The sequence below is a fragment of the Zingiber officinale genome, chromosome 1B, assembly GCF_018446385.1.
Source record: "Zingiber officinale cultivar Zhangliang chromosome 1B, Zo_v1.1, whole genome shotgun sequence".
NCBI classification, from domain to species: Eukaryota; Viridiplantae; Streptophyta; class Magnoliopsida; order Zingiberales; family Zingiberaceae; genus Zingiber; species Zingiber officinale.
Window position 1 is genome coordinate 84,160,672 of NC_055986.1, and position 72,089 is coordinate 84,232,760.

At 41.2% G+C, this 72,089-nt stretch overlaps 1 protein-coding gene and 1 pseudogene across 1 annotated transcript; both read right to left on the reverse strand.

The window, feature by feature from the left end:
* Nucleotides 1-4,577: 4,577 nt before the first annotated feature.
* LOC121993991 lies at nucleotides 4,578-4,649 on the reverse strand (annotated as a pseudogene).
* A 32,589-nt stretch (nucleotides 4,650-37,238) lies between these two features.
* On the reverse strand, nucleotides 37,239-41,818 carry LOC121968884 (receptor-like serine/threonine-protein kinase SD1-7). The gene is made up of 10 exons (XM_042518984.1): nucleotides 41,702-41,818; nucleotides 40,411-41,601; nucleotides 40,200-40,310; nucleotides 39,909-39,986; nucleotides 39,121-39,255; nucleotides 38,883-39,001; nucleotides 38,567-38,777; nucleotides 38,134-38,374; nucleotides 37,907-38,057; nucleotides 37,239-37,815 (listed from the first exon to the last, which is right to left on the reverse strand). The coding sequence occupies exons 1-10, from the start codon at nucleotides 41,769-41,771 to the stop codon at nucleotides 37,537-37,539; spliced, it is 2,586 nt and encodes an 861-aa protein (XP_042374918.1). The 5' UTR covers nucleotides 41,772-41,818; the 3' UTR covers nucleotides 37,239-37,536.
* Between the last annotated feature and the right edge of the window lie 30,271 nt (nucleotides 41,819-72,089).

The following is a 72,089-nucleotide window of genomic DNA, read 5'->3' on the forward strand; positions in this document are numbered from 1 at the left end:
ATGACCTCTTGGTCGGGTCCCAGAATCTCATCCACGTGCGAGTTATAAGTGAGCATACACTCATGCATCCAGACTCTCACCCAGTGTGAATTATAAGTGAGCCTTCTCTCACGCCCAACGACCTCTCAGTCAGGTTCGTGACTCTCTCCCTTGAGCGAGTTATAAGTGAGCATGCTCCAATGCCTCCAGACTCTCGCCCCAATGCGAGTTATAAGTGAGTCTGCTCTCACGCCCAACGACCTCTCGGTCGGGTCCCAGACTCTTGCCCCCGATCGAGTTATAGGTGAACATGTTCTCACGCGTCAAGACTCTCGCCCCAGTGCGAGTTATAAATGTGTCTGCTCTCACGCCCAACGACCACTAGGTCGGGACCCAGACTCTCGCCACCGGGTGAGTTATAAGTGACCATGCTCTCACACCTCCAGACTCTCGCCCCGGTGCGAGTTATAAGTGAGGTTGCTCTCATGCCCAACAACCTCTGGGTCGGGTCCCAGACTCTCGCCCCGGGGTGAGTTATAGGTGAGCATGCTCTCATGCCTCCAAACCCTCGCCCAAGAGTGAGTTATAAGTGAGCCTACTCTCACCCCCAACAACCTCTCGGTCGGGTCCCAAACTATCGCCCCCGGGCGAGTTATAAGTGAGCATGCTCTCAAGCCTCCAGACTCTCGCCCCAGTGTGACTTATAAGTCAGCCGTCTCTCACGCCTAACGATCTCTCGGTCGGGTCCCAGACTCTCGCCCCTGGGCGAGTTATAAGGTAGCATGCTCTCACGCCTCTAGACTCTTGCCCCAATGCGAGATATAAGTGAGCCTGCTCACACGCCCAACAACCTCTCGGTCGGGTCCCAGACTCTCGCCCCCGGGCGAGTTATAAGTGAGCATGTTCTCATGCCTCCAGATCCTCGCCCTAGTGCGAGTTATAAGTGAGCCTGGTCTCATGCCCAACGACCTCTCGGTCGGGTCCCTGACTCTCGCCCCCATGAGAGCCATAAGTGAGCATGCTGTCACGCTTCTAGAACCACACCCTAGTGCGAGTTATAAGTGAACCTACTCTAACGCCCAACGACCTCTCGATCGGGTCCCAGACTCTCTCCCTCGGGCGAGTTATAAGTGAGCATGCTCCCACGCCTCCAGACTCTCTCCCCAATGCGAGTTATAAATGAGCCTGCCCTCACGCCCAATGACCACTCGGTCGGGTCCCTCCTTCGAGCCAGTTATAAATGAGTATGCTCCCACGCCTCCAGACTGTCGCCCCAATGCGAGTTATAAGTGCGTCTAATCTCATGCCAAACGACCTCTCGGTCAGGTCCCAGACTCTCGGCCCCGAGCGAGTTATAAGTGAGCATGCTCTCATGCCTCTCGACTCTCGCCCCTGTGCGAGTTATAAGTCAGCCTGCTCTCACATCTAACAACCTCTCGGTCAGGTCCTAGACTCTCGCCCCCAGACGAGTTATAAGTGAGCATGCTCTCTCACCTCTAGACTCTCGCCCCAATGCGAGTTATAAGTGAGCCTACTCTCACGCACAACGACCTCTCGGTCGGGTCCTAGACTCTCATCCCCGTGCGAGTTACATGTGAGCATGCTCTAACACCTCCAGACTCTCACCCGAGTACAAGTTATAAGTGAGCCTTCTCTCACGCCCCACGACCTCTTGGTTGGGTTCCAGACTCTCTCCCATTGGCGAGTTGTAAGTTAGCATGCTCTCATGCTTCTAGACTCTCGCCTAGTGTGAGTTATATGTGAGCCTGCTCTCACGTCCAACGAACTCTCGGTCGGGTCCCAGACTCTCGTCCTCGGGCAAGTGATAAGTGTGCATGCTCTCACGCCTCCAGACTCTTGCCCAGTGCGAGTTATAAGTGAGTCTGTTCTCACGCCTAATGGTCTCTCAGATGGGTCCCAGACTCTCTCCCCCGGGCGAGTTATTAGTGACCATGCTCTCACACCTCCAGACCCTCGCCCAAGTGCGAGTTATAAGTTAGAATGCTCTCACGCCCAACGACCTCTCGGTTGGGTCCCAGACTCTCGCCCCTGGGTGAGTTTTAAGTGAGCATGCTCTCATTCCTCCAGACTTTCGCCCTAATGCGAGTTATAAGTGAGCCTGCTCTCACTCCCAATGACCTTTCGGTCGGGTCCTAGACTCTCACCCCCGGGCGAGTTATAAGTGAGCATGCTCTCATGCCTCCAGACTCTCGCCCCTGTGCGAGTTATAAGTGAGCCTTCTCTCACGCCCTACAACCTCTCGGTTGGGTCCCAGACTCTCGCCCCTGTGTGAGTTTTAAGTGAGCATGCTCTCATGCCTCCAGACTCTTGCCTAGTGCAAGTTATATGTGAGCCTGCTCTCTTGCCCAACGTCCTCTTGGTCGGGTCCCAGACTCTCTCCCCCTGGTGAGTTATAAGTGAACATGCTCCCACGCCTCCAGACTCTCGCCCTAGTGCGAGTGATGTGCGCAAATATTATGATCATTTACGCATGTTTTAGCGTACATTCACGTACTTTATGCATATATATTCGTTGCATTATTGCCTCTTTCATCATAGATTCGTTATATATACTCTTTTGTTTGGATATCTGCTCTTTGTTTAGTGTTGTGTTGACAGGGACAACTTTTTGAGTAAAAATGACAATTTTCAACGCACCGGAACAAGTCGAACAACACAACCGTGCACCCTTGCACGACCGTGTGACCAGACAGAAGGGGAGCGGTGTGTGGCCGTGCAATCCTTACACGATTGTGCAGCCAAGACAGAGGCGGATCAGCACATGTCTGTGCATCCTTGCACGACCGTGCCACCCCATGCCGAGACCAAGAAGTACATAGTCGTGCATCCTTACACGGCCGCGCCCCAACGACCGAGGCCAGACACCACACGGTCGTGCAGCGCCACTAGAGAAGAGAATTAGCACGGCCGTGCCATCTTGCACGGCCGTGTCACCGCCGAACCCTAGTCTATATAAGGGGTTTAACCCTTTTTCTCGAGGGAGGAGAGGAGGAAGCGAACCGTTAGTTGGAGAAACATCTTGAAGCCGTCCCACGCCATCTTCGACCTTCATCCAGCTATCTTCCACCACCACATCAACTCCAGAAGCTTAGAATTGGATCCGAAGGTCACTCGTTGTCATTTGGATAAGCATATTCTTTCTTTCTTTCTCTGTGTCTGAAGATTGTATGTTTATCTACATTATGTCTTTGGGTATTTCTCCGATACTAATGGAGTAGATCCCTTATTTTAGGATCAGGGAGTAGTTGTGGTTCGATTTAATGTAAAACTCGTATTATGCTTATACTCATTGGATGATCTTTTATGCTTTGTCTCAATTGCATGTTGCTTGATTGTATAGAACTTGTTAACCTCGTAGAGGGATTATCCCTAGATCATACACCCAAGGGCCCTAGTGATAGGGGTAACCCATTCACGGACATCTAGGATAGTTCCTTGAAAGGAGAGGCAAATTCTCCTCAAGCAAGCAAGAGACCAAACTTAGCTCTTAACCACTATTCTTAACTTACCAATTAGAGTTATGTCCTTAAGATTTGCCGAGGTGCCCTAGTGATAGGGGTAAACTATAACTGGACTTCTTAGAGTCCTTCTTTATTCTTGTACTTAAGAATAGCTGCTTTAGCTTCCGGCAATTGCATGTTAAAGGGCAGCGAGTGTATGATAAAATGTGACACATCAACACCACCACAACGAAACCGACCTCCTAGAATCCCTCATAACCAAGTGAACACTTCGACTCACCATCTCTCAATTCTTCTTCCCGACCTTTCTTCCTTAGATTATTTACAATCATTGGTAGTCTAGCTAACCCTTAGTGAACAATTGCTAGTGCTTATAACCAGTCCCAATGGGATCAATATTTTTATTACTGACGACGAATCTGTGCACTTGCGGTTCGTAATAAGTTTTTGGCACCGTTGCCGGGGACTGCGTCTATAACATTAGCAAAATCATATCAGATTAGACTAGGCTTTCTTTTCTTTTCTTAATTTTCTGCATTCATTTTTTTTTTTATTTTCTATTCTGCTATCATATTTCATATCTTATTATTGCATGCGTAGAGCTAACCTTTCAGGACAGCTACTACCCTTTGATCCAGAGATTGACAAGACCTTTCTGAGGAGAAGAAATCTACAGAAGGCATTCCAAGTAGCACACAAATCCTCAGAAATGACCGACAAACTGCTGAAAGATTACGCGGCACCATATGCACGAGGGGTTCGGTCCAGCATCACCCGACCGCCCATTGAAGTCAACAACTTTGAAATCAAGCCCGCAGTAATCCACATGGTCCAGCAAAATCAATTCGGAGGAGGACCACATGAGGACCCAAACCATCATCTAGAGCTGTTCTACGAGATCTGTGGCACTATGAAGGTGAACGGGGTCCCTCCGGAATCAATCAAACTACTTCTCTTCAGGTTTTCCCTAAAAGACAGAGCCAAGTAGTGGCTGAACTCCCTTCTAGCGAACAGCATATCATCCTGGGAGTACTGTGAGCAGAAGTTTCTGGATAAGTTCTACCCACCCAGCAAAACTACTCACATGAGGAACCTGATTGTCAGCTTCAAACAGATAGACTCAGAATCATTATTTGAAGCTTGGGATAGATTCAAGAGTATGCTAAGACAGTGCCCCCATCATGGCCTTGAAAAATGGTTGGTTCTGCACACCTACAATGGGATAAATTATCACATGAAGGTATCTCTTGATTCTGCAGCAGGAGGAGCACTGATGAACAAAAGCCTCGATGAAGCTAAAGGGATCATAGAGAATGTGGCATAGAACCACCATCAATGGGCATATGAAAGATCCAATGGCTCTTTTGCGGGGAATCCAATTAAACGTCAAGGAAATTCGACGTAGATGTAGTTACACTCATGTCTGCAAAGCTGGACGCTCTGACCAAGAAGTTTGAAGCCATGGCGAACAACACAGCTAATGCAATGGCATGTGTTTGCGACACTTGTGGAGTTACGTATCACGCTCAAGACACCTGCCCCTTTGGGATGATTCAGGCACAAATGAACCAACTGAGCAGTGTGATGCAATAACTAGCTATAATCAGAGGTAAAATAATCCATACCCCAATACATACAACCCTGGATGGAGGAATCACCCCAATTTCTCATACCAGAATAATCAGGATCAAGGACCACCACATCAGAATTATTAGCCTAGGCAACAAAGCCACTAATCTGGACAACAGACCTATCAACAACAGCAACCTTCACAACTGTCCAGGATTGAAAAGATGCTTAAGGAAGCTCTTTCGGAGAAAAAGGAGATGAGGAACGAGATCAAACAACTAACTCAGAGGCTGGAAAACTCTGAAAAACACCAGAAGATGCAAGACATCCAGATAGCTCAGATAGCCCAGTCTTTCTCAAGAGCACAGGGTACATTCCCAGGGAAGCCAGATTTAAATCCAATGGAACATTGCAACCGCATTGAGCTGAGGAGCGGACATACTGTGGGAGATCCTCAAATCATTACTCAGAAGGAGCTTGACTCAGAGAAGGAGCCCTCTCTCCTACTGCCCAATCAGACTCAAAATAGTAATGGAGAAGAGGCTACTAAAAAGGTTGAAGAAACTCTTCAACCTGCCCCATAGAATCAGACGCTCCATTTTCCTCATAAGCTTATAGCATCCCAGAAAGATGAAGAGTTCAACCAATTCCTGAAGAAGATCAAAGAAATCTACATAGAAGTACCATTGATAGATGCGCTGCACAAAATGCCAAAGTTCGCAAACTTTTTAAAGGGAATTTTATCTAACAGAAGGCAGAAGGGGGACTTCGAGACTGTAGCATTAATAGAGAATTGTAGCGCTCTCCTTATGGCGAATTCTCCACCAAAGCTTCAGGATCCAGGAAGCTTCTCCATACTGTGTAAAATTGGTTCTGAACTCATATCGAGAGCTTTCTGCAACTTGGGGGCCAGCGTTAGCCTACTTTCGTACTCTTTATGCAAGAAGTTGGGCCTCCAGAACATTAAATTGACCACTATGGCACTGCAATTAGCTGACCATTCATGCGAATACCCAATGAGAATAGTGGAAGATATGCCAGTTGAAGTGGGTGGATGTATAGTTCCCACAAATTTCATTATCTTGGATATGGAGAAAGACCCTAAGTTACTGATTATCCTTGGAAGACCATTCCTTGCCATAGCTGGAGCCATCATCGATGTAAAAAGTCATAGGTTATCCTTGGAGATCGGCAAAGAAAAGATCGAGTTTGATTTATCTGATTCCTCCATCTGCAACCCCTCTTCTCAGGGAAATTCTCGCAAGATCAACATACACAAAGTCGAGAAGTGCAGTTTCCATGAGAGTTCCCCTCCAGCAAGCAACAAGAAATATATTTGTCCTGCACGAGTGAAATTGAAGGCACAGGCTGGAGCATTAACCCTAGGAGGAGAGTCGTCCTTCCATGGGTTTAGTCTGCATTAACTGAAACAGGGTCGAGTTAAAAACCTAAAACAAGCGCTTCTTGGGAGCCAACCCAAGGGTTTTTCTTTCATTTTAGTTCATCATTCTTTTTTGTCGTTCTATTTCTCTAGTGAGTTTTAGTCTAGAATTTTATTTTGGGTATTTCATTTTTAGGATATGCATAGCCTCCACGAGCTAGCCATGAGCGTTTTCATGGGTGTGGAGCCGATGGAGGAGCCGAAATGACGAAGAGCGAATCACTTTGAGCTTAAAGGAGCTGGTCGTGTGACCTCACACGGCCGTGTGAAGCCAACGTGGAGACTAAAGACACGGGCTGTGCAACTCTGCACGACCGTGTGGCTTGTGCAGAGAAGAAAGAGGCACGAGCCATGCCAATTGGCACGGTCGTGCAGCCCTGCCAGAGAGGAAGAAGATCCAGGTCGTGCCAACTGGCACGACCGTGCGACTCATACAAAGGAGAAAAGGACAGGGGGCATGCCAACCGGCACGACCGTGCCACTTCGGCCGAGGGGAGAAAGAAGAAGGTCGTGCCAATCGGCTCGGTCGTGCAGCATCCCATTTGACCCGGCCGTGTCTATAAGACACGACCGTGCCCCTACCCATGTGCACCGCCCACCCTTCCAAAAAACCCTATTTCCATTTCCCTCTCTCCTAAAAGCCTTCTCCTCTCTACTACACTTCGTCAAACCTTGATTTCCCACCTCTTGAGCTCACTTTTTGCTTAGATCTACATCTAGATCTAAAACTTCCTCAAGCCACAAATCCAAAAAGAGAGAAGAAACTCCCCTATTTTGTGCACCCTTCTCCTCTCCCATCCTTAAGACCCATCTCCACAAGAAATTCCTCAAACCTTTGCACATCATGTCGCAGATCTTGAAGAGACTTCATCGAGGAAGCAGTGGATCTAGGGGAGGAGATGCACCGGGAGGAGACAAGGGCAAGGGGAAGGCTTCATCATCAAAGGGCAAAGGAAAATGGGTGCCACGCGACGAAGGTAACGAAAACGAGTTCAGTATTATTTTTAGAAATCATGAGCAAAGAGCTAGATATGATATTCTTGTCGCTAGAAAAATCTTATGCACTAAATATATGGATCCCACTACTATGGATGTGCTAGGAATTAGGGATGACGTAGATTAGATGATTAGTGCTTTAGATTGGAACAATATAATGTATGTCCATACACTGACTCACCCCCGCCTAGTTCTTGAATTTTTGAGCTCGATAGATGTTAAATTTCCTTTTGAGGATGACTATGCAGGGGTCATAACTTTTAGAATGATGAATAAAGAAGTTCGGTCCGGAACCTCCTAGGCACTCTTTCGCATATGGCACAGGATCCTCTAGATTTGATTTTTCTGACTTCCGCACCTCCTTAGAATCCCTTCACGAGAAGCACAATGCCCAACAACAAGTGTTGGAGGGCCGCTTCAAGCTTTCTAACGACCAGTTTAATGAGGTACGAGACCATTTTCAGTTCACTAGGGACTTCCATAGTTATGTGACAGGGTTCGTCCAAGATTATGAAGTTGACTAGGAAAGAATGAGAAATTTTATGGATGATATGAATATCACTAGACAACAAGTAGATGCCTTGTATCAATATCATCAACACATTGACCATCTTCCTGGTATGCCTAGATTTCCCCTTGGCTCACATCGAGGGCCTCCTTATCCTCCACCCCCGCCACCGTATTGATTTCATCGGGACGATGAAAAGTCTAAGTCTTGGGGGGGGGGGGGGGGGGTGTTGTTGCACAACCTGAGTCGAGTCGAGTCTTTCTTTTGCTTTTGCATATTTTACCTGCTTTTGCATATTTTATTTTCTTTATTTTATTTAGTCTTGTTTTATTTATTTGCATTTTATTTGTTTCTGCTTGCACCTCATTTGCATTTTCTTTTCCTATCTTTAATTTTGTGGCATATTTGAGAACATCAACCGTCTACTTTTTCTGCTACTTGTCCGATAGCAAAATAGCTAGCATTTTCTTAGTTCATGAGTTTCCAGATGGTGTTAGTATATTTGGTGTATCTTCTTTCTCTATCTTTAGTAGCATGAAATAAGCTAAGTATTGTACGGAGTTGGGTATAAGTTTTGGCCTAACCTTAAGGACCTTATTTTCACTACACTTAAGTACTTAAGCTTGAATGGTAGATATACTTTTGAAATAGTTATGATTCATCCAAATTGTTTAGTACTTTTGCTCCTATGGTGATTCCTTATTTACATTTTGGTTACTGGATAACCTCGGATCATGGAAACTCATTTGGAAAAATCTAAATCCCAACATATACATCGCATGTGTAATAAGTGCTACACCTCTATAGCATCGGAAAAAAAAATGGAAAAAAATAAGGGATAAAAAATAGTTATCATGAGTGGAAACTAACAATTCACCCCTTTGAGACCGAGTTAGGTTACTGGGAAAATGAATATTATGTTTCTCTTGATTCCGAGAAGTACCCTTTGAGACCTTGTGTAATTTAAGGAAAATGAACCAAGTGTGTGGAAGGTAAGTGCCTATCACCGGGAACGTTAGGAACTCAATTGTATGACGACTTAAGTAGGACAAAGAATTAAAACTTGAAGAGTTTGAGCTACTTACTGTACCGAGCACAAAGGACTTATGCTTAGGCCATACTTAGGTTACTCCATAGTCATCCTTATCAATGAAACTAGTTGATAGAGTTAGGTGAATGCACTAGGGATTATGAAACACTGCAGGAACTCAGGAACATAGTTTGTAGCATTTTGCTTGAGGACAAGCAAAGGATCAAGTCTGGGGGTGTGATGTGCGTAAATATTATGATCATTTACGCATGTTTTAGCACACATTCACGTACTTTATGCATATATATTCGTTGCATGATTGCCTCTTTCATCTTGTATTCATTATATATACTCTTTTGTTCGGATATCTGCACTATGTTTGGTTTTGTGTTGACAGGGACAACTTTCGGAGCAAAAACGACGATTATCAACGCACCATAACAAGCCGAAGAACAAGGCCGTGCACCCTTGCACGGCCGTGTGACCAGACAGAAGGGGAGAAGTGCACGACCGTGCAATCCTTACACGGTCGTGCGGCCAAGACAGAGGCGGATCAGCACACGGTCGTGCATCCTTGCACGGCCGTGCCAACCCATGCCGAGACCAAGAAGTACACGGTCATGCATCCTTGCACGGCTGTGCCCTAGGGACCGAGGCCAGACACCACACGGTCGTGCAGCACCACCAGAGAAGAGAATGAACACGGTTGTGCCATCTTGGTACCGCCGTGTCGCCGCCGAACCCTAGTCTATATAAGGGTTTTAACCCTTTTTCTCGAGGGAGGAGAGGAGGAAGCGAGCCATCAGTTGGAGAAACATCTTGAAGCCATCCCACGCCCTCTTGGATCTCCGTCTAGCGATCTTCCACCACCACATCGACTCCAGAAGCAGAGAATTTGATCCGAAGACCACTCGTCATCATTTGGATAAGCATATTCTTTCTTTCTTTCTCTGTGTCTGAAGATTCTATGTTTATCAACATTATGTCTTTGGGTATTTCTCCGATACTCATGGAGCAGATCCCTTGTTCTAGGATTAGGGAGTAGTTGTGGTTCGGTTTGATGTAAAACTCATATTATGCTTATACTCGTTGGATGATCTTTTATGCTTTGTCTCAATTGCATGTTACTTGATTGTGTAGAACTTGTTAACCTCATAGAGGGATTTGTTGGAGTGTATACTTAAAAGTTTAGCTTTTGTACACATTTATTTTGAAATAAAGAATCACATTGGTCAAATGTTTACATTTATTTGTTAAATGTAATTGTTCAATTAATTTATATAGTAGATAACATGGAGTGTGGAGTCACGCTTAGAAGATCATGTTGTCGGTTCTCTATAAATTATAAACAGTCGCTCATGAATAAGATGGAAAGGAACAAACCATCATAATAGACGTAGTGTAATTAAGTATTAGTTTATCTTGACTAATAAATTACACTGATACACTTTAAGTGTATTGAGTAGGATCATTTAGGTAAATTCTTTTTGTACTGACTTAGTAAAAGAACTAGACCTTAGTTATTATGGAAGTGTGTGCTCTTAATCCTAATATAATAACAAGCATGTATATTTAATATTTATTTCTTTGACTTATCAAAGGGTGAGGTTTAGCTCAATAAATCAATATGCCCGATAAGTTGGGAAATGATATTACTTATAGTATGTGTTGTTGATTATAGAAGGAATTTGTGTCCTAGTTATCTAGGTTGAGAATGTCCCCAAGAGGAGCTCATAAAGATTGCCATGTTAAACCCTGCAGGTGGACCTAGTCCAACATGACAATAAAGTTGAGTGGTACTACTCTTGGAGCTAGATATTAATTAAATGAGTTGTCAGTAACTCACTTAATTAGTGGACATTTGTAATCTTAAACACAGGGAGACTAACACACTCATGATAAGAAGGAGCCCATAATGTAATTTGGGATTGGTGCGGTAGTGCGGTAATAACTCTCTAGTGGAATGAGTTATTATCGATGAACTTGAGTTGTGTGTTCGGGACGAGCACGGGATACTCAAGCTCATCGGAAGGTCAAAACCAATTTCTCCTCTAGGTCCCTGTTGTAGCCTCAATAAAGCCGTAAGTCCATCCAAAGAAAAGCCTATCTTGGTATCCAAGAAGGGGTCGGTTCATTGCTTGGTGACCAAGCAATGGCCGGCCACATATTCTCAATAAGTGGCCGGCCCTTGCCTTGGGCAAGGGGGCCGGCCGTAATATTTAAATTAGGAAGGTTGTTTTTGAATTTTTAAATTTCCTCAGATATTTACAATTTGTAAAAAGAGAGATTTTAAAAATTTATAAAATTTTCCTAATTTAAATTAGGCTACAAGGTTTTAAAAGAGAGTTGTAAAATTTATAAAACTTTCTTTTAAAAAGAAATATTATTAGAGATGTTTTAAATTTTAAAACTTGGTTTTAAATTTTAAAACTTTCCTTTTAATATCCACATTAGAAAAAAAAAGAGTTTGTAAAATTTTATTAGAAGTTTTCTTCTTTTAAAATTTTATAAAAAAAATTCCTTTCTTTCCCTTTTAATAAGTGGCCGGCCACCTTGCTTGGTGCCCAAGCAAGGGGCCGGTCAAATAATTAAACATCAACAAATAGTTGTTTAATTAATAAATCAATCTAGGATTGATTAATTAAAAGGAAAGAAAAAGAAGAATTAAAAGGAAATAGGAATTAGTCTAATTTTTTATAAAACTCTTTCCATAATTTTTCATTGGGAAACTAATATAAAAAGGGGGGGAGGGAAGGCCATAAAAACATAACAATTGATTTTGTGTTGTTGGAGATCATCAAGTGGCTGGCCCCTCTCCCTCTCTTCCCTTTGCTCTCTTTTGCTCCTTTGTGGTGGTGGTGGCCGAATTCTAGAGAAGGAGGAGAAGCTTTCCGGGTGGTGTTCATCTTGGAGGATCGTCACCCACACGACGTCTGAGAGGCGGCGAGGGATACGGCAGAAGATCTAGAGGTTTTTAGTATACAAGGAAGAGGTATAACTAGTATTTAATTTCTGCATCATACTAGTTAATTTTTCTTTGTATAAATACCAAATACAAGAGGCATTCGATTCTTGTTTTTCGAATTTAATTTCGATATTGTGTTCTTTTTCTTTTTTCCTTGTGATTCGATTGTTCCTTTTAGTTAACCTAGAGTTATATAAGGAAATTAAATATTAACTTTCCTTAAAAGGCTTTGTCTAGTCGGTGGTGGTTGCTCCCATATCCAAGAACGCCAAGTGCCTCGCCATGTAGCACTGGAAGCCAATTTTGGAAAATAATATTTAATTGAATGTATAACCTAGGTGATTTGGATCAAACATGTTAAGTTCCGCAGGAGATCCAAATCTAAACCTAAAAGAACATATAAGTTAAACTTGGAATCAAACGTGTTAAGTTCCGTAGGAGATACAATTTTAACTTAAAAGAACACATGGTAGCTAGGAAATGTTCAGATCACGTACAAAATTTTTGTACAGTGGAGCCATTTGGTTTTCCGAGTAGCAACTAACAATTGGTATCAGAGCTAGGGTTTTGCCTCTATGTATTTAGTATTAGTTTAATTATGCACATGTCATACATAATTTAGGCAGGTTAATAGTAGGATGTGCTAACTTTGTGGATGCATGATCCCACTATTATGGCTTATAGTTATTATGTGTGTGATTGGACCCTTGGACATGTCAAGGGCATTTATTATGTGTGCATGATTGTATTATAAAATACAGCAGGAGTTGTATTTAGTTTTATTAGGATTTTATTTTTTGATCTAGATACATGTACATTCCTTTTATGAAATATAGGATCGATGGATGTAAATTGTATTTTATGTTCGATCTAGTTTACATGTACATTCCTTCGAGGAATATAGGATCAGAAAATGTAAAATTCTATTTATGTCACGGATCGAATCTTGCAAGGAGTGCAACCTTTTGAGGATCAGAGTGGCGCAGCGGAACAAGGAGCAAGATGGATGTGACAACTAGACCCGGTGGCGGTGGCCAAAGATGGCAGCAGCTAGGGATGACGACACACGGAGGACAACAATAGATAAAAACCATAATAGTTGAAAATTAGTCTTTCTATTTATTGCTTTTGTATTGTGCTGTGTGTGAATGTTAGTGTACATGTTTAGTAGGCTAGCATCATCAAAATTCCTCACTTTAAATAACTAAGTGGGAGAGGAATTTATTTTAGTGAATTCCACGATCTCCATTACTGGTTTATAAGTGATGCAAACAAACTTGCGCGTTGGCTCTGAGTGTCTTCCTCCATATCGGATGAGTTTGTTTGCGGATCACTAGACCAAACTTCCATTTCGGATGACTATAGGAAATTAATTAAGAGCGTGCGATCTTCCCCATCGGAAGGGGCACAATCTTATTAATGGACTTAGTGTCAAGTAATGGTATACACTTAGGCACATCTAATAGTATCCTCCCCATCGGAGTCACTGCTATTATTTGTGTGACCGAAGGAAACCAACTATTAATTTTATTTGTCAAAAAGTTAGGTTGACAAGATAATAAAATTAATGGGATATACCCTCCTTTTACAAATGTTGAATTTGTATACGTCCACACTATCGTGGCATACAAAATTCACGGTGTTTTAAGGTATTGGTTAATTTAAAATAGTATTGTTTGAGGAATCAATATTATTCTAAATTTAGAGTTCTGACCAAAATTTATTTTGTGATTCTTAGGATGACTTTCAACCCACTAGCCAACCCACTAGCCATTATTCTAAAAGAAAACAGACTTACTGGTCCCAACTATATAGATTGGAAAAGAAACCTAGACATTGTTTTAACTGCTGAGGGCTATAAGTTTGTACTGTCAGAGGAATGCCCAGAAACACCTAGCAAAGATTCTACCCCAGAGGAGATTCAGTATCATAGTAAATAGGTAAAAGCTGATGAGATGGCGCGGTGTTACATCTTGGCTTCGATGTCAAATGTATTGCAACATCAGCATCAGGACTTACCAATAGCCTATGATATAATGAACAATCTCAAGGAACTCTTCGGACATCAGAATCGGGCTGCTAGGCAAGAGGCAATGAGAAAACTGATGACAGCCACCATGACTGAGGGGACTCCCGTGAGGGATCATATTCTCAAGATGATGGCTTACTTAAACGAAATACAAGTTCTTGGAGGGGAAATTGATGGGGAAACCCAGGTCGATATCATCCTCCAAACGTTGCCCAGAAGTTTTGAGCATTTTCGCCTGAACTATAATATGAATGAAAGGATGTATTCATTGGCGGAACTTCTGACAGAAATTCAAGCAGCCGAAGGGTTGTTTCGTCAACATTCTTAAATTCACTATGCTGAAAATGGTTCTACTTCTAAACCGAAAGACAAGAAGAAGAAGAAACAAAATGGCTCGGCAAAGAAGGTGAATAAACCTCAAGGTGCAAAACAAAAAGCTGGAATAAAGAAGCCGAAGGGCAAGTGCTTTATTTGCAAGCAGACTGGACATTGGAAGGCGGACTGTCCTCGTAGGAAATAGAACAATAAAGGTATATCTCATACTCTAGTAGTTGAAACATGTTTAGCGGTGTTATCTACCAGCACCTGGTGTGTAGATACGGGAGCCACTGATCATATCTGCAATTCTTTGCAGGGGTTCCAGGAAACCCGGCGACTATTTGATAGAGAGATAACTGTCTGCATGGGCAATGCTACTAAGGTGGAGGCTGTTGCAGTGGGAGACGTCTACTTATCATTTGATAGGAATAGGAAATTGGTTTTAAGGAATTGTCTTTATGTACCCAGTTTTAGAAAGAATTTAATTTCAGTTTCTAAACTGTATTTGGATGGATATTCAGTTTCCTTTAGTAACAATGTGGTTATAAAGAGAAATAAAGTGATTATCTGTTCTAGTGCATTGGTTGGCAATTTATATACTTTAAATCCAATTTCTCCCACAAAGCAAAATATGGAAATTAATAACACATCTTCTAACTCTAATAAGATAAAAGAACCTTCGGAAATGAACCAAACACATCTTTGGCATCTAAAGCTTGATCATATTAACTTAAATAGGATTCAAAGGCTTGTAGCTGATGGACTCTAGGGTCCATTAGAGTTGGAAAACTTTCCAACGTGTGAATCCTGCTTGGAAGGTAAGATGACCAAGAGACCTTTTAAGGCCAAGGGATATAGAACCAAAGAAGCGTTAGAATTGGTTCATTCTGATTTGTGTGGTCCTATGTCTATCCAGGCTAGAGGTGGCTTTGAATATATTATCTCTTTTATAGATGATTATTCAAGATATGGATACATTTACCAAATGCACCGCAAGTCTGAGTGCTTTGATAAGTTCAAAGAGTACAAGGCTGATGTGGAGAAACGTCTAGGTAAAAGTATCAAGACACTACGGTCTGATCGTGGTGGCGAATACCTCTTAGGAGAGTTTAGGAATTACTTATCAGAGGTCGGGATTCAATCCCAATTATCCGCACCTGGTAGACCCCAACAGAATGGTGTGGCAGAACGAAGGAATAGGACTCTTATGGAGATGATAAGATCGATGATGAGTTATTCAGAATTACCAAATTAGTTTTAGGGATACACTCTGGAAACAACAACGCACATTCTGAACTTAGTACCTTCTAAATCAGTATCTTCTACTCCCAAAGAATTATGGAATGGGCGGAAGCCCAGTCTAAGACATATTCAGATTTGGGGTAGTCCAGCACATGTGCTGAAATAAGATGCTGATAAGTTAGAATCTCGTACAGAAGTTCGTATGTTTGTGGGGTATCCCAGAGGAACGAAAGGCGGTTTATTTTATAGTCCTAAAGACCAGAAGGTCATTGTTAGCACCAATGCCCAGTTTTTAGAAGAAGACTATATAATGGATCACAAGCCCAGTAGTAAAATTATTCTAGAAGAACTTGGAGAGGACACATCTACTTCAGTACCAATAGTACAAGATGAAGTACCACAAGAGACTGCAACACGTGTCACACATGATACACAACCACAGACGGTGCCTCGTCGTAGTGGGAGGGTTGTAAGGCAGCCTGAGAGATTCATGTTTTTGGGTGAGTCTTCGGACTTGATCCCAGGCAAACATGAACCAGATCCTCGGACATATGATGAAGCACTCCAAGATATAGATGCAGTATCTTGGCAAAAGGAAATGAATTCTGAAATAGAATCTATGTATTCTAATAAGGTCTGGGAGCTTATAGAACCACCTGATGGTGTAAAAGCCATTGGATGCAAGTGGATCTATAAAAGGAAAAGAAGGGCAGATGGGAAGGTAGAAACCTTCAAAGCAAGGCTTGTTGCGAAGGGGTACACTCAGAAAGAGGGAATCGATTATGAGGAGACATTTTCGCCGGTAGCTATGCTTAAGTCTATCCGGATACTCTTATCTATTGTCGCTCATATGGATTATGAAATTTGGCAAATGGATGTCAAGACAGCTTTCCTTAATGGAAGTCTTGAAGAAAACATCCATATGAAGCAACTAGAAGGGTTCATTGAAAAGGGCAAAGAGCATCTAGTGTGCAAGCTTAATCGGTCCATTTATGGACTGAAGCTAGCTTCAAGATCTTGGAACAACCGGTTTAATGAAGTAATCTAGTCATATGGATTTATTCAGTGTCTGAATGAGTCTTGTGTATACAAGAAGTGTAACGGAAATATGGTGGTATTTCTTGTACTATACGTAGATGATATTTTGTTAATTGGCAACAATGTCAAGGTATTATCAAACGTAAGGGTATGGTTGTCCAAACAATTTGATATGAAGGACTTAGGAGAATGTGCACACATCCTTGGGATTAAAGTTATAAGGGATCGCAAGAAAAGAATGTTGTGCCTATCCCAAGCTTTATATATAGATACAATCCTTGCTCGTTTTAGCATGCAAAACTCCAAGAAAGGTTTCTTACCTTTTAGGCATGGAGTAGCCTTATCTAAAGAGATGTCTCCAAAAACATCAAAGGAGATTGAGGACTTGAAGGCAGTTCCTTATGCTTCGGCTATAGGAAGCCTCATTTATGCAATGTTGTGTACAAGACCTGATATCTGTTTTGCCGTGGGCATGGTTAGCAGATATCAAAGTAACCCTGGACAAGGACATTGGACTGCAGTAAAGCATATATTAATGTACCTGAGAAGGACTAGAGATTATATGCTAGTTTACCAAGTAGACGATTTACTCCCTGTGGGTTACACGGATTCGAACTTCCAATCAGATAGGGACAACAGTAAGTCTACATCAGGCTATGTGTTTACTTTAGGATGTGGAGCCATTGCATGGAGGAGTGTTAAGTAGAAATGCGTCTCAGACTCAACCATGGAAGCTGAGTATGTGGCAGCCTCTGAGGCAGCCAAAGAAGCTGTATGGCTCAAGAACTTTCTAATGGACTTAGATGTGATTCCTGGTTTGCCCAAGATCGTCACAATTTATTGTGATAATAGTGGAGCAGTTGCAAACTCGAAGGAACCACGAGCCCATAAGGCAAGTAAATATATAGAGCGCAAGTACCACCTGATACGAGACATCGTCAAGCGAGGAGAAGTTGTCGTCGCCAAGATAGCATCAGCAGATAACCTGGCAGATCCTTTCACTAAGGCCCTTCCAGCGAAAGCTTTTGATCGGCATGTGGAGGGGATGGGAATCAGATGTATGACAACAGATATGGCAGCTTAGACTTTTAGTATAAGTGGGAGATTGTTGGAGTGTATACTTAAAAGTTTATCTTTTGTACACATTTATTTTGAAATAAAGAATCACATTGGTCAAATGTTTACATTTATTTGTTAAATATAATTGTTCAATTAATTTATATAGTAGATAACATGAAGTGTGGAGTCACACTTAGAAGATCATGTTGTCGGTTCTCTATAAATTATAAACAGTTGCTCACGACTAAGATGGAGAGGAACAAACCATCAGAATAGACGTAGTGTAATTAAATATTAATTTATCTTGACTGATAAATTACACTGATACACTTTAAGTGTATTGAGTAGAATCATTTAGGTAAGTTCTTTTTATACTGACTTAGTAAAAGAACTAGACCTTAGTTATTATGGAAGTGTGTGCTCTTAATCCTAATATAATAACAAGTATGTATATTTAATATTTATTTCTTTGACTTATCAAAGGGTAAAGTTTAGCTCGATAAATCAATATGCCCGATAAGTTGGGAAATGATATTACTTATAGTATGTGATGTTGATTATAGAAGAAATCTGTGTCCTAGTTATCTAGGTTGAGAATGTCCCCAAGAGGAGCTCATAAGGATTGCCATGTTAAACCCTACAGGTGAACCTAGTCCAACATGACAATAAAGTTGAGTGGTACTACTCTTGGAGCTAGATATTAATTAAATGAGTTGTCAGTAACTCACTTAATTAGTGGACATTCGTAATCTTAAACACAGGGAGACTAACACGCTTATGATAAGAAGGAGCCCATAATGTAATTTGGGATTGGTGCGGTAGTACGGTAATAACTCTCTAGTGGAATGAGTTATTATCGATGAACTTGAGTTGTGTGTTCGGGGCGAGCACGAGATACTCAAGCTCATCGGAAGGCCAAAACCAATTTCTCCTCTAGGTCCCTGTTGTAGCCTCAATAAAGCCTCAAGTCCAACCAAAGAAAAGTCTATCTTGGTGTCCAAGAAGGGGCCGGTTCATTGCTTGGTGACCAAGCAATGGTCGGCCACATATTCTCTAGAAGTGGTCGGCCCTTGCCTTGGGCAAGGGGGTCGGCCGCACTATTTAAATTAGGAAGGTTGTTTTTGAATTTTTAAATTTCCTCAGATATTTACAATTTGTAAAAAGAGAGATTTTAAAATTTTTTAAAATTTTCCTAATTTAAATTAGGCCATAAGGTTTTAAAAGAGAGTTGTAAAATTTATAAAACTTTCTTTTAAAAAGAAATATTATTAGAGATGTTTTAAATTTTAAAACTTGGTTTTAAATTTTAAAGCTTTCCTTTTAATATCCACATTAGAAAAAAAAAGAGTTTGTAAAATTTTATTAGAAGTTTTCTTCTTTTAAAATTTTATAAAAAAATTTTCTTTCTTTCCCTTTTAATAAGTGGCCGGCCACCTTACTTGGTACCCAAGCAAGGGGCCGGTCAAATAATTAAACATCAACAAATAGTTGTTTAATTAATAAATCAATCTAGGATTGATTAATTAAAAGGAAGGAAAAAAAAATTAAAAGGAAATAGGAATGAGTCTAATTTTTTATAAAACTCTTTCCATAATTTTTCATTGGGAAACTAATATAAAAAGGGGGGAGGGAAGGCCATAAAAACATAACAATTGATATTGTGTTGTTGGAGATCATCAAGTGGCCAGCCCCTCTCCCTCTTTTCCCTTTGCTCTCTTTTGCTCCTTTGTGGTGGTGGTGGCCGAATTCTAGAGAAGGAGGAGAAGCTTTCCGGGTGGTGTTCGTCTTGGAGGATCGTCACCCACACGACGTCTAAGAGGAGGCGATGGATACAGCAGAAGATCTCAAGGTTTTTAGCTTACAAGGAAGTGGTATAACTAGTATTTAATTTCTGCATCATACTAGTTAATTTTTCTTTGTATAAATACCAAATACAAGTGGCATTCGATTCTTGTTTTTCGAATTTAATTTCGATGTTGTGTTCTTTTTCTTTTTTCCTTGTGATTTGATTGTTCCTTTTGGTTAACCTAGAGTTATATAAGGAAATTAAATATTAACTTTCCTTAAAAAGCTTTGTCTAGTCGGTGGTGGTTGCTCCCATATCCAAGAAGGCCAAGTGCCTCGCCATGCAGCACTGGAAGCCAATTTTGGAAACTAATATTTAATTGAATTTATAACCTAGGTGATTTGGATCAAACGTGTTAAGTTTCGCAGGAGATCCAAATCTAAACCTAAAAGAACATATAAGTTAAACTTGGAATCAAACGTGTTAAGTTCCGCAGGAGATACAAGTTTAACTTAAATGAACACATGGTTGCTAGGAAAGGTTAACATCACGTACAAAATTTTTGTACAGTGGAGCCATTGGGTTTTCCGAGTAGCAACCAACAGGATTATCCCTAGATCATACACCCGAGGGGCCTTAATGACACGGGTAAACCATTCACGGACATCTAGGATACTTCCTTGAAAGCAGAGGCAAATTCTCCTCAAGATTTGCCGAGGTGCCCTAGTGACAGGGGTAAACCGTAACATGACTTCTTAGGGTCCTTATTTATTCTTGTACTTAAGAATAGCCGCTTTAGCTTCCGGTAATTGCATGTTAAAGGACAGCGAGTGTAGGATAAAATGTGACTCATCAACACAACCACAACGAAATCGACCTCCTAGAATCCCTCATAGCCAAGTGAACACTTCGACTCACCAGCTCTCGATTCTTCTTCCCGACCTTTCTTCCTTAGATTATTCACAACCATTGGTAGTCTAGCTAACCCTTAGTGAACAATTGCTAGTGCTTATAACCAGTCCCTGTGGGATCGATATTTTTATTACAGACGACGAATCCATGCACTTGCGGTTCGTAACAACGAGTTATAAGTGAGTCTGCTCTCATGCCCAATGACCTCTCGGTCATGTCCCAAACTCTCGCCCCCGGGCGAGTTATAAGTGAGCATGCTCTCACGCCTCCAGACTCACGCCCCAGTGCGAGTTATAAGTGAGTATGCTCTCACGCCCAATGACCACTCGGCCAGGTCCCAGACTCTCGCCCCCGGGTGAGTTATAAGTGAGCATGCTCTCACACCTCCAGACTCACACCCCAATGCGAGTTATAAGTGAGCCTGCTCTCACACCCAACGACCTCTTAGTCGAGTCCCAGACTCTCATCCCTGGGAGAGTTATAAGTGAGCATGTTCTCATGCTTCCAGACCCTCGCCCCAGTGCGAGTTATAAGTGAGTCTGCTCTCACGCCCAACGATCTCTCGGTCGGGTCCCAGACTCTCGCCCCCGAGCAAGTTATAAGTGAGCATTCTCTCACACCTCCAGACTCTCACCCTAGTGCGAGTTATAAATGAGCCTGCTCTCACGCCCAATGACCTCTCGGTCGAGTCCCAGACTCTCGCCCCTGGATGAGTTATAAGTGAGCATGCTCTCACGCCTCCAGACTCTCGCCCTAGTGCGAGTTATAAGTGAGCCTGCTCTCACGCCCAACGACCACTCGATCGGGTCTCAGACTCTCGCCCCCGGGCGAGTTATAATTGAGCATGCTCTCACGCCACCAGACTCTCGCCCTAGTGCGAGTTATAAGTGAGTCTACTCTCACGCCCAACGACCTCTCGGTCGAGTACTAGACTCTCGCCCCCGGGCGAGTTATAAGTGAGTATGCTCTCACGGCTCCAGACAATTGCCCAGTCTGAGTTATAATTGAGCCACCTCTCACGCCCAACGACCTCTCGGTCAGGTACCAAACTTTCGCCCCCCGGACGACTTATAAGTGAGCATACTCTCATGCCTCCAGACTCTTGCCCTAGTGTGAGTTATAAGTGGGTCTGCTTTCACGCCCAACGACCTCTCGGTCGGGTCCCAGACTCTCTCCCCCGGGTGATTTATAAGTGAGCATGCTTTCACACATCCAAACTCTCTCTCCAGTTTGAGTCATAAGTGAGCCTGCTCTCACGCCCAACGACCTCTCTGTCGGGTCCAAGACTCTCGTCCCTGTACGAGTTATAAGTGAGCATGCTCTCACACCTCTAGACTCTCACCCCAGTGCGAGTTGTAAGTGTGCCTGCACTCACGCCCAACGACCTCTCGGTCGGGTCCCAGACTCTCTCCCCCGGGCAAGTTATAAGTGAGCATGCTCTCACACCTCCTGACTCTTGCAAAGTGCGAGTTATATGTGAGCCTGCTCTCACAAGTTATATTTGAGCTTGCTCTCACGCCCAACGCCCTCTCGGTTCCCGGGCGAGTTATAAGTGAGAATGCTCTCACGCCTCCAAACTCTTGCCACAGTGCGAGTTATTAGTGAGTCTACTCTAACACCCAACGACCTCTCGGTAGGGTCCCAGACTCTCGCCCCTGGATGAGATATAAGTGAGCATGCTCTCACGCCTCTAGACGCTCCCCCCAGTGTGAGTTATAAGTGAGCCTGCTCTCACACCCAACGACCTCTCGGTTGGGTCCCAGACTCTCGCCCCCGGGCGAGTTATACGTGAGTATGCTCTCACGCCTCCAGAATCTCGCCCCAATGCGAGTTATAAGTGAGCTTGCTCTCATGCCCAATGACCTCTCGGTAGGGTCCCAGACTCTCGCCCCCCGGTGAGTTATAAGTGAGCATGCTATTACGCCTCCAGACCCTCGCCCCAATGCGAGTTATAAGTGAGTCTGCTCTCACGCTCAACGACCTCTCAGTCGGGTCCCAGATATTGGGGCAATCCCAATAGTCCGTGCGACCATGTGTTTTGGTGCTTGGACAAAGGGTTTAAGTTAGGTTCACCCTTGTTATTTGATATGTGTACTTGAGTTGTGCAGGACTGCAGGATACACATGTGACAAAGGTTGATGGCTTCGGGTTCAGTGAAGAATGGAGCATCCGAGAGACCGTGGACAAGGCAGCGAGGACAAGGGCCGAGGGAAGCGATTTCGAGGCATACGCGAAGGATGACATTGGGATGAGCCGCGGGCTTTAATGCATCCGAGGGACGAGAGCCAAAGGAAGTAGGCTTGAAGGCAAGAGGTTAAGGCTGCAAAGAAGCGTCAAGTGAGTCATAAGGGTGAGGGTACGAGTGCACGAGAGATTATACTTGGAGCAAAATCCTAGTTTTAGGGTTTTACTATAGCGTTACTATAGCAGTACTGTAGCGCTACTGTAGCAATCGACTGCATGTTTTAGCAGTCGACTAGTGCAGTCGACCGCACAGTCGATTGGGTGTGAACAGAATGGTTCTGTTTGTTTGGTCAGTGTAGATCAGTCGACTGCATGTTTTAGCAGTCGACTGCACCAGTCAATTGCAAGTTTTAGCAGTCGATTGGTATCGAGCCGTTGGGATGTAACGGTCGAATTTCCATAGAGGGCAGTCGACTGTATGTTTTGGCAGTCGACTAGTAGGTGAGGTTTTCAACCCACGGCCTATATAACCAAAGCTTGGGAGCTTGGTTATAGTTGACGAAATAGAGGTGGTTAATCTCTATTAGTAGTCTACCTGTGCCTTAGCTTGTAAAGAGTCCTTAGTGAGAGTTGTAGTGAGGTTTCTCTACCCACAAGGAGCTACGTGAGCTAGCCGGAGGTCTTCCGGGGAGTAATCCACCGACGGATAGGGATCGTCCACCTCAAGGACACGCCGTGGAGTAGGAGCTTTATCTCCGAACCACGTAAATGATCGTGTAGCTTGGTTTGCATTCTTTCTTGTCTTTAGTTTAATTTCCTTTAGCTTGTTTATTTTGTATATTCTGCTGCGTATACTAACAAGTGTAGGAAGATCAATCGATTTGGAGGCGTCGTCTATCCAACCCTCCTTCAAGCCGACCGACCGATCCCTTACACCAGACTCTCGCCCCCGTGCCTGTTATAAGTGAGCATGCTCTTACGCCTCCAAACTCTCGCTCCAGTGTGAGCTATAAGGTAACTTTCTCTCACTCCCAATGACCTCTCGGTCTGGTCCCAGACTCTCTCCCCCGGCGAGTTAAAATTGAGCATGTTCTCACGCCTCCAGACTCTCGCCCAGTGCGAGTTATAAATGAGTCTACTTTCATGCCCAATGACCTCTCGGTCTGGTCCCAGACTCTCGCCCCTGGATGAGTTATAAGTGACAATGCTCTCACGCCTCTAGACGCTCGCCCCAATATGAGTTATAAGTGAGTCTACTCTCATGCCCAACGACCTCTCGGTTAGGTCCCAGACTCTCTCCCCCGGGTGAGTTATAAGTGAGCATGCTCTCACGCCTCTAGACTCTTGCCCCAGTGCAAATTATAAGTGAGTCTGCTCTCACGCCCAACGACCTCTCGGTCGGGTCCCAGACACTTGCCCCTGTGCTATTTATAAGTGAGCATGCTCTCATGCCTCTAGGCGCTCGCCCCTGTGCGAGTTATAAGAGAGTCTGCTCTCATGCCCAATGACCTATCGGTCAGGTCCCAGACTCTTGCCCCCAGGCGAGTTATAAGTGAGCATGCTCTCATGCCTCCAAACCCTCGCCCTAGTGTGAGTTATAAGTGAGCCTGCTCTCACGCCCAATGACCTCTCGATTGGGTCCCAGACTCTCTCTCTCGGGAGAGATATAAGTAAGTATGCTCTCACGCCTCCAGAATCTCACCCCAGTGTGTGTTATAAGTGAACCTGCTCTCACGCCTAACGACCTCTCGGTAGGGTCCAAGAATCTCGCCCCCGTGCGAGTTATAAGTGAGGATTCTCTCACACCTCTAGACCCTCACCCCAGTGTGAATTATAAGTGAGCTTGCTTTCGGTCGGGTCTCAGACTCTCGCCCATGGACGAGTTATAAGTGAGCATTCTCTCATGCCTCCAGAACCTCACCCCAGTGCGAGTTATAAGTGAGCATGCTCTCATGCCCAATGACATCTCGGTCGGGTCCCACACTCTCGTCCCCGGGCGAGTTATAAGTGAGCTTGCTCTCACACCTCCAGACCCTCGCCCCAGTGCGAGTTATAAGTGAGCCTGCTCTCATGTCCAACGATCTCTCGGTCGGATCTCAGACACTCGCCCAGGGTGAGTTATTAGTGAGCATGCTCTCCCACCTCCAGACTCTCGCCCCAGTGCAAGTTATAAGTGAGCCTGCTCTCACGACCAACGACCTCTCGGTGGGGTCCTAGACTCTCGCCCCCGGGAAAGTTATAAGTGAGCATGCTCTCACGCCTCCAGACTCACGCCCCAGTGCGAGTTATAAGTGAGCCTCCTCTCACGCCCAATGACTTCTCGGTCGGGTCCCAGACTCTTACCCCCGGGCGAGTTATAAGTGAGCATTCTCTCACGCCTCCTGACCCTCGCCCTAGTGAGAGTTATAAGTGAGCCTGCTCCCACGCCCAACAACCTCTCGGTCGGGTCCCAGACTCTCTCCCCCGGGCGAGTTATAAGTGAGCATGCTCTCATGCCTCCAGACCCTCGCCCCAGTGCGAGTTATAAGTGAGTCTTCTCTCACGTCCAACTATCTCTCGGTCGGATCCCAGACTCTCGCCCCCGGACGAGTTATAAGTGAGCATGCTTTCTCGCCTCCAGACTCTAGCCCCAGTGTGAGTTATAAGTGAGCCTGCTCTCATGCCCAACGACCTCTCGGTCAGGTCCCAGACTCTTGCCCCTGGGAGAGTTTTAAGTGAGCATGCCCTCAGGCCTCCTCACTCTCTCCCTAGTGCGAGTTATAAGTGAGCATGCTCTCACGCCCTACGACCTCTCGGTCGGGTCCCAAACTCTCACCTCCGGGCGAGTTATAAGTGAGCATGCTCTCACGCCTCCAGACCCTCGCCCTAGTGCGAGTTATAAGTGAGCTTGCTCTCACTCCCAATGACCTCTTTGGCGGCTCCCAGACTCTCACCCCAGGCGAGTTATAAGTGAGAATGCACTCATGCCTCCGTACTCTTGCCCAGTGCGAGTTATAAGTGAGCCTGCTCTCACGCCAACGACCTCTCGGTCGGGTCCCAGACTCTCGCCCCCAGGTGGATTATAAGTGAGCATGCTCTCATGCCTCCAGACCCTCACCCCAGTGTGAGTTATAAGTGAGCCTGCTCTCGCACCCAATGACCTCTCGGTCGGGTCCCATACTCTCGCCCCTGGATGAGTTATAAGTGAGGATGCTCTCACACCTCCAGACTCTCGCCCAAGTGCGAGTTATAAGTGAGTCTGCTCTCATGCCTGATGACCTTTCGGTCGGGTCCCAGATTCTCACCCTAGGGCGAGTTATAAGTGAGCATGCTCTCACGCCCACTAACTCTCGCCCCAGTGTGAGTTATAAGTGAGCCTGCTCTCACGCCCAACGACCTCTCGGTCAGGTCCCAGACTCTCACTCCAGTGCGAGTTATAAGTGAGTCTGCTCTCACGCCCAACGTTCTCTCGGTCTTATCACAGACTCCTGCCCCAGGGCAAGTTGTAAGTAAGTTCTCACAGTCCTCGATGTTCGGCCTGGATACCCGACCCTCACCACAGTGCAAATTTCAATGATCGAAAAGGATTACACCAAAAACAAAATACTACGAAAAGAAGGAAAACACAAACGGTAAAGCAAGAGCAAAGGCTCACAACATAGTCTGATTAGCATTCATTTGATAAAGTTCCTAGGACATTCTTTGAAATACATACTATTATATTAAGGATGCTAGTTATACTCAACTCTCTTTCAGAGGGCAGGATCAGGGGGGATCTGATGGCTGGAGTTATGTGCCTAGCCTGTTTGCTCTAGTTGAGATCGTACCTGAATCAGTTCCGTCTTGATATGATGAAGGGAGCGGCGTTCTTGGGCGATGGTTTCCTCTTTTATCTAATTTTCTTCTTGAAGAAGGGACAAAGAAGCCTCATTTTTTACCTTCATATATGTGATAAAGTGGGTCTGGCTCTCCAAATCTGCATAAGCCTTATGCTTTAAAGCCGATTCAGCCCGGGTATGGGACTTAGCAGCCAACCAGAGTTCTTCCATTTCTCAGAGAAGGGAAGACTGAAGGTCTCTACTCTGAGTCATCTCCAATAAAGGCTCATCTTTTTGGGCAAGTAACTGAGTCAGATGGGTAATTTGGTGACATAAGGATGATGTTTCGTTAGACCCCATCGAAGGTTCCATGGCGTGTAATAGCGACAGGAAAGTATAAGTGTAGCGAGGTGATTGGCTCTTCTTAAAGAGACGAACATAAAGCATTTTCCTTGGGGCATGCGAATGCCTTCAGGTAATGATGGTGCATTTAAGGAAACGTTACACATTCCCGGATCTGATAATGAGAGTTATAGTCCAAACATCTGGGAAGTTGCACAATACTTGATCACGTGATAAAATTCCCAAGGACCATGGGAAAAGGAGAAGTAGTTAGTATCTTGGTAAAAGGGTCAGGTGAAGTTGGATTCTGGTCTAGTCAGTCGGACCTGAGCCTCCTTCGACTAGACTTGACGGGGAGGCTTATGATTCAGTGCATAAAGATAGGGCTTGGTCAAGGGGACATGGCAGTCAGAAGTCAAGGGGGCGTGGTAGTCAGAAGTCAAGGGGACGTGGCAATCTGAAGTCAAGGGGGCGTGGCAGTCAGGAGTCCCAGGCTAGGAATTAAGACGGGATACTCGGGCAAAAGGCCTATATCAGGAGTTTAGGGTTAATGCTCGGTCAGGATGTCTAGGTCAAGAACTCAGACAGGTTACTCGAGTAAGAGGTCCAGGTCGGGAATGTAACAAGTGAACTGGTCAAGATGCTCGGGTCAAGAAGTCAAAATAATAACATCAAGAATAAGGAAGAAGGGGAAGGAACCATCTATACCGAGCAAGTTTTCGCATAGCAGACGTATACATATGAGAACTTGATAAGCCAGGTCAGGATTTACAGGACAGGGCTTACCAGTCAGGCTATGCAGGTCAAGAGTTATAGGGCAGGATTTACCGGTCACGCTATGCAGGTCAGGATTTACAGACCAAGACTTACAGGTCAAGATATGCTAGTCTGGATAGACCGGTAGGGACTTCCTGGATGAATCTCCTCGCAGGGTACACAGTTATACCCAAGCTAAGTCCTCAGACAGCTAGTCAGCAAGAGCTTCTCCCTTCAGGTGGTAGGTCATTACACGATAATTAAGCCAGAGAATCGTAACCGTCTGTCAGAGAATAATCACTGTGTGTCAGGGTATATTCCAATGGTCCATGACTCATTTCTAGAGGAACCTTCCTGTAACCTATGATAGGATGCCATGCGTCACCTATCCCCAGACAAGGTCTGACACCGACATTCCTTGACATTTGCCAGAAACCAGAAGTACACATTGTCATATAAAAAGGGGTGTCCTCTTCCTTACGTAGGTACGCTCACTCATCTTTTCGCATCTGTCTTCTACTTTCTGTAATTTTTACTATTCTTCTGGAGAAAAAGTACATGACTTAAGCGTCAGAGGGCCTACTCCGGGGACTTTTTCCCTAGTTCTTGGTCCCTAACGTGGAGGGTGCTCATCTGAGTGTGCGCAGGGAACTCCCGCTTCATTATCCTAGTCACCGCCTCTCATTAGCGGCCCGTGGAACCCACTCGTGAAGTACTATACTCGTAGGAAGTCTCCGTCACCTTTCGTCAACACCAGCGATAGCATAGCCGACCTTCATCTGACTCAGATTTCGGACGGGATCAACATGAAACCCTATATTTGATTCTTCTTCTTGTGTGGAACGCCTCTTAACCTTAGAAGTGCAACAATACTTTGCTCCAAGAAGCTTCAAGAACTGGCATGAACCTGTGAGAAATAACTGTAAGAAGTGGAGAGCAAGAAGTTGGAGTCATTGCGAGGAAGATGGCTTTAAACTCAACGCTTCCTTCACAACGATCACATCCTAATCGATTGACCAATCGATTGGGGAGACTTGAATCGATCAATCCATTGATTCAGAGCACCTCTATGCTCTACTGGAGAAGGTCTGAATCAATTGCCCAATCGATTTAGCTTTCATCGCGTTGTGCATGATTTCTAGCTGTAAATCGATCGGGCGATCGATTGGTGGTGCCCAATCGATCAGCTGATCGATTGGGAAGGCTTCTGTGTGCGCGATATAAGCTCCTAATCGATCGGCCGATCGATTGGGCTGCTATTTATCGTAGCACTCTCCCAATCGATCAGTTGATCGATTGGGCTTCGGTTCAATCGATCGGCTAATTAATTGACCACCCTTGACTTGCTTAACTCAAGCTCAAGAGCCCTCAATTCCAATATCTGGTCAATCGTGATCTGTTGGAACTCCTCATGCCCAGTATCCGGTCAACCTTGACCTGCCAGAGCTTCTTAACCAAGTGTCTGGTCAACCCTTTGACCCACTTGGACTTATCTCCCCGTGCTAAGTGTTCGATCATCCTTGGCCCACTTGGACTTACTGTCTCGTGCCAAGTGTTCGGTCCTCCATGACCTACTTGGACTTCCTTCCACCAGATGTCCGGTCACCCTTGACCCATCTGAATTTCCTTGTGCCAAGTATCTAGTCACTCTTTTGACCTACTTGGACTTCCCAACACCAGGTGTCCGGTCAACCTTGACCCACCTGGATTTCCACATGCCTAGCTTCACTCACCAGCTCTTTCCATATGTTTAGTTTCACTTACCAGGACATTTCTACTACCTGGCTTTACTCACCAGATCTTTCACCTAGCTTCACTCGCTAGGATTTTTCAACTGCCTGGCTTCACTCACTAGGACTTCCCCTTACCTAACTTCCAGTTAGGACTTTCCCAGTCAAATATCTGGTCAACCCTTTGACCTACTTGACTCTTCATCACATCAGACTAGTCAAACCTTGACCAGAGGAGAATTACTCCAATAATCTCTCTAATCGGATGATTGCTCCTGTAATCTCCATATATTGTCAAATATCAAAACTCAAACTATTAGTTAGAGCCCTAGAGCTAATCATTTGATAATTGTATTATGGACTTGTTGTATCATATTCTTATATAAATAAAGGTATTTGTTTTTTTTTTTTGTTATTATACTTATTTGTATTGGTGTCAAAATAAACTAAGTATAATAGCGTCCTTGAGTAGAAGGTTCTTACCTATATCAATCGGTTAGTTGAACCGATAGTGAGATGATATAGGGAACACTACTCTTAATCATTCCTAGTCGAGTATTAACATTCAGGGATAATGTTAATGCAATAAGACTAGCATGTAGGTCAACTCGATGACTTGATCTCACAAGTCATGGATATAGAGATATCAAGTTGACACATGGGTATGCATTGGAGAATGTATACTGAATGACCCGCCATGAGAAAGTATCATGGATCGTTATATGAGTGTCATATACTTTCTCATGTGGCTATTAGTATGACTACTAGTCCTTGGACCTGAAGTCACCATGGATCCCTACATAAGGAGTTATGTACTTTGGTTTCGTCAAACATCACCCGTAACTGGGTGGACTATAAAGGCGATTACTGTGTATGTAACGAATTATGCAGAGGGATGTAAGTGATGTAGATGAGATCTATCCCTCCTATATGACAGGAGAGACATCGATATTCTTGATAGAGTGAGACCACAAAGTGCATGGCCATGCCCAAATGAGTCAATATGAGATATTGAGCTCATTTGATTTAGTGAGTCTACTTGGAGTTCAAGATTTAGATTGGTCAGATGATGACACGGTTTATGTCTCACATTAATCAATCTAGATGTCTAGGATAGAAGAACACTTGTCATATATTGTGAGGAGCCACAATTAGTAGTCACAAGGTGATGTTGGATCTCAACATTCTTGTAACTTGGGTAGTAATGATGTGTTGCTAGATACCGCTCATTACTTATGCTCCTAAATGAGTTTAGGGGTATTGCCAACGTTACAAGAACCTATAGGGTCACACACTAAGGACAATTAGATGGAGATTAGGTTCATATGATAAACCAAGAGGATTAGATTCATGTGATGAATCAAATTGGATTAAGAGTAATCCTAATTGGGCTAATTGAGTTGGACTCAAGTTGATTCATGTGTTCAATGAGTCTAATTTAGATTATGACTCATTGAATCAATTTAATTAAATGAATTAGATTCATTATATTAAATTGGCTTGAATTAAATGGTTGGATTAGATCAATCATGAGAGAGATTAAGTCAAGTGACTTGATTTGAGAGGAAGATGAAGAGTCAAGTTTGACTTGACTTTATGCCACCTCATTGGTGAGTTGGCATTGAGTGGGCCAATGATGATGCTCCACATCATCATGGTTGCTTAAGTGGGATACCACCTCATGGGAGTTACCAAGAGTTGTGACTCTTTGCATTCCATGGAGGTTACAACTCCTCTTAATGTGGCCGGCCACATCAATTGCATGGTAAGTTTTTTATTTGTGAAGTAACTCTCATCTTCTTCCTCCTAGAGCTCTCTCTTCTTGCTCTCCCTCTCCTCATCTTGCCGAGACCTTCTTGGAGTGCTAGCACACTCTAAGGTTCTCCCTCCATCGAGTTGTTCGTGTGGATACGCATAGAGAGTTGTCTACCTTGACAACTTGAGATCCGGCACCTTGGACGAGCGGGATTCGCGAAAGGCACGCATCAAGGGTAAAACTCGTAATCAAATATAGATCTAGAGTTTATAAACTCGTACTCGTAAGTTTTTTGAAAGTTTTATTCTTCGCACGGATCCGGTGGCGGGGCTTTCGGGGTTTCCGCGACGCGAAAAATCGGCTTTCGCGGCCCGAAAAACCCAACACAAACATCAAAACTTAAGCTTGATCCAACTCAAACTTAGTCAACCTGGCCAACCTGACTCAAGGGATATTGCACCAACAATCTCCTCCTTTTTTATGTTTGACAATACCTTTAAGTTAGGTTAATCCCATAGCCTTAACTTTTTCTTCATGTCAATGCATGAATGAGGATTTCCTTCATTCTCTTCCTTTCCTAGAGAGCAAACTCCCCATTTGGATAATGAAGGCATAACTTAGACCCTACATTTTCCCCCAAACTTTTCTAGAGGGGCAATGAAGGCCTAACTTAAACCCTACATTCTCCTCCTATTGGCACACATCCAAAACTCTCCCTCTAAAGAGTTACTCAACGTTATTCACAACCTACCATGTTGGTCACAACACCACAATAAAGGTCTCATACCCTTCATTGTATCCAATGCTCACTCTTGAGCATTAAACCTCTCCACAATGCTCATCCTAGAGCATTCATCATTCCAACAATGAAGGTCTCATACCTTTCATTGTAGCCAATACTCATCCTTGAGCATTAATCCACTTCATAATGCTCATCCTTGAGCATTCACAACTTAACAACGAAGATATCCACTCTCCATTATTTTTCAATGATCAACCTTGAGCATTTACTCTAAAGAAGGTTAAACCACCTTCTATGGTGTTTGAAAAAATCAATTTTCATGTCCTTAAAGAGTAACTCCCCTTAAAGACATGCTCCAAACTTTTGTCATTGCACCAATAATGACTTGAATTCCTAAACTTTTAGGAAACCCAAAAACTTGAAGTTTTAAGGTTTAACAAATTCAATATTGAAACCAATCTCATCCTAAATTTCAATATAGCCTTTCTTAACCATTTCTCCTTGTTTTCAGCATGGAAACTACCTTAAATGTATATAAATATATTCTAAGGGGTTAGAAGTAGTTAAAGGGACTAAAAATGGCTTAAAGTGTTGAAATCAGACTTTCCCAGCTAAAATCAGTCTTTTCAATCGATTGGGTTGGGACTCAATTGATTACCACTTGCTCAATCAATCGCCTGATCGATTCTGTGAGCTTATGTTTGCCAAAAATACCTCAGAATTGATTGTCCGATCGATCTAGGCATGAGTTAATCGATCGGCTGATCAATTCTGTGAGCCTCAGCTTGTGAGAAAATCCTATCTCAATTGATCGCTCAATCGATTGAGACACTCCAATCGATCGGGTGATCGATTGAAACTCTGATTTCCTGAAAGTGAATTTCATCGAAATTCAGAAATGCCCCAAAAATTCTACAAAATTTTAAAATCATGAAAACTCTTGTACACATTATTTAGAGTATATATTATCATGAAAAAAAATAGTTTTATAAGAAAATACACTTTATTTTTAAAAAAATGACACAAACTTCAAAACTCTTGAAAACTTCAATGTTTTCTTCTAGTTTGTGTCTAACTTTTCAATGATGATTACTATCAAAAGATAGCCTTCACCAAGGTTTTCCAAAGTATATTTAAAATGATTTTCAAAATCAATTTTCAACCATATTCTTTGGGCTCAATGCACATGGCTTGTACATTAGCTTTCCCAATAATTGGAGTACACATAACTATGTGTTTTGATAAATCAAAACTCAAATAGATGCACTAAATCAACATCTTGAGTCTTGTTCATCATCCTAACATCTCACTTGTATCTAATGTGCACTAACACACACACAACCCATCTTATAGTCTTTGTGAGATGTAGATTTTAGTTTTGCCCTAAACTAGGGAACATGCATATCTATCTAGGCATTTTAAGAATTATGAACATCCATCTAGGATGTCACCTTTTAGTAAATGCCATTGTCCTTAATTACAAGAAAACTAAAATGATGCATGATGAATTATGGCATATATCAAAAAGAAATAATTTTCAAAAGAAAATATACTAATGCTACATTATGTATGTATGACATGACATAGTATTTTCATTTATTGTTCATAATAAACATGAATGTAACATATGATGTCATGACATATGATGGGCAAACAATCATGACAATTAGCATAAGTAAAATATACCTAGATAATTTATCTAAGTATCATTAATTCCTTAGCTAAATTAAAATTGATCCTAAATTGCCCTCATTTTTTCAAGAAAATGTCAAAATCCAACTTGGCATTTATTTTGCCCTTTTCTATTTGTGTCAATTAAAATTAAGTCCAATTCCTCAAATTTTGGTATATTTTACTCTTTCAAAGAATAATCGATTTATCCTTTTTATTTTCAAAGGTTAACAAAAACTTTGAAAATTCCTCCCAGTGTTAACTTTATCAAGGTTGGGTTAACCACCCTTCCCATTTTGAGTTGACACTCTCTAAACCCACTAGGGTGTAGAGAATATGCTCCTCAAAATCTAAAACCTATTGATGCTCCTTGGATGCTCTAGGTACTCACTAAGGATAACTTCCCTAGTTACCTTCCTAATAACCTTTCTAGACTTCTTAGAAGCCTTGGTCACTTTCTCTAGGTCAACTCTAGGGATAGCTTCCCTTGTGACCTTCTTGGTGACTTTCTTTGACTTCTTAAAAGTCTTAGTCACATTAGTTTTTTCAAAAATACTTCTAGGGATAACTTCCCTTGTATTTTTGACTTGACCACTAGACCTAGAGTTGGTTCCATAATTATATGAAATCCTATGATACGAAGTCACATTCTTTTTGGCCTTAGGTTTGTATCCCAAACCTCTATGGCCATAGAATGACTCTTGTTTATCTAAACCTAGGTTTTGTTCATTTTGACCCTTAAGAATATTTTTCATTTTCTATAGGGTCTTTTCTAATTTATCAAGTCTTGACCTCAAGACTTGGTTTTCCAATCTTAAATCCTTAGATTTTGATTTTTCTTGATTTCTATGAGCATTTCTATTTATAAGCCTATAACTAAAATCCTTAGAGTTATTGCCTAATTTGTTTACCTTCCTAGCCTTAGGTGTGGTAGTCTTAGCATGATAGGCTACATGATTTTCCTTAATTCTATCATGCTTCCTATTTTCATGATAAATAGCATTAAAATGATATAAATTATTTCTAGAATGCTTTTTATCATGGGTCAAAGGAATAGGTTCAATGAATGATACCTTGGATTTTTACCTTGGAAGCTCCCCCTTGACTTGTGCTTCCTCCTTTGACTTTGGTCGACTTCATCCCTTTATGACATTGACTCCTATAATGTCCTCTTTGATTGCAAGAGAAGCACACAATGTGCTCCTTGCCTTTGCATTCTATGGGACCAACTCTCTTGGGCTTCTCCTTGCTCTTGGGTGCCACTTGACCCTTCTTCTTGGTTAATTTTGGACACTTGCTCTTATAGTATCCTCTTTCCCTACACTCAAATTAAATAATGTGATTTTTATTATTAACAATTGAAATTTCTATACTTTTGCTTGTAGGGGTGACACATGATCTTTCATTTGATTTTTCTTGATTTGTGGAGGTGGCACCATCTTCTTCTTCTTCATTTGACCCGGAAGTGGAAACCTCTTCCTGCTCCGGTGTCAATACATGACGCTCCCCCTCAATCCTAAAGGTGAAGGCTTCTTCATCTTCATCCTCTTGTTCATTGAACAAAGAGTATACTCCCTCTTTGCCCTTTTTGTTGCATTCCATTGAGGATGAAGCTTCTTGTTCTTCTCCTTCGGAAGTTAAGCATCTCTCAACTTCGGAGTCCTCTTCCTCTTGATCTTAATCCAATGAGTCGCTCTTTTTGGATTCTTCTTGGTTTGGTACAGTGGAGGAACTCATGGAGTTTAGCCAATTTGCTCCATAGCTCCTTGACATCTTTAAATTCTCTTATTTGCTTCAAAATGTTGCTTGGTAATATGTTGACTAATACCTTGGTCACTTTGTCATTGGCCTCATTTCTTTGAATTTTCTCTTGGCTCCACTTGCTCTTCTTGTGAATTTTACCTTTTGAATTTGTTAGAGCTTGAAAACCTTCCATTATAGCAAATCATTTCTCTATGTCCACCATGAATAAATTTTTTATCCTTGATTTCCAAAGATCGAAACTTGTTGATGTGTACGATGGAGGCACCCTCGTGTCAAATCCGAGTCCATCTCAAAATTCCATTTGAAGTTGAGCCTTGATGAAATCTTTGACTTGTTGACCTTTTGGTGCTTCAACTTCTTCTCCCTCTAGCTTGTTGACCTTTTTGGTGGTGATTCCGGTGAAGAGCGACCTCGCTCTGATATTACTTGTTAGGGCCAATTAATGCTAGAGAGGAGTGGGGGGATGAATAGCACATTACACTTTGGTTGCTTGCTTGGATAATGTTGTTGCAGCGGAAAACACTCAAGCAACTCTCACAATACTAACACAAGGGATTTACTTGGTATCCACCTCAAGAAGAGGTGACTAATCCAAGGATCCGGCCCTCACTCACTCATCCATAATGAAATAACTTCTTCTCAGTAACTACCGAAGGTAGAGAAGCCTGGTACAACCTCTCAATACAACAAGAAGAAAATAAAAGTAAAATACAAATAGTCTCTTGCATGATTTACAACATGAAACCCTAAATTTGCTTCTTCTTCTTATGTGGAACGCCTCTTGACATTAGAAGTGCAGCAATACTTTGCTCTAAGAAGCTTCAAGAACTAGCGTGAACTTGTGAGAAATGATCGCAAGAAGTCGGAGTCGTTGCGAGGAAGACAACTTTAGACTGGACGCTTCCTTCGCAACGGTCACATCCCAATCGATTGACCAATCGATTGGAGAGGCTTGAATTGATCAGTCGATCGATTTAGAGCGCCTCTATGCTCTGCTGGAGAAGGCCTGAATCGATCGACTGATCGATTAGGAAGGCTTCTGTGGGCGAGATATAAGCTCCCAATCGATCAGCCGATCGATTGGGCTGCTGTTTATCATAGCACTCTCCCAATCGATCAGCTGATCGATTGATCTTCGGTTCAATCGATCGGCTGATTAATTACCACCCTTGACTTGCTTAACTCAAGCTTAAGGGTCCCCAATTCCAACATCCGGTCAACCATGACCTGTTGAAACTGCTCATGCCTAGCATCCAGTCAACTTTGACCTGCCGGGACTTTTTCACCAAGTGTCTGGTCAACCCTTTGACCCACTTGAACTTTTCTTCTCATGCCAAGTGTCCGGTCATCCTTAACCTACTTGGACTTACCATCTCGTGCCAAGTGTCCGGTCCTCCATGACCCACTTGGACTTCCTTCCACCAGATGTTCGGTCACCCTTGGCTCATCTGGATTTCCTTGTGCCAAGTATCTAATCACTCCTTTGACCTACTTAGACTTCCCAACACCAGGTGTCTAGTCAACCTTGACCCACCTGAATTTCCACGTGCCTGACTTCACTTACCAGGTCTTTCCATCTGCCTGCTTCACTCACCAGGACTTTCACCTAGCTTCACTCACTAGGATTTTCATCTGACTTCACTCACCAGGATTTCCAACTGACTGACTTCACTCACCAGGATTTTCTCTTGCCTATCCTCCAGTTAAGATTTTCCCAGTCAAGTATCCGGTCAATCCTTTGACCTACTTGACTTTTCTTCATATCAGACTGGTCAAATCTTGACCAGAGGGGAATTGCTTCAACAATTTATTTAATCGGATAATTGCTTCTGCAATCTCTATATATTGTCAAATATTAAAATTCAAATATCAAAATTTAAACTTAAGCCAACTCAAATTTAATCAATCTGGTCAACTTGATAAGAGGATATTGTACCAACATTAATGACCTTGTGCAGGAGACAAAAAAAAAAAAAAAAAAAAAAACAAGAGTGTATTGTTGTGCTTCTCAATCGATACTTATTCCCAATATGACTTTTTTTTATTCAAAATATTTAGATTAAACAAAATCATAATTTCATCCATCCACATAGGACATAAAATCACAACAAATCAATATGTTTTCTTTTATTTCATTCCACCATATCATACACTTCTCATTAGACATTTTGACATGAACTTGGAATGGCAACCTCCCAAAGAAGAGAGAAGTATAAAACAAGTCCACTTTGCTGTGATTATTTACAACAATTCATCATGAGAAAACAAAATAATAAATAAACAAAGTCAATCCTATCCACCATCACCCAACGTTGGCAAACACCAATTAGTTTGCCAACATCCTATAATTCTACTAGTCATTCCTACTTGCAATGTACAATTACAGGATTTGAGGTTTCAATGGTGCCACTCATCGTAGGAAGTTCTGTAGCAATATGTTTTATCGTCCAGTGAGTGTGGCGCTAATTTCCTTAGAAAAAGAAAATTCTTCTTCATTATTCATTACTATGAGGGTGGGCTGCTTGAGTGGAGTTAGCAACAGGTCGTCACTTGCCAACATCATCACCACCTCTGCCATTGTTGGCCTGTCTTCCCTATTTCCTTGCACACACAAAAGAGCCATTCGGATGCAACGAAGAATTTCCGCAGGGGGATATGAGCAATCCAATGTTCCGTCCAGAATGTCCAAGGATCGGCCTTCTTTCCATAGCTTATATGCCTGGAGAATCAATGTTCAAATAAAATAAAAATGATTACTAACCTAGTGTGTTTGAACAAATGAAGGTAAAGGTATCTACTGAAATTCTTACATGGCCTAAAAGATTCAACTGTGCATCAGCTTGATTGAAAACTCTGTTCCTTTTACCACTTAGAATTTCCAACACTAGAACACCGAAGCTGAAAACATCAGATTTGCACGAAAAGATTCCACTTGTTATGTACTCAGGCGCCATGTATCCACTGCATATGATGGTCAAGAATGTCAGTAAGTTCATAATTTAACTGAGTTCAAATGAAAATCAACTGCAGAACGTACAATGTCCCAATTGGTCTTGAGGTGGCAGTCTCATTAAATGCATCTCCTTGAAATATTCTTGCTATCCCAAAGTCTGATATTTTTGGGGTCATGTCCTTGTCAAGTAGGATGTTGCTCAGCTTCAGGTCACGATGAACCACACGCAAATTAGAATCTTGATGCAAGTATAAAAGTCCTCGAGCAATCCCAACAATAATGTCAAGACGTTTTTGCCAGTTCAATGATGCACCTTGGCTTTTGTCTGGCAAAAGAATTTTAGCAGTCAATACAACAAAACTAGACGTTCTATGAAATTTTTTACTACTAGTGTTCAAGTAAATTCGATAAAATTGGAACTATATCTATGAGAAATTTGAATTGAATATTTATGCTTTATGGTCCAACCAATTTTGCATACAAACATATTGGAGTTAATAATAAAGTAGAGACTAACCAAATATGAAGCCATCTAAACTCTTTTTCTCCATGTACTCCAAAATTAGTATTCGCTCATCTCCATCAATACAATAACCAAGAAGCCGGACAAGATTTCTATGCTGTAAATTAGCGATTAGTGTAAGCTCATTTCTGAACTCATCTGGACCTTGTGACGAGCATCGTGACAACTTCTTGACAGCTATTCTTTGTCCATCTTGCAATTGACCCTGCAAATAATATTGTTGAATCCTTGATTTTTTTTTTTCAAAAAAACTTTCAGAGAAAAGGCATAGTTTCAAACATCACACTCCTGTGCTACTAGAATATGTTACCATGTAAACAACACCAAATCCACCTTCTCCAAGTTTGTTAACATCAGAGAAATCATTGGTTGCAGCTATTATGGTAGGCAAATCAAAGGAAGGCAATGCTGATGCTATGTTTACTTGGCCTGCCACATAACTCAAAGATCAGATTCATCAGGGTAGCTTTGGCGATTGTATAGGCTATAGCTCAACTTTCAAACAATTCCCTAAAGAAATTAAATCAAAAAGTATTCGACTTGCTTACCTTCAGCCCCATCCCTTATTCCAATGCGATCAGAGATGATTGAATACGGCTGTGGATCAGATGAATCAGAATAACTCGTGGAAACCTGTCTTGCACGTTCCCAGTGGGATGGGTTGTTTGAACCTAGAGATTTGCCTGCAAAGTCACCATGATATATAAACCTCAATACATCATATCTAAGTCAAAACTGCAGTAAACATTTTCTAGCCTCATTGCCATCTAAAGTCTTATAGACCTTGTGTATGCAAGATAAAATCATGATGATGATACATTCATGCTTTTTCTCAACGAATACAAAAATGTAATACAGGTTTGTCCATCTACCACACTTTTTGATATGATAAAGCAATATCTATCATATTCAATCTGTAATCAAAATTCTTGTTTCCTCCTCTACAGCTCAGCCATCCATTTACATCAAATTTCAGCATCTAAAATTTCTTTTGAGAATCATCAGGTACTCAGGTAGACAAAATTTTCACGAGATTTTAAACAAGTTGTGAGTCACAGCTATCTGGGATCAGGTTCAGGGTATAGAGGGAGAGCAAGGTAATATTCTATTTTGTATGCAATTGCACTACATGCGGACTGTACGACTTGTTAAGTTTATAACAATGAGTTACTTCAACAGTTCCATAAGTTGATCATAATGATCCTTGGTGAAAAAATGTCCGAAAATTGATAAGAAAAAACTACAAAATATCATCACTAATAGTGCAACTATTATTTAATTCACGAGCTGATTAAAAATAGCTCAATTTGAATAAATCATGGTAAAATACAAGTACCGGGTTCCGTCGTCTTTGACAAGTCCAATTCTGAGCAAGCAATCTTAGCAGATGCCGCGGTGCCATTTCGTAAAGAACCTGGGAATCACCATAATGACTCATTCAGAAAACATATGATGATAGGCTAAAAAGATTGTTAGATTTTCTTAAACTGAAACTAATGCCCTTCATGCTTAAAAGACATTACAATACTTCACAAGAAAATATATAATCAAACTATTCTATTCTGTTTCTCCCTCTATGTGTGTGCGCTGTATGTAAGAAGAATTCATAAACAGCAGACTACAATACCTTGCTTTCTTCTATATCTTCTTCTCCATATAAGTAGGCCTAGGCAGAGCATTAGAAGAAAACCCACCACCAAAGGAATGGTAATAAATAAAACAGTCTTTCTATCACTGCCTTCAAAGGAGAAAACATTTCACAAAATTAGTCAAATCATCTTGCTGTATACGAAGCATAAGGTTAGGTTGGAACAAGATGAAGCCAAACCATTGCTTACCAAACTCTGAAGCCGAAAGGCGCACAAACAATTCATCATTTCCTTTCTGCGGGAACGCCCTCAGATCCCACAAGTCGCCGGTCCAAGCCACGCACCCGCTCGGCCCAACCCATGCGTACGCCGAGCAGGAGCAATTCCTCGAGCACCAATCGCGGCACTCGGACAACCCACTCGCCCCTCCGACCGCCATGGCGTTTGCAGTGTCCGGCAGCTTCACGTGCTGCACCGGCCAAAACTTGTCCGACGCACAACTCAAATTCCTCCTCCTCTCGCACCTGCTCCCGTCATTCGCCTCCGCGAAGCCTTCCAGACAAACGCAGGAAACGGTGGTGTAGATCACGCTGCAGACACCGTTGGCTCCGCACTTGGCGTAGCTGTCGCATTGATCCTGCGGCACGCTCCAATTAAGGCTCCACTCGCCCTGGTCCAAATTCCGACTCCACCGCTCGTAGTGACCGGTGGCCGGGTTCACCACGGCCCGGCTCAGAACCCTCGAACCGGGCGGTTCGGTCGTGTAGTAATAGGCCCGGGACCCATTCAAAACGAAGGTGTAATTCAAGCGGCTGTTCTGTACCAAGTCTGGGTAGCCGCTAAACGTGTCGCCGTTCCACGGCCCGGTCCGGAAGATCACCTGCTCCCCCCGCCGGAGGTAGAACTCCGGCACGCAGCCATCAGCCATCTCGTACACGTAGTCTCCCGGAGAAGGGTCGGTGGCGTTCCTCCACGACACCAGCCGCCGCCGAGATTCGGCGCCGGACGGAAGATTCAACGTACCGAGCTTCACGCCAGGGAGGGAAGTGTCGCATGGCTCGTCGAAGCTCTGCCACAGAGTCGCGTTGTCGGAGACGTTGGTGAGGATGAGATTCCCCGAGTCGAGGAGCCTCAGAAGAACAGGGTTTTGGGCAGCGGACGGGGTAACTCTGCTTGCGTTCCAGACGATCCTGCCGGTGGCGTTGTTGCTGAGGAAAAGCTCGCCGGAGTCAGTGAGGGTCAGTTCCCCTCCGGCGGAGGATGTCAGGGAGGCGTTTCTGTTGGCGACCCAAACGACTGCTCGTGGATCAACTGCGTACCAGATGCCGAGGTAGTAGGCGGTCGACGCGCCGCGGCTGAAGAATCCAAGCACGAATACGTTCCTGGCGGAGGTTAAATTCTCCCCACGCGAGATCGACGTGCCCGGCGACATCGTATCTCCTTCATTGACAGACATGAAAAGAAATTAAGATTTTCACTGAATCCTTAATTTCCAAAGAAAAAAAAAATCCAATTTTGAAGTGAAGTCTGAGATGCATACCGGCGAGAACACCAAGCGCTTGCAGAAGAACAAAAGGCAGCAACAGGATTGCATGGCTCCGTGTCCTCATGCGGCATCAACCAACCAAATTATGCTGCTGCTGATGCTGATGATGATGATGCTAAACCTGCTCAATATCGTGGCCCTTTAACTCCCAGCAAAATAATGGGTGTATAAAAGTCAACTCGTTTTCTTCCAATGGGAAAACTTCATACGCGGTGGGCACGAACTGAACCATCAAGCTGGGAGGTCAACGCTGTCTGCAGCAGCTGTTTAAATTTCAGCAAACCAACTCGACTCGTTCAAATGGAGAGAAAATCTTTAACGGAATTTAGAAGATTAGGTCTCTAAATTAACCTTCGTCAATAAATTTGATGTTAAATATCCATCAATAAATTTTTTATTAACATATCAAATAAATTAATTAAATTTTTAAATAAATTTATATTATCATGTTTAATAATTAATCAAATAAATTTAAAATATAAAAATTTTAAACAATCAAAGTATCTCAATCTCAATGCTCAAGATAGGATGAACGAAACTCAAATTTATAAAACAGAAATCAAGTTAAATTTAAATAATCATTTCAATAATTTAATTAAAATTCCTCTTAAGTCAGTTGCTTTATAAAAAAAAAATTGAAAAAAAGATAAAGTTTGGCTCTGGTTTACCACCTTAAGAACTATCAACGTGCACCAAAGTAGTATGTGAATCCCATGCCAAAAAGGAAAAAAGCAAAAGCCGTATGTACATCAGGACGTAATCCTTGATTTCCCACAACTACAGTTCTATCACGACACCCAATCACCAAACTTTCCGTTAAGTATAATAATAATAATAAAAACATACTCAAGATGGGTGTTTATGAATCTGAACCTTGACCAAACTTAACCGACGTGGACGGCTCGATCGATCCAACAAAAAGATAAAATAGAGAAGAAGAAAAATTGAGGTAATTGTGACAGATTTAATCATTTCTCATTCTCTTAGACTTTTTGATCAGTTTAATCGAAGATGCTGATTGTGTCTAATGATCTTAGATTTAATCAAAGTCTTTAATTAGAGAATTTCGTTTTCCATTGAAGGAAAATATGATGATATACAAAGTCAAGATATGTTAGGTTAATCTTTTGACAACTGTAATTGTTTGTTTATTCAATTTTGTTTTTTTTTTTTTGTTAAGGAAGGATTCATCATGAAATTAAAATAAATTCACTTGAATGACAGAATATGTGCGTGTTGGTGATGTCAAAAGATGTGAGCATCTTGAAATCTTCAAGGCGGGAAATTATAAATATGAATAAGAAAATGCTGAAAGTTGAAGGAAAATTATATAAATATGTCTAAATGAATTGGTGTAAAATTATATAAGTATTTTTAAATAAAAAAAAATCAGAAGACTTAATTTAATATTTCTTCAACCCATCCTTGTCCTTTAAATTGTCATTAAAGGAGATTCTCTTAGCATGGATTAACTTTGGAAAACTCTATAAAAAGAAATTTCTTCATCCCTTGAATTGTCTATCAAAAGTCAGTATGAAATGCATGAATGGCTTTATGGTTTATGGTTTTAGGATTTTATTTCATCACATTAACTTGAAAGCACGAGAAGCAAAACTAGAGAAAAAATTTTCGACTCCTGTTTATTTCGTCAAAAAAATTTAGGCAAGATAGAAAAAAAATCATCGGTCAGCAGCTGCCGAATGAGCTTAAAGGCAAAATTTGAGGAAAAGGATAAAGAAAGAAAATTAAGCAAATTTCCTTCTACCGTAACAACAAAAATTATCCTCTTCTCTTCCCTTCTTTCCCTAACCACTTATTTATCTCCTCTTCTCTTAATCTGTCAACCGTACGACTGTTGTTCATGTTGGATATAACTGAATGAAAAAGAGATAGAGAGGAAAGAGGTTCTGGATAAGATTTTAGTTCCATATTAAAAATATTAACATAAATTTGTTGGTTTATATTATATCACAAGATTGTTAGCTGTAAATAAATACATGGGGAGAGGTTTTCTCTTACACCTAGGTGGTAGGTGTGTAAGGTTGCAATTCCAGAGTCCGAATTTATATTGAATCAAGTTGACTCGTGTGTGAGCATGACCTACAAAGGATACAATAGCAAAAAGAGAATCCTCCATGGCAAGCATCTCGACCTCATGTCTCGGTATCTCAGAAGGCATCTCAGTCTCAGCCTTAGGCATCTCAGCCAAATTTTCGAGGTAGCCCTACTTTCCATATTGCTCTTCCTTCCTACTTGGCAGTCTGAGATTATCAGCCTTGGTCGTCTCGATAGTTTGAAATTGTTTTTGAATTAGAATTCAATTCAGAAACTATCCTTGTAATCTCTGGCAAGCAATCTTCATTGTGGAAGATTGGCCAATAGTCTTAAAATAGAATCGTTTCTATTGAGATAGTCATAGAAAGTGTTGAGGTGCAACATACTCATCATATGAAGGCCCCCTCTGCCTCGATAGAAAATGTTCTAATCAATCATGAGAGAAGGTTAGAGAAGTTCACTAGGCTGAACTTTAAAAGGTGACAGTAAAAGATGTTATTATACTTGACCACTCTAAATCTTGCTCAGTTCTTGTTTGAGGAACTTTTCAAGCATGCTGAAGATGCTATTGATATCTAGTTCATCAATACAATAGAGGCATAGACTCATTTTGAGGAAAATTTCATCCTTATCTGGACCATGATCAAGAAGAAAACTTGTAGTAGTTGTTGTTCTGAAGCTCCGGGTCGAAGGCCTTTAAGTAGGTCCATTCTGGGCACCTGGACCACGTGACTCGGCCAATCGACATGCTCCACATCAGCTTGTGGATGAAGTTTCGGTGCCTTAGAAAGCATGTTCCTAGATATCTAGGACTTGAGCATCTCACCAGCACACTAGGGCTACCTTGTTTGTGTATTGCTAAACTTAGAAAGGGGTGAGATGCATAGGCAAATTGTCTGTACTTAAGATACTAATATCATTGTATCAATACAAGTTTGAGCGTTCAAGAACCAAACTAATAGTAATCAGGTTGAGTTTTTCAGCTTAGTCAAATACTAACTGGATAAATTATGTTAACCTGACCAACAAAGTATAAACTGCTATCTTCTGATAATTAGTAAGTAACAAATGGTTACACAGTTAAGGATAATTTTTCGTTGATTATTTTGAAATAATGTTAGGTTCAGGGGAGGATTAATAACTTTAAATATCTTTTTAAGAATTTTTTTGAAAACTACCTAATTTTTAATTAGCATTTTCAAAGCTGTAAAGTTTTAGCCTTACAAATTTCAAAAATGTTTGAAAAAGATAACTTGTAAAAATCAGCTTGACAATTATTTAAGTTTTTGAAATATTGCTTTAAAAGATATTTTTAACCAACTTGGCACAGTTTTCAAGGAGTTTGAAAATCTTACTTTAATATATTTTACCATTTTATTCATCCCTTATATCTTTTTCAAAAATTCCATTTCTTGAAAAAGGTTTTCAAATGTTTTCAAAAGTTATTTTAGAAATCTAGCTATTTTTTTAAAAATAATTTTAAATTTTCTAATCTTTAAAGTTATTTTTGCAAAATTTTGAATTGTCATATTTTTACAAAATTTTGAATCTTTTAGAAATCTTATTATTTGAAAACTTAGTAGATTTTGAAAACAAAATCACCTTATTTTTGAAAATCCTGACATAAAGTTTTTTGCTCTTGAAAATCACTTTATGAGATGTCTTTAAAGATTTTCTTAAAATTAATTAACTTATTTTCTAAGTTAACTCCCCAAGTAATCCTAAAAATTTTTCCATTGTCATTTTTTTTTTCGTTACTTAGCATATTTTTTCATGAATTGTCTATTTTTATTTTTGATGAATGTCAAAGGAGGAGGGTTAGGTGGATTAAGTTATTTAACCAAAATATGACTAACTTAAGCCATGTCATTTATTTTTGTATATTTTTTCTAACTTAACCCAGGTTGTCATTACATCAAAAAGAAGAAGATTGTTGGTGCAGGTTGTACTAACGGTCTAACTTAGGTATTGATGAATGACAAAGTAAGTTAAGTTAGGTTTGTTATGATCTAATGATGCAACTAAGTATGCAGGAGAAGTCTAGATAGGTCAACGAGCTAGCTAATCGAATATCTGGCAAGAAATCCAACTAGGTCTGTCACGACCCAAAGAAGTCCCTACCAGACAAAAATTCGGCAACATCTCCCCTGCACGGGGGATAATCTGAAGCATTAAATACTCACAATACATCTATATATAACCATCTGCTCATACGGCTGGAACATAGATAAAATAGAAACAACATAACACATAGTTTAATATTCTCAGCCTACCCGGCTGGACAAAAATGAAATAAACACAACCACGTAATTTATATCATCAGCCCACTCGGCTGTAAGTAAACATGCACAGCGGAAAACACAAAATAATACAAATGTAAGACCAATAACGTCACTAACAGAAATACCTGCAATCACCAGACTTGACTCCAAAATTCACATCGACTTATTGAAAAGCAAAAATACACAAAATCAACATACCACCCAAACGATAGCAAAACCCAAAAAGAAACTATCCTCGAGTGTAACGTAGGACCCAGGACTGGCAGTCGACATCTCTCTAACCATCCATGACTCATCTACCTGTTACCTGGCGAAAGAAAAATATTTTGTGGGGTGGTGAGTATTGGAATGTGACGACCCGATTTTCCCTATTTCGAGTTCCAAATGTCCATAAAAATATTTGGAAATGCTTTTAAAATATTCTAGAGATTTTTAGAGTATTTTTACGCAATTTTTGGAGGCCGTTTAGTAGGTTTACAAAAAGAAAGAAGTTTTGACAAAAACCGTTGAAGGTGAGACTCGAACCCAAGACCTCCGGCCGAACCCGACCTAACCGGACGCAGCCAACCAACTAGGCTATGTGTGGTTTGTTAATAAGTATGAAGCGGGATATATATAAGTTATAGTAAAGGGCAAAGTTAGACCTAGGTTATAAAAGGGACAAGTTAAGAGGAGAAAGGATGATTCCCGTGACCTAATCTCGTGATTCCTTTCTCTCTCACGGCGGAAACAAAGAAGCAGGCTTAGGGCTCTTCCTCCGGCGGCCGGCCAAAGCTTTCCGAGGGGTTTTCTCCACCTCCTTGGGATCATCTCGTCGAGGAGCTTCCGTGGACACGAAGAGGAGCCGAGATCTTCAAGCTCTACCCGAAACCCTAGAATCCCTTCCATCCTTTGGTTGTAAGTCCAAGAAGGCATGGTAAGTACTACTCACCTGCGGTAGGAGTTGTTTCGGGTTTTCCGTTTTGATTTTTCCTTGCTTCCGAGGCCTAGCATGAACCCTAGACTTAGTATTTGGGCTGCACAGCAAGTTGCCCTTTCCTTTTCATGAGCATAGCATGTTAAGGTCAAGAAATTGTGTTCTTTGTTCATTTTGAATTCAAAGCACGTTGTAAAGATTTTTGGTTTCTTTAGTTTTCTGCCGTGAGTTTTCTTTGATTGGATTGTTGCTGTGGTAGCCGGCTTAGAGGATTCGTCCCTGTGCATGTGCAGATCTGTCCATTCCGGCTGCTATTAAATGATTTAGAGAGAATGCATTAGAAATCAATGAAATCAGTAGAAATATTGTCAACATTTTATCATGCATAAACAGATTTTATACTCTAGATATCACATGCCATCTATGAATGTAGTTTGTAAAAGAACCAAGTAGTAGATTTGATATTCTATTCCACTTGTTGGTTGTAGATTCTGAGGTATAGGTTGTATTTAGTTGCTGTTAGTTGTGCGGCTTTCGGTTTCTATTAGTTGAGCAGTTTTAGTTTTTCATTTGCTATCAGTTGAGCATGTGTAGCAAATTCAGTTTATATAGATGTACATGAGCAGATCAAATTAGTTTTCTATTGTTCCATTTTACAGCATGTTACAAAGTCCAAGTTAGCTTTCTTTTGCCCTATTTTACAGCATGTTTAGTAAGTCTAGTTAGCTTTCTTTTGCTCTATCTTACAGCATGTTTAGTAAGTCCAAGTTAGCTTTCTTTTGCCCTATTTTACAGCATGTTAGAAAGTCCAAGTTAGCTTTCTTTGCTCTATTTTACAGCATGTTTAGAAAGCTTAAAGTTACATTCTTTTGCTCTATTTTATAGCATGATTAGTAAGCTTAAAGTTGCTTTCTTTTGCTCTATTTTATAGCATGATTAGTAAGTTCAGATTTGCTTCTTTTGCTTTTATCACAGCATGTTTAGGAAATCCAAATTAGCTTTCTTTTGCTTTATTTTATAACATTCTTAGAGAGTTCAGATCTGCTTCCCTTGGGTTATTTTTATATAGCATGCTTGGTTAGTTGTAATCCTATACTTGTTAGAAATATCTACAGGATTCTAATAAACTCTAATAAAGGAGTATGAGAAGTATGAGTAAAGAAAAAGACTAAAATCTAGTTAAAAAGAGATAACAAGTAAATTAAAGTAAGAGGTTAGTACCCGACTTCCGAGGTTGTCGTTAAACAAATCCAGGTGACCAATTCCGAGGTCTTGGCCCTGGTAAGACCGAGGTCTTTATACTCATAGGGCTGGAGGCTCGCTACCCCAGTCACTATTAGAGAGCGCGCAAAACAAAGATGGTACTAAGCCTGGGCCCAAAGAAAAAGAAAAGAAGAAAGAAAAGAAAAAGAAGAAGAAAGTGAAAGAGAAATTAAAAGATTAATTTCTAGTATAAGTAAAGTAAGAAGAAAAAGAAGAAGAAAGTGAAAGAGAAATTAAAAGATTAATTTCTATTATAAGGATATAAGAAAATGAAACAAGTTTATGCTTAGAATCAATAAAAGTTTAGTTCTTTAATTCTAAGCTTACAGTAGTTGTTTCATTACTTTCCTGTCAGTTAGTGAGCATGTTTAGTATTCAGTTCAGTATACCATGAGTACATGCAGCTTTGCTTTAGCATTTCAGTTTCAGTATTATTGCATTGCTTTTATGCACTTCGAGTTTTGTGAGATAGATTAGTACTTACTAAGCGTTTTCGCTTATAGATCTTTTTTTCTTTCCTCCTACTGTAGATAAAGGAAAAGCTAAGATATGAAAGGGAGGCGACAGGGTGGTGGTGGTGATGAAGGTGTGTGGTGACTGGACTGTGGAGAGATCCAGAAGTAGCTGGCAAAATTGTCGAGACTTTCTTTTAGTTCTCTGTTAATGTTATATTAAACTTGGGATTGTACTTGAGTTTATTTCCGCATGTCTAGCTAGTCTCTTTTATTATTTGTGGAGTGCTGTAGTCATGGCTATTGCTAGAGTAGTTCTTTGTCTTATTGTGATTTCTATTACTGCGTGGTTGTGGAAAATATGTTCCAGCCGTCTGTGGCTGCGTATACTATGTTTGTATTATAGATTTGGTCACCAGTACAGGGGAGACTCTGCCGAAATTTTTCGGTAGGTTTTCCTCTGGGCCGTGATAAATCTAAGGGTCGCTAATAATAGCATAAGTGACACTAGTAAGTAGAGTAGTAGTTAGGTAACGGTCGCTCTTAGAGAGTAGTAGTAAGAAGGGTGGTTGTTATAGTTGGTATCAGAGCAGTGTTCCATTCTCCAGCATCACACACACATCAGCATCATCCTCGCCGTCTCCAAGTAAGAAAGTATTTAAATCCTTTCTTTATTCTGCTTTTCTTATTATTAACTGCAGTATAGAGTACTTATTCTTTTGTTAAGTGCTTAAGTAAGATAGAAGATTTTATTTCCCTTTTCTTTATTCATATATATATATGATTAGAAGGGTTAGAGAAGCTATTTAGTCTTTTTCCTCTGCATAATTAGATGTTAAGAAAAAGGATGTCCCCGTACCGTTCGTACTGAGAACCAAGATCAGGAGAACGAAGAGCTTAGATCAACTGAGCCCAATCTCTCTGAAGTTGTTGCCTAACTTCAGAGACAAGTAGTGAGCAGCAGCAAGTGATTGCCAATCTAATGACCAATCAGAAGCCAGCTCCTCCTACTTCCCCAACCATTAATGTGGAGACCCCAGTGGTGACTGAAGTCCTATCGGTTGCCCTAGAAGTCGCCACAACACCTAGAAGACAAGAAGCATACCTCATCCAGTGGCTGAAGCTGAAACCAGAAAGCTTCTCAGGCACGACTGAGCCCTGGAATGCCTAGGCTTGGTTCAAAACACTGGAGAGCACAACGGAGTTTCTTGACTGGCCAAAAGTCGAGAAGGTCAAGTGCACCTCTTTCTGCCTGTCTAGGGATGCTCGTATGTGGTGGGAGAAGATAAAGACCAAGAGAGTGGCTGATCAGATGAGCTGGACAGATTTTCAGTTAGAGTTCTATGAAGAGTTCTATCACCAACAAGCACTATGAGGAGTTTATAGAGTTCAAACCAGCCAAGATAGAAGACAAGACGGTAGGGAGCCCGGAGCCCCAGTCAAGTAAGTGCAGAAGAACAGAAAGAAGGTAAGAAATAGGGGGTTCGGGTGGTCTGTGAATATCCCGAGGTATTCCCAACAGATCTACCTGGACTACCTCCTAATAAATGGGTAGATTTGAGATTGAATTGGTTCCTGGAACCGGTCCAATTTCAAAAGCTCCTTATCGCATGTCTCCAGCAGAGATGAAGGAGTTACAAGAACAACTACAGGAGTTACTTGACAAAGGCTTCATTCGCCCTAGTCATTCACCCCGGGGAGCTCCAGAGTTGTTCGTTAAGAAGAAAGACGGATCCGTGCTAATGTGCATAGATTTCAGAACGCTGAGCAAAGTAGCAGTTAAGGACAAGTACCCCCTTCCCAGGATCGATGACTTAATTGATCAGTAAAGAGGAGCAACAGTGTTCTCAAAGATAGACCTACGCTCTGGGTACCATCAGCTAAAGGTGAAAGAAAGAGATATACCCAGAACGGCGTTCAGGACCAGATACGAGCACTACGAGTTTGTAGTCATGCCTTTGGAGTGATTAATGTACCTGCGGTCTTCATGGACATAATGAACAGAGTGCTCAGAGAATATCTTGACAAATTTGTAATCGTATTCATCGACGACATTCTGGTCTATTCAAGAACCCCAGAGGAGCATGACACGCACTTGAGGATGGTACCGCAGACTCTGCAGCAAAAGCAGCTTTATGCTAAATTCTCAAAGTGTGAGTTCTGGTTAAATCAGGTGGCATTTTTAGGTCATATTATTTTTAAAGAAGGTATTCAAGTGGATCCAGCCAAAGTGGAAGCGGTCAACAACTAGAGTAGACCCAAGAACGTCAGAGAGATCAGAAGCTTCCTTGGTTTAGCTGGGTACTATAGGAAGTTCGTGGAGGACTTTTCCAAGATAGCCTCTCCACTAACAGCCCTCAACAAAAAGAACAAGAGATTCGAATGGTCAGATAAATGTGAGCAGAGTTTCCAAGAGCTAAAGAAGAGATTGATCAGTGCTCCCATTATGACTGTTCCACAGAGCGACAAGAGTTTCGACATTTACAGTGATGCTTCCAAGATGGGCTTAGGAGCTGTACTCATGCAAGAAGGAAAAGTCATAGTTTATGCTTTCAGACAACTCAAAGATTATGAGAAGAACTACCCTACTCATGATCTTGAGCTGGCAGCTGTGGTTTTTACACTTAAACTCTGGCGACATTACTTGTGTGGAGTTCAGTGTAGAATCTTCACAGATCATCAGAGTCTTAAGTATTTCTTCACTCAGAAGGACTTAAACATGAGACAACGCAGGTGGCTGGAGTTGGTCAAAGATTACGACTGTGAAATCCTCTACCACCCAGGCAAAGTTAACAGAGTGGCAGATGCACTCAGCATAAAATTCAGTGCATCCCTGATGTCTTTGTCATCATTAGCCCTGCCACTGCAGAAGGAGTTGTCGGATTTTGGATTTGAAATTATTGAAGGACAACTCTTTGCATTGACCTTAGAGTCCACATTGCTTGAGGAGATACAGAGAAAGCAAAGTGAAGATCCAGACACCAGAAAATCAAGCAAGGGTTACAAAAAGAAGAAAAATCAGAGTTTCGAGTAACGGACAGTGGGATTCTTTATCAAGGGAGTCGCATTTGCGTGCCCCATGATGAAGAACTGAGAAAGAAGATCTAAGAAGAAGCTCACAACACACCATACTCCATGCATCCTATTTTTTCCAAGATGTACCAAGATGTGAAACAGAGGTTTTGGAGGTCAGGACTCAAAAGAGACGTTGCTAAATATGTCAGTACCTTCTTGACATGCCAGAGAGTCAAAGTAGAACACCATAGACCAGGAGGAGTTCTTCAGCCTCTTCCAATACCAGAATGGAAATGGGAAGACATATCCATGGATTTCATAACAGGTCTTCCAAGAACCACCAATGGATATGATGCGATATGGGTAATAGTAGACCGATTGACCAAGTCTGCTCACTTCCTAGCCATCAAGGTGTCCCACTCTATAGAGCAGTTGGCCCAGCTATATGTTAAAGAGGTAGTCAGACTTCTTGGAGTTCCTAAATCTATCATTTCTGATAGAGATAAGCGCTTCACTTCACACTTTTGGGAGTGCGTACAGAATGCACTAGGCACCAAACTCAAGTTCAGCACATCCATCCTCAGACTGATGGGCAGACAGAACGAGTAAATCAGATTTTAGATGATATGCTCAGAGCTTGTGCGCTGGATTTCAAGGGAAGTTGGTGCAAGTGTTTGTGCTTAGCTGAATTCGCCTACAACAATAGCTATCAGGCCACCATCAAGATGACACCTTATGAGGCACTATATGGCAGGAAATGCAGATCACCCATATGCTGGCAAGAAGCAGGAGAGAGAAAAGAGATGGAAGTAGAGCTGGGCATTTAGACAGAGCTGATAGATGCGACAACACAGGCTATTCAGAAGATCAGACAGAGAATTGAGACTGCCTAGATTAGACAGAAGAGTTATGCTGAGACACGCCGTAGGCCACTTGAATTCCAAGTAGGGGATTCAAGGTCGCTCCTATGAAGGGAGTGATGAGATTTGGCAAAAAGGGCAAATTAAGTCCTCGCTATGTAGGACCTTACCTGATCATAGAGAGGATTGGGAAAGTAGCTTACAGGCTAGACTTACCACAAGACATGTCAGCAATTCACAATGTATTTCATGTCTCCATGCTAAAGAAGTGTCTCCACGACCCGAGCCAAGTGATTCAGCCTCAGTTAGTGCAGATCCAAGAGGATCTTAGTTATGAGAGCAGACCTACACAGATGGTGGACAGAGAAGTCAAGAGACTAAGAAATAAAGAAGTGCCACTAGTGAAGGTCATCTGGTAGAACCAGAAGCACGAGGAAGTCACTTGGGAGCGTGAGGACAGTATTAGACAGAAATATCCAGAGCTATTCTAAGTTCGAGGACGAACTTTTTATAAGGTATGGGGGATTGTAATGACCCGATTTTCCCTATTTAGAGTTCCAAATGTCCATAAAAATATTTGGAAATGCTTTTAAAATATTCTAGAGATTTTTATAAATTTTTAGAGTATTTTTACGCAATTTTTGGAGGTCGTTTAGTAGGTTTACAAAAAGGAAGAAGTTTTGACAAAAACCGTTGAATGTGAGACTCGAACCCAAGACCTCCGGCCGAACCCGACCTAACCGGACGCAGCCAACCAACTGGGCTACGTGTGGTTTGTTAATAAGTATGAAGCGGGATATATATAAGTTATAGTAAAGGGCAAAGTTAGACCTAGGTTATAAAAGGGACAAGTTAAGAGGAGAAAGGATGATTCCCGTGATCTAATCTCGCGATTCCTTTCTCTCTCGCGGCGGAAACAAAGAATCGGGCTTAGGGCTCTTCCTCCGGCGGCCGGCCAAAGCTTTCCGAGGGGTTTTCTCCACCTCCTTGGGATCGTCTCGTCGAGGAGCTTTCGTGGACACGAAGAGGAGCCGAGATCTTCAAGCTCTACCCGAAACCCTAGAATCCCTTCCATCCTTTGGTTGTAAGTCCAAGAAGGCATGGTAAGTACTACTCACCTGCGGTAGGAGTTGTTTCGGGTTTTCCGTTTTGATTTTTCCTTGCTTCCGAGGCCTAGCATGAACCCTAGACTTAGTATTTGGGCTGCACAGCAAGTTGCCCTTTCCTTTTCATGAGCATAGCATGTTAAGGTCAAGAAATTGTGTTCTTTGTTCATTTTGAATTCAAAGCACGTTGTAAAGATTTTTGGTTTCTTTAGTTTTCTGCCGTGAGTTTTCCTTGATTGGATTGTTGCTGTGGTAGCCGGCTTAGAGGATTCGTCCCTGTGCATGTGCAAATTTGTCCATTCCGGCTGCTATTAAATGATTTAGAGAGAATGCATTAGAAATCAATGAAATCAGTAGAAATATTGTCAACATTTTATCATGCATAAACAGATTTTATACTCTAGATATCACATGCCATCTATGAATGTAGTTTGTAAAAGAACCAAGTAGTAGATTTGATATTCTATTCCACTTGTTGGTTGTAGATTCTGAGGTATAGGTTGTATTTAGTTGCTGTTAGTTGTGCGGCTTTCGGTTTCTATTAGTTGAGCAGTTTTAGTTTTTCATTTGCTATCAGTTGAGCATGTGTAGCAAATTCAGTTTATATAGATGTACATGAGCAGATCAAATTAGTTTTCTATTGTTCCATTTTACAGCATGTTACAAAGTCCAAGTTAGCTTTCTTTTTCTCTATTTTACAGCATGTTTAGTAAGTCTAGTTAGCTTTCTTTTGCTCTATCTTACAGCATGTTTAGTAAGTCCAAGTTAGCTTTCTTTTGCCCTATTTTACAGCTTGTTAGAAAGTCCAAGTTAGCTTTCTTTGCTCTATTTTACAGCATGTTTAGAAAGCTTAAAGTTACATTCTTTTGCTCTATTTTATAGCATGATTAGTAAGCTTAAAGTTGTTTTCTTTTGCTCTATTTTATAGCATAATTAGTAAGTTCAGATTTGCTTCTTTTGCTTTTATCACAGCATGTTTAGGAAATCCAAATTAGCTTTCTTTTGCTTTATTTTATAACATTCTTAGAGAGTTCAGATCTGCTTCCCTTGGGTTATTTTTATATAGCATGCTTGGTTAGTTGTAATCCTATACTTGTTAGAAATATCTACAGGATTCTAATAAACTCTAATAAAGGAGTATGAGAAGTATGAGTAAAGAAAAAGACTAAAATCTAGTTAAAAAGAGATAACAAGTAAATTAAAGTAAGAGGTTAGTACCCGACTTCCGAGGTTGTCGTTAAACAAATCCAGGTGACCAATTCCGAGGTCTTGGCCCTGGTAAGACCAAGGTCTTTATACTCATAGGGCTGGAGGCTCGCTACCCCAGTCACTATTAGAGAGCGCGCAAAACAAAGATGGTACTAAGCCTGGGCCCAAAGAAAAAGAAAAGAAGAAAGAAAAGAAGAAAGAAAAGAAAAAGAAGAAGAAAGTGAAAGAGAAATTAAAAGATTAATTTCTAGTATAAGTAAAGTAAGAAGAAAAAGAAGAAGAAAGTGAAAGAGAAATTAAAAGATTAATTTCTATTATAAGGATATAAGAAAATGAAACAAGTTTATGCTTAGAATCAATAAAAGTTTAGTTCTTTAATTCTAAGCTTATAGTAGTTGTTTCATTACTTTCCTGTCAGTTAGTGAGCATGTTTAGTATTCAGTTTTATTTCTGTATACCATGAGTACATGCAGCTTTGCTTTAGCATTTCAGTTTCAGTATTATTGCATTGCCTTTATGCACTTCGAGTTTTGTGAGATAGATTAGTACTTACTAAGCGTTTTCGCTTATAGATCTTTTTTTCTTTCCTCCTACTGTAGATAAAGGAAAAGCTAAGATATGAAAGGGAGGCGACAGGGTGGTGGTGGTGATGAAGGTGTGTGGTGACTGGACTGTGGAGAGATCCAGAAGTAGCTGGCAAAATTGTCGAGACTTTCTTTTAGTTCTCTGTTAATGTTATATTAAACTTGGGATTGTAGTTGAGTTTATTTCCGCATGTCTAGCTAGTCTCTTTTATTATTTGTGGAGTGTTGTAGTCATGGCTATTGCTAGAGTAGTTCTTTGTCTTATTGTGATTTCTATTACTGCGTGGTTGTGGAAAATATGTTCCAGCCGTCTGTGGCTGCGTATACTATGTTTGTATTATAGATTTGGTCACCGGTACAGGGGAGATTCTGTCGAAATTTTTCGGTAGGTTTTCCTCTGGGCCGTGATAAATCTAAGGGTCGCTAATAATAGCATAAGTGACACTAGTAAGTAGAGTAGTAGTTAGGTAACAGTCGCCCTTAGAGAGTAGTAGTAAGAAGGGTGGTTGTTACATGGAACTCAGCGGGTAAGGAAAGATAGTGCATGAACATAAAATACAACTAGAAAGTGAGCCAAGAGTATACAGTCTCATAAAGGAAATAGCAGATACAAAAACAAAATCATAATAAATGCTCATACCTGAAACCATATCCTAGGCTAGTAATAGAATGTCAGAAGTAGTACTAATCTGCTTCAGTATTGCTCATAACTATAGAAGAAATATGTAAAGTATATACAAACTTCCAATAAGTAAACCAATGACTAAACACCTACAACGAGGGCATATCTCGACATAAGCAAGCATAGCAACATAAGTGAGCAATAACCACATAAACTAATACCAGCAGCAGAAGGAAGCAACAGTAGCATAAGCTAGCACCAACAGCAAAAGTAGCAACAACAACATCAGCAGATATAATGATAATAGCATATGCACGGATGGTCACCCCACCCACCTCTCTGCACCATGACCCCTGTATAGTCGAGAGGCCGGATCGATGACAACTGTACCACCCAAAGGCTGCCACTACTCTCGAGTGACCGGATGGACAAGTGCTGAGTAGCTAACTAGCTACACAGCGAAGGGGGTCCCTACTACTCGCAACTCCAGCTACCATTACCCACGCGTGGCCGAGTGCGGCCCGACGCGACAAGCGGCATCAACTCCAACTACCACTCTCTCGAGTGGCCGAGGATGCGACCCTGGTCAATGACTCTCTCGACTGCAAGGGAGAATTGATCATTGACATGCATGCCATGATATAATGCGCCAAATGTAACAGTCATCATACAAATATAAGCAAAAAAATTAGGTATGCTACATGAAGGCAGCATGTTCAATATAATACGTAAATAAACAACAATCAAAGCAAACAAATATGGTATCTAGTATCTGCTACTTATCATGGACAACAACAAGAGGCTGTATCGATATGGAAATGAATATCTCAAAGGCCACGTGGAAGTATCAAGCGCAGGAAAAATAAGAGTGGAGTCAAGGTAAAATAGTTTCTTATCTAAAATAGTTCATGCACCAAGGTCAAAGCACTAAAAGAAACAAAGCAAGAAGTACCCGCTTTTATTGTGAAGATCGTGCCAAACCAACCCAATGTCAAATCACCCATATCGAATCAAAATCCTGCAAACACATGATGCATATTATAGCTATGTCAAACATGAACCAGTTAACTAAACCCATCAAGAATTTGGTGGCTAACCCATAACCGAATCTGATTAGGGAAAACCCTAATTTACAAAAAAAAAAAACAGAATCGCGTATCACCAAATTCCCCTATGCGGAACCATTACAAACTTGAAATCAATTTGTCAACAATCGAATCCACTACTAGAAGCCCAGAACCATCATGAAAATAAAGTGACCACGGAGACAAATCCCCAATCCACTCAAACCTGTTACCCCATCCTCCATTACAACAAGAAGAAACAAGTATCAGGTCACGATAAGGAAATCATTAACCCTCTAGAAAAATGCACGGTTTTCCCAATTCTATTCCGAAACTTAAGGTCATCCGAGAGAATCATTCACCACAATACAATCCCATTCAAACCAAACCCAATCTGTTTAAAATTTGGAAAACATCACAAGGTGCATAAATCTACCTCACAGGTTCATAATTATCATTAAAGAAAATCAAATTCGCATGGAAACAACCTCTAGTTCATCCCACTCTATCCTAAATAAATCACACAGCAGCTGTATATAAAACCACCAGAAAATCACGATAGAATTCTATCAGAATCCATGCTCAACAACCCACAGATAACCACAGAGACAAAACACTATCGAATAGTATCCACACAAAATCTACAATCAATCGACAAAGCAAAACAAGGCACCTACAATCCAAAATTTAAAACTCCAACAATCTGACCAAAACCTAAAGAGAAATATAGCAACCACCAGCCAACCGATCAAAACCTTCTAAGGAAAAATAGGGGAGAGCAAAACATATTCAAGATTATCCCAAATGCCACTTAGAATTCAATCCAATCCACACGCCGTCAAGAAGAAACCGATCAAAACCAGCTCCACCCACCAATACTCGTATCCCTTATGAAAATCCATAGCAATTTGTAGATTAGAAGGAGAAGTCACTGAAAAGATCAAATCGCAACCCCAACACAACAGAGCAATCATCGGCTACCACCAAAATCTCTAAATCGAATACAGAAATCAGATCGACAACATTCGATCGACCAGAAACAAACAGGAACCATAATAACATCTAGGAAATCTCAAGTCGTAACTCAATAAAGCCAACCTTCATCTGAAAACAACCCAAAATCACACACAACGCCTATTCCATACCTTCCGAATCTCATACCACATAAACGGAATGTACTTGCTGGATAGCTTTTGTTGCGGCCGGAGGTGGCAGTGGATCGGGTGGCCGACGCTAGGGCAGATGTGGCGTCTGGGGTGCTCGTGCGAGGAGGAGAAGAATCTTACCGGCTGCTAGTGCGGGAATTCGCGAGGGAGAGTGAAGGAGGGCTCGACTGTGCGGCTCGGGAGAGAAAAGGAGATCGGGCGACGTGCGGCTCAGGGAGGAAGAGGAGGAGAGGCTGTCGGCATCCGGATGCTCGCGGGAGGAGGAGAGCCAACGACGTCTTGGCGTTCGCGTGAGGGCCGGCGGCTGGGTTGCGGGAGTCGCGAGAGGGGAAGGGAATAGAGGAGTCGACGTGGATTTTGAGAGCTAGGGCACGGGAATGTTTTTATAACTTAGGGAAATTTTGATTAAACCCTAGATCTATTTCTCAATCAATTCCCACCTCTGGGTATTCCAAACAGGCTTTTTCTCTGGTCCATTAGTGCATCCCTTCTAAGTACACCATCCGAACTCCGATTAAATCCCAGAAAATTTCTGAAAATTCCTAAAAATTTCAATAAGATTATTCACCCATTAATATTATTATTTAATTATTATCTAGTTCGGTATTTTACATTCTCCCCCACTAATAAAAATTTGGTCTCCAAATTTACTACTTAACTCAGGGATCATTATCCAAGGATAACAACCAAGCAACATACTCATATGCTACTCCATCCTAGTATCAGATCAAATTTCAACCCTAAGGGATCACTCTGTGGGTTATAAGCTCACCATGCTTCCGCTACGCTCACATTGCTGTCGATCTCATTGTGGGTAAATCACTATTTCTGAAACCCATAATCCACTATCCACAGATCCTCCAACATCTATATAAAGCACTCAAACTATCGACATCATCAATCAAACCCGCTAGCCTCCTGAATAATGATAGAATAAAAGGAAAGGATTCAACCTTCAACTCCCACTGTCAATAAACCTAGCTATATCCACCATGGTTTAACATTGCACGTCTATGTTATACCACTATAGAGACAATATCTAGTGGGAAAGGTTATTATCATAAATCCCTAGTGAGACAAACCAATCATATTCTCATCCTTCCAAATACTCAAGTATCCGCAATACAAAAATTACAATCCAAAATCCAAATGGTCACTCAATCGTAAGATCACTGGAATCGGATCACTAACTACAAATCACTAAATCCCTAAATATCACACAAGTGCTACTCCTCATATTGCTATCAACATCAATGTCATACACTAAATAATAGATCACCAAGTCATATATCCACTAATAGAGTATCTGGGAATCAGATATTACAACATTTAGATGTTGTGTAAGAGGATATCCACCAATAAATCATCAAAAATCAATATATCACAATATCTGATCTCACCAATGACTAACACAATACAAGTCATACATAGTATAAACAACTAGTCAAGTAAAAACAAAAATGTACGATAATAGTATATCACATACCTCCTATAGCTTGGAGATTCCTACCGCTGTCTGGTCCCAAAACTCGAAGGTCATATAGAGGAATCAATTTACAAAGGGAAAATAAACAAAAAATCGAAACCCCAAAAATAGGCATCGTAAAACTTCGCTCTGATACCAAAAATTGGTATCAGATTAACTCAAAAACAAAATCGTAAATCCAAACAAGATCAAAATCTTAAGAACACCAAAGCCCAGTAGAACTCGAATCATGCTTTGATACCAAAAATTGTTACGCCTCATAGGAGTCTCTGACAGACAAAAATCAGGCGACATCTCCCCTGTACGGGGGACAATCTGAAGCAATAAATATACACAATACATCTATATAACCATCAACTCACACAACTGGAACATACATAAAATAAAAACAACATAACACACAGTTTAATATACTCAATCTACCCGGCTGGACAAAAATGAAATAAACACAACCACGTAGTTTATATCATCATCCCACTAGGCTGGAAGTAAACATGCATAACGGAAAACATAAAATAATACGAACGTAAGACCAATAACGACACTAACAGAAATACTTGCAATCACCAGACTTGACTCCAAAATTCACATCGACTTATTGAAAAGCAAAAATACACAAAATCAACATACCACTCAAACGATAACAAAACCCAAAAAGAAACTATCCTCGAGTGTGACGTAGGACCCAGGACTGGCAGTCGGCATCTCTCCAAGCATCCATGACTCATCTACCTGTTACTTGGCGAAAGAAAATCATTTTGTGGGGTGGTGAGTATTGGAACTCAGCGGGTAAGGAAAGATAGTACATGAACATAAAATACAGCTAAAAAGTGAGCCGAGAGTATACAGTCTCATAAAGGAAATAGCAGATACTAAAACAAAACCATAATAAATGCTCATACCTGAAACCATATCCTAGGTTAGTAATAGAAGGTCAGGAGTAGTACTAATCTGCTATAGTACTGCTCATAACTACAGAAGAAATATGTAAAGTATATACAAACTTCCAATAAGTAAACCAATGACTAAACACCTACAACGAGGGCATATCTCGACATGCACGGATGGTCACCCGGCCCACCTCTCTGCACCATGACCCTTGTATGGTCGAGAGGCCGAATCGATGACAACTGTACCACCCAAAGGCAGCAATTACTCTCGAGTGACCGGATGGACAGGTGTTGAGTAGCTAACTAGCTACACAGCGAAGGAGGTCCCTGCTACTCGCAACTCCAGCTACCACTACCCACGCGTGGCTGAGTGCGGCCCGACAGGACAAGCGGCATCAACTCTAGCTACAACTCTCTCGAGTGGCCGAGGATGCGACCCTGGTCAACGACTCTCTCGACTGCAAGGGAGAATTGGTCATTGACATGCATGACGTGATATAATGCGCCAAATGCAACAGTCATCATACAAATATAAGTAGAAAATTAGGTATGCTACATGAAGCCAGCATGTTCAATATAATATATAAATAAATAACAATCAAAGCAAACAAACATGGTATCTAGTATCTGCTACTTATCATGGACAACAACAAGAGGCTGCATTGATATGGAAACGAATATCTCAAAGGTCACGTGGAAGTATTAAGCGTAGGAAAAATAAGTAGCAGATCTAACTTAGGGAAATTTTGATTAAACCCTAGATCTATTTCTCAATCAATTCCCACCTCCGGGTATTCCAAACAGGCTTTTTCTCTGGCCCATTAGTGCATCCCTTCTAAGTACGCCATCCGAACTCCGATTAAATCCCAGAAAATTTCTAAAAATTCCTAAAAATTCCAATAAGATTATTCACCCATTAATCTTATTATTTAATTATTATCTAGTTCGGTATTTTACATTCTCGAGGAGAAGAATCGTACCGGATGTTGGTGCGGGAATTAGCGAGGGAGAGTGAAGGAGGGCTCGACGGTGCGGCTCGGGAGAGAAAAGGAGACCGGGCGACGTGCGGCTCAGGGAGGAAGAGGAGGAGAGGCCGTCGGCATCCGGATGCTCGCGGGAGGAGGAGAGCCGACAGCGTCTTGACGTTCGCGTGAGGGCCGGCGACTGGGTTGCGGGAGATCGCGAGAGGGGAAGGGAATAGAGGAGTCGACGTGGATTTTGAGAGCTAGGGCACGGGAATGTTTTTATAACTTAGGGAAATTTTGATTAAACCCTAGATCTGTTTCTCAATCAATTCCCACCTCCGGGTATTCCAAACAGGCTTTTTCTCTGGCCCATTAGTGCATCCCTTCTAAGTACGTCATCCGAACTCCGATTAAATCCCAGAAAATTTCTGAAAATTCCTAAAAAATTCCAGTAATATTATTCACCCATTAATCTTATTATTTAATTATTATCTGATTCGATATTTTACAAGGTCAATAGGCTGACTGGATAGCTAATACGAAGTCCAGATAGGTCGATGAGCTAACTGGATATCTGGCACAAATTTCAGCTAGGTCAACGGGTCGACCAAATAGTTGACACAAAGTCTAGACAAGTCGACGGGCTAACCGGATGTCTGGCAAAGTGGTAAGTTAAGGAAAGTCACTGGAGGGGAGTGACTTGGTGAGGATGCGTTCCCCGTTTGAGGGAACAGTAGGCGTCAATCCAACTTTGATCCATTTTGGAAATCTAAGTTGAGATCTTGACTAGATTCTAGTCTCGAAGTGACAGAATCTAATTACTACTCTACTTGTTGTTGTGCTAAGCTTTGTTTTGCAGCATAGGATAATTTTTTTTTACCTCAGACTAACCTTTTCTTGCAGGAAAATAATTTGCTGGAAAAGGAGGTCCAGGTGCCCGGAGTGGTCCGAGCACCCAGAATTGGTCCAAACTTCCAGAATGGCTAAAGCTTATCTTGTCGCCAGCTTAGAGTGTGTTGATTGGTTGGCTAACATCACGATCCAAGCGTCCGGATGGGATCCAAGCGCTCGGAACTGCCTATATAAGCAGCCTTCCACTAGGAGTAGAAAATACAACATTCATTTATGATCGCTTTCTTGTGGGTTGCTCCAAAGACATTCCTGTGACTCCACGACGTGACTCTGACGACCGAGTGATGCTACTCCGATGACCGAGCAACACAACTCCGACGATAGTGTGACACGACTCCAACAACTAAAAGCAAAGTCTTCTAGATCTATGAGAAGTTGTTGGTGTTGGGATCGAAAAGTAGCAAGAGGGGGGGTGAATAGCTTCGCGTGTGTTCGTCGTGCTTCGTTGCTTGTTTCTTCAAAGTGATGCGCAGCGGAATACAAAGAAACAAACTACAACAATGCTAACAATAGGATTTTACTTGGTATCCACCTCACAAGAGGTGACTAGTCCAAGGATCCACGCACACACACACACCTCCACTAATAAACACTCCTTTTCGGTAACTACCGAAGGCGGAGAAGCCCTACAAGACTCTCAATACAAGTAGAAGAAAGGGTAGTAAAGAATAAGCAAAAGCTTACAAGAGATGCAGTAAAAACCCTAGCTTCTTCTTCTTCTCGTTGCAACTCGCCTCTTGACTTGGATGAACCTCCAAGAACCTTCAAGAACTGGCGGTGAGGAGCTTAGAGAGTGCTGGGGAGGAGCTGTGATGAATCTGGAATGAATCGGTGAAGAGATGCCGAAGGAAATGAACGCCTGCGGCTTAAATCGACGCTAACGGTCGAATCCCGATCGATTGGAATGCTCCCAATCGATCGGAGGCTCTGATCACGACAGAACGCGTCCGGATCGATCGGCGGATCGATCCACGGATCGATCCAGCGCTATCACGCGACAGCGTCCCAATCGATCCATCGATCGATTGGGACCTCTGAATCGATCCACCGATCGATCAAGGAGTTCGCGAGGACTCACCGGATCGATCTGCCGATCGATCCGGATCTGGATCGATCCACGGATCAATCCAAATCTTTGGATCGATCCACGGATCAATCCAAACCTGCTGGATCAATCCACGGATCAATCCAAACCTGCTGGATCAATCGGCTGATCAATCTAGATCTTGGTTTTTGGCCAAAACCAAGCCTAAAGCCCCCTAAACCAACATCTAGTCAACCATGACTTGTTGGTACATAAGACCTAGCATCCGGTCACCCTTGACCAGCTAGGACTCTCTCACCAAGTGTCTGGTCAATTCCTTTGACCCACTTGGACTTTTCTCTTCTTGCCAAGTATCCGGTCACTCCCTAAGACCTACTTGGACTTTTCTTTTCTTGCCAAGTATTCGGTCACTTCCTAAGACCTACTTAGACTTTTCTTCCTCGTGCCAAGTATCCGGTCAATCCCTTTGACCTACTTGGACTCTCACCAGATGTCTGGTCAACCTTGACCCATCTGGATTTCTCTTGCCTGGTTTCACTCACCAGAACTTTCCCAATTGCCTAGCTTCACTCACTAGGTCTTTCACCTGGCTTCACTCACCAGGATTTTCCTCCTGCCTAGCTTCACTCACTAGGTCTTTCCTTCTGCCTAACATCCCAGTTAGGACTTCCCAGTCAAGTATCCGGTCATCCTTGACCTACTTGACTCTTCTTCAATCAACCTTGCATTGTCAAACATCGAAACCCAAACCAAGACTCAAGCTTGGTCAACCAGGTCAACCTTGACCTGAGGGATGTTGCACCAACAGTTGGTATACTTGTTTATTTCTACACTTAAATTATAGATTTGTTGTATTCCTCTTATAAAGATTTGCGAATTGTTAGTGGATTGCCCAATGAAAGCACTTGATGAGTGCGGGCCTTGGAGTAGGAGTCGACGAAGGCTCCGAACCAAGTAAAACTTGGTTGTTAGCATTGTTTTTATTTTTTCTCTTCCGTTGCACACTTTAATTCTATCTCTATTTTTGACGATCGCTATTCACCACCTCCTCTAGCATTTTTCATGATCCAACAAGTGATATCAGAGCAGGTACTGCTCTAATTTGGTGCAACCATGTAACGACCCCACCTCCTCTTAACTAGTCTGTAAAGGTGGGACGTTACTTAACTATAAACTTTACTTAGCTAGTCTTGCTCACGCTATTAATAGTGATACTTAGAACTCTCAGAACTAGAACATGCAGTTATTCAACAGCTGAATCATTTGAATGTAGGAACTTGCTACGGTTCATCATGACATGCAATTCATAAAGAGACAGAAATGGTTCATCTTGACACTCCACTTCAGATTTTAAATCAATTAAAATATCACAATCTGTACATGCATGCTACTGTGACACAACTGAAATAATGGGACTAATGTGCATAGCAATTTGAACGGAAGAATTCTATGAACAAAACCAGCAATACAAAAAGGAATTAAACCATTTATGTTTCCCTATCACTCTAAGACAGAATTTTAATAAACTTTTAGTGAATTATCCCAAGGCTTCCATTCATCAGTCACCACACATCCATCCCACATCTCCTTGTCACCTTCCTTCGCTATAGCTTTCTTTTTCCTTTATCTACAGTAAGAGGAAATGCAACTATAAGCGGATGCTTAGTAAGCGCTGTCTAACTCACGAAAACTCAATATGCACATACATATATATATATAACAGAGCTAAAAACTGAATGCTAAAAGAAAATCTGAAACTGAAATTGCTTAATGAAAATCTGCACTGAAATGCTTAATAAAAATCTGCACTACCACGCTTAATAAAAATCTTCTCTGCGACGCTTAATAAAAATCTGCACTACAATGCTAATCTACACAACGAAGAGATCTAAAACGGCATGTCAAAGAATTAATAACAAAAGGGTCTAACAACATGTTAAAGAATTAATAACAAGAGGTCTAAATAAGCCACTGAAATCTAACTGAACACCTCAAGAACTAAAGCTATTCATGCTCATTGCATAGCATAAACCAAGACTGCACAGTGAGCTCCAAAGGGGTTGTTCATGCCCCTTTCATAGCGCAACTTAGACTAAAACTTGTTGGAGTTAAAGCCTATGTAAAGCTTGTTTCGTTTATTCAAAACTTATACTATTATACTTCAAAATAATAATAAATTTCCTCTTGGGCCCAGGCATAGTACCAAAGCGCGCTCCCTAATAAAGACTAGGGTGGCGAACCACCAATCCTACGAGGGTGAAGACCTTGGTCTTACCAGGGTCGAGACCTCGAAACCGGTCACCTGGATTTGTTTAACGACAATCTCGGAAGTCGGGTACTAGCCTCTTCAAGAAAAATACTTGTTACTTGTTAATACTCCTAATAAAAAGAACACCTCAGAATTTAAACAGTAAGCTCAAAAGGGTTGTTCATATTCATTGCATAGCACAAACCGAAACCAAGCAATAAGGGCTGTTTGTGCCCCTTTCATAGCACAAACCACAGCGAGCTCAAAAAGGCTGTTCGTGCCCCTTTCATAGCACAAACTAAAACTGCATAGCAAGCTCCAAAGGGGGATGTTTGTGCCCCTTTCATAGCACAAACCAAAACTACAATTTGTTGGAATTAAAGCCTAAATTATAAGACTAAAAAATCTAAACCACATGCCTAATCTATGCAATTTATTTATTTTCCTTTTGAGATTCACGGCAGCAAGCTTCAAAAACAACACTCTTTACAGCATGCTTCGAAATAAAGAAGAAACAAGGATCCGAAAGCTACTCCTACTGCAGGTGAGAAGCACTTACCTAGTTCCCTGGACTCACAACCGAGATCGGCTTCTAGGGTTTCGGAGAATCTTGAAATTTCGGCAACTTCTTCACGTCTATGCGTTCTCCCCGACGAGGTGATCGCGATGGTGTGGAAGGCTCTCGGAATTGATCCTTGGCCGGCCGCCGGAGATGAAGCCCTAGCTCCTTCTTCGTTTCCACCCAAGAGGAACCGATGCCATGCGCGAGGGGAGGAGAAAAGGTTTCGGACCAGAGAGAAAACATAATTCCTCTCTTAACTTATCCCTCTTTATACCTAAGTATTTCTGTTATCACTTACCACATAAATTTATTTCCGCCCTCTATTTGATCAGCACGACCCTGTTGGGTTCTTAGTCATCCGAAACAACTTAAGGCTTTGCCTAACGAGGGGTCTCCGGTTCGATCCTTGGCCCGACCTCTTTTTGGCCTCAACTTTGTTTCTTTTGATAAAAATACCAAACGAACTCCGAAAATTGCATAAAAATACTCTAAAAATTTCTAAAAATCTCTAGAATATTTCTAAAGCATTTCTAATTATTTATAAGTACTATTAGGACTCATAATGAGAAAATTTGGGTTGTTACAAACCACCAATCATGCAAAGAGGGTGAAAAATTTTGTTTTCTTATTTTTCAGTTTTAAATTTTTTGACTTAATCTAAATTGGTGTCATTACCTCTTTGGAAACATTTTCTCGTAGAAAATAAATCTGAATTGGTGCAACACCAATTCAGTTTTAATATTTTTATTTTTATCCCACACTACTAATTTAAGACCAAAAGTCTTGGGACCATCTCTATTTATCTTTATTGTGTGCAAGAGCAATTACCCAAAATGAGAGATACAGCACTGTCCGTCCTCCCCTTTTCAATGGCAACGATTTCCCATACTGGAAGAAACGAATGGAGGTCTATCTAAAGACTGACTTCGACCAGTGGTTCAACTTCACAAGAGGCTACAAGACTCCCGTCAATAATTCCAGAAATCCAATGGACCCGGAACATTGGAATCTGGAAATGAAGAAGAAAGCCCAGACCGACTTCAAAGCTCTCAACACACTACAATGCGAGCTAACAAAGGAAGAGCTGAACCGTGTGAGCCCACACAAAAATGCGAAAGAACCGTGGGACAAGCTCATCGAATTGTGTGAGGGAACCAACGACGCAAAGGTAACCAAAAGAGACCTCTACTTGAATAAATTATTTAATATAAAAATGCAGGAAGGAGAATCTGTGAGTCAACTCCACGCGAGGATAAAGGACATCCTCAATGGGCTCCACACCATCGATCACCAAATGGAGAACCGCGACTTGATAAGGTACGCCCTAAACATATTTTCTCGAAATGCATTGTGGGCATCCATCGTGGATGCTTACAAGATTTTGAAGAATCTTTCTAAATTAAAACTTGACGAATTATTTCGTGAACTCGAACTCCATGAGCAGACTAACTCAAAACAGGCCGAGAAAGGTATTGCCCTTTTTGTAGGTTCCTCAAAGGAAAAGTCAAGAACCAAACCTGAACTTGAAGGTGACTCTGACCAAGACTCAGAAGACGAAGAATACCTGGTGAACTTGGTAAGAAAAATATTCACCAGGAGAAAGAAGAACTTCATCAGAAATGACCTGCAGAAGATCAACTCCACCACCGACCCTAACAACAAAAATGTAAACTGCTTCGGATGTAACAAAAAGGGTCACTACAAGAATGAGTGCCCAAAGTTGAAGAACGACAAATCCAAGACAACCAAGAAGAAAGCACTCAAGGCAATGTGGGATGAATCGTCTTCAGATGAATCAAATGCCGAAGATCAGAAGCACCAAAGCTACCTCGCGCTGATGGCCCGCAAATCAGAATTGGAGGATGAATCGGAAGATGGGTCCTAACCCGAATCGAGCCACGAGTCTGTACTCGTTTCTGAAGGTTCCGATGAGGTATACCTTAATCTAAGCAATTTTTTTCTCAAAATTATTGCATGCTTAAATAAAAAATTAACTGAAAATGAAAATGAAAATAAAATGCTCCTTGAGGAAAATCAACACCCCAAGGAACAAATAAAAAATTCTAATCCAAATCAAGTTGTAAAATTTGAAGAGGAAAACTCAACATTAAAGATTAAAATTAACAAACTTAAATAACTGCTAGAAAACTTTACAACTAAATCCAAAACTTAGATCTAATCCTTAAAAATCAAAAGACTGTATACAACAAATCTGGGCTTGGATATAAGCTCAGTTCAACAAATAAATCATTTACATCAAGTGTAAATAAGATGGGGAGGATACTATTAGTTGTGCCTAAGTGTATACCATTACTTGACACTAAGTCCATTAATAAGATTGTGCCCCTTCCGATGGGGAAGATCACACGCTCTTAATTAACTTCCTATAGTCATCCCAAATAGAAGTTTGTTCTAGTGATCCACAAACAAGCTCATCCGATATGGAGGAAGACACTCAGAGCCAACGCGCAAGCTTGTTTGCATCACTTACAAACCAGTAATGGAGACCATGGGTTTTACTTAAAAATCCCTCTCCCACTTAGTTATTTATAAATGAGGAATTTTAACTATGCTAGCATACTAAACATGTATACTAACATACACACACAACACAATATAAAAGTAATAAATAGAAAATCTAATTTTCAACTATTATGGCTTTTATCTATGGTTGTCCTCCGTGTGTTGTCATCCCAAGCTGCTGCCATATTTGGCCACCGCCACCAGGTCTAGCTGTCGCATCCATCTTGCTCCTTGTTCCGCTGCACCTCTGGTCCTCAGAAGGTTCCACGCTTTGCAAGATTCGATCCGCGACATAAATAGAATTTTACAATTTTGATCCTATATTCCATAAAAGGAATGTACATGTATCTAGATCAAAAATAAAATCCTAATAAAATTAAATACAACTCCTGCTGTATTTTATAATACAATCTTGCACACACATATAAATGCCCTTGACATGTCCAAGGGTCCAATCACACACATAAAACTATAATCCATAATAGTTGGATCCTGCATCCACAAAGTTAGCACATCCTACTATTATCCTGCCTAAATTATGTATGACATGTGCATAATTAAACTAATACCAAATACACAGAGGCAAAACCTAGCTCTGATACCAATTGTTGGTTGCTACTCGGAAAACCTAGAGGTTCCACTGTACAAAAATTTTGTACAAAGGTCTGAACCTGTTCCTAGCTACCATGTGTTCTTTTAAATTAAATTTTGGATCGCCTGCGGAACTTAACACGTTTGATCCAAAACTTAATTTATTTGTTCTTTTAGGTTTAGACTTGGATCTCCTGCGGAACTTAACACGTTCGATCCAAATCACCCAAGTTATTAATTCCATTAAATATTAATTTCCATAATTGGTTCCCAGTACTGACGTGGCGAGGCACATGACCTTCTTGGATATGGGAGCAACCACCACCGACTAGACAAAACCTTTTATGGAAAGCTAATATTTAATTTCCTAAAATAACTTTAGGTTAACCGAAAGGAACAATTAAATCACAAGGAAAAGAAATAAACATAAGAACACTACATCGAAAATAAATTCGAAATACAAGAAACGTAAGCCTCTTGTATTTGGTATTATTTCCAAAAATAACTAGTATGATGCGGAAAGGAAAAATTACTAGTTATACCTTCTAGAAAGACCTCTTGATCTTCTACCGTATTCCTCTTCTAACCTCGGACGTTGTGTGAGCAACGATCTTCCGAGATGAGAAACCACCAATGCACCTTCTTCTCCTCCTAGCTAGGTTCGGCCAAAACAAAAGAGCTTCACCAAGGATGAAGAAAAAACCACCAACCAAGCTCCAAGGGATACAAGCTTTCTCTCCTCCTCCTCCTTCTTCTTCTTCTCCAAGTAGTATCCGGCCACCACAAGAGCTCCAAGCAAGAGGAAGGATTCGACCACCACAAAGAGGAAGAGAGGGAGAGAGGTTGGCCGGCCACAACATAAAGGAAAAGAAGGAGAGAATAATAGAGGTTGTCACCCTTGAAGGCACCCCCACCCCTTCCTTTATATTCCTTGGCTTTGGCAAATTAGGAAATTTAATTACAATAAAATTTCCTTAATTTTCCTTGACATGAATTAATTGAGAAAAATAAAATAAAATTTCCCAATTAAACTTATAATGGCCGGCCACATCATAGAGAGACAAATTAGACAAGTTTCAATCAACAAATTAAAACTTCCTAATTTGTTTCCGGAAATTTTAAAAATAAAATTTCTCTTCAAAAATCCCTTCATGGTTGATAAAAAGAAATTTCTATAATTTTAATTTTTAACATGTGAATAATTTTCAAAGAGAAAATAAAATATCTTTCCAATCTACAAATAAGGAAAGAGATCTAATCTCTTTCTTTAATCTTTTGTAGACCCTTTTAAGAGAGATATTTTAATTTTAATTCTCTTTAATAAATTATATCTTCTACATAATAAAAATTAAAATTAAAATTCTTTTTAATTTCATTATGGCCGGCCCCCTCTAGCTTGGGTTCAAGCTAGGGCCGGCCACCCATAAACCAAGCTTAGGCCGGCCCTAGCTTGATTCCCAAGCTAGCTTGGCCGGCCCCCTTTAGGTGGGTATAGAAGGTGGGTATAGGTGGGTATAGTACTCTATAAGAGACTACGATAGGGACCGAGAGGAGGAATTAGTTTTGGTCTCCCGATAAAATTAAGCATCCCGTGTTCGCCCCGAACACACAACTTAATTTTATCAATAATAATTCATTCCACTAGAGAACTATTATTGAACTACCGCACCAATCCCAAATTACATTTTTGGGCTCCTTCTTATTATGAGTGTGTTAATCTCCCTGTGTTTAAGATGTCAAATGTCCACTAATTAAGTGAGTTACTGACAACTCATTTAATTAATATCTTTATCCAAGAATAGTACCACTCAACCTCATCGTCATGTCGGACTAAGTCCACCTGCAGGGTTTAACTTGACAATCTTTATGAGCTCATCTTGGGGACATTATCAACCTAGATTACTAGGACACAGTTTCCTTCTATAATCAACAACACACACTATAAGTAATATCATTTCCCAACTTATCGAGCTTATTGATTTATCGAACTAAATCTCACCCATTGATAAATTAAAGAAATAAATATCAAATATATGTGCTTGTTATTATATTAGGATTAAGAGCACACACTTCCATAATAACTAAGGTATTTGTTCTTTTATAAAGTCAGTATAAAAGAAACAACCTCAAATGGTCCTACTCAATACACTCTAAGTGTACTAGTGTAATTATATAGTCAAGATAAACTAATTCCTAATTACACTACGACCTTCCAATGGTTTGTTCCTTTCCATTTTGGTCGTGAGCTACTGTTTATAATTTATAAGGTACTGATAACATCATCTTCTGTATGTAGCACCACATACTATGTTATCTACAATATAAATTAATTGAGCAACTACAACTAAATATAGACAATTTGACCAAATGTGATTCTTTATTCAAAATAAATGTTAACAAAAGCTTAGGCTTTCAATATACACTCCAACAATATGTTGATCCCTTTTTTGTGCTGCCGGCAAGAGGAGGTGAATTGCCTTGAAAATAAAATCAAACCTTTCTCAATCTTTTAAAACTAAGTTAGAGAAACACTTGTATGTAAAAGAATTAATAAACTAATTGATAA

Excerpts from the sequence above, each read along its gene's own strand:
- LOC121968884 (XM_042518984.1), bottom strand. The coding sequence starts at position 41,771 with ATGAGGACACGGAGCCATGCAATCCTGTTGCTGCCTTTTGTTCTTCTG. Across the intron at positions 40,311-40,410 it reads CCTTTCGGCTTCAGAGTTTG|GCAGTGATAGAAAGACTGTT; the intron begins GTAAGCAATGGT and ends TCTCCTTTGAAG. Across the intron at positions 39,987-40,199 it reads AAGATATAGAAGAAAGCAAG|GTTCTTTACGAAATGGCACC; the intron begins GTATTGTAGTCT and ends GGTGATTCCCAG.